Source organism: Corythoichthys intestinalis, chromosome 15 (genome assembly GCF_030265065.1).
Source record: "Corythoichthys intestinalis isolate RoL2023-P3 chromosome 15, ASM3026506v1, whole genome shotgun sequence".
NCBI lineage: Eukaryota > Metazoa > Chordata > Actinopteri > Syngnathiformes > Syngnathidae > Corythoichthys > Corythoichthys intestinalis.
The window spans coordinates 26666558-26727505 of NC_080409.1; the positions used below are offsets into that span (position 1 = coordinate 26666558).

Genomic DNA, 60948 nt, shown 5'->3' on the forward strand with positions numbered 1-60948 from the left:
AAAAACACAAATAACAAGTGGACATGACACTGTGGTGTCATTTTAATCTGTTTGAGCGGGGCATGTGCGTTAATCGTGTCAAATATTTTAACGTGATTAATTAAAAAATTAATTACCGCCCGTTAACGCGATAATTTTGACAGCCCTAAAATATTCATGCAATCATTCATTTCTTGAACAGTGGCTGCAGCCTGGTCTCACACACAATTATAATTGCGTAACAAGCTTGATCGAGGAACAAATGAAACTCGGAAGTCAAGGTGACAGCTTACAGGCATCGTTTGCATGTGGGTTCACATGGCTATTGGGGAGGGGAGGTTGCTTGGATTTCATCATTTGTGATTTGTGACCATCTGGCCCCCTCCCTATGGCCCCCTCATCCATCCATCGACGCAGGCAGCTGCTGCCCTGCCCCAACGCCTCATGGGATTTAGCCATGCTACACAATCGCACAGACTCCTAATACTACCACACACACACACACACACACACACACACACACACACAGTGTGTAGTCTGCAAAAAAAAAAAAAAAAAATCAATTAATTACATTCTTTGGGGGGGGGGGCAGTTTTGAATGTGAAAACATTACAAAACCAGCTCCAGCAAATTCAAGTAGACAAAAGCAAGGAACGTGGTTGGGGGCGTTGTTGTCGTCGATGACGACTCTGGGAGAATCAGAGAATGGATTTCCCTCTCTGTGTTGCCATGGCGACAGCCCTGGATGGAGCATGACTGATTTCGTGTACAGCTGTGCACACCGCAAGGGGAGGGAGAGGCCGATGTAGCATACATTTTATACTGTATATTAGGGGTGTAACCACACGGGGATCTGGATCGATACATCGATTAGATTGATTAAGAAACAAGCCAATGAAATTTTAAAACATGGCCAAATTGTTTCGTATTTATTGAGTTTGGTCAAATATAATTTATTATGTTAGTGATTTAGTGCCATTGACGGTGATACTTCCAATCCATTTTGACGGGGAAGGGCATCATTCAAGCGTTTCCTACCCAATCCCAGTCAAAACGGATTGGATGTCTATAGCCAGCAATTTGTGCTTTCACTGTAAATTGTCTTTTAATAACTACCTCAACACCTACCACCTGAATACTATTCAAATACATGCACTAGCAGCGAAAGAGTAAAATGTGTACATAATATTGTATTTAATAGCATAAGTGCCTATTTTTGGTCATTTAGAAAAAAATCTAATTTAGATATTATGAACTCATTGGTTGCCACTGAAATCAATAGACATCTAATCCATTTTGACTGGGAGGGTTGACAGCTCGCACCTGCCCCTTTCAGTCAAAATGAATTGGACGTCTATTGCCATCAATGGCACTGAAACATGATCAATTAATTCAGGCCCTCTCCTTGAAATGGATTTGATTTTTATCATTGTCAATGTTAGTGAGTGAGTCATTATATACTGTATGTTTATAAAGTAATTTTTGAATTAATTTAATTATTATATTTTTCATTATATATATATATATATATATACATACAGTTGTGGTCAAAAGTTTACATACACTTGTGAAGAACATAATGTCATGGCTCTCTTGAGTTTCGAGTTATTTCTTCAACTCTAATTTTTCTCTGATAGAGTGATTGGAACAGATACTTCTTTGTCACAAAAATATTCATGAAGTTTGGTTCTTTTATGACATTATTATGGGTGAACAGAAATAAGGGATCAAATCTGCTGGGTCAAAAATATACATACAGCAGCGCTTATATTTGGTAACATGTCCCTTGGCCATTTTCACTTCAATTAGGCGCTTTTGGTAGCCATCCACAAGCTTCTGGCAAGCTTCTGGTTGAATCTTTGACCACTCCTCTTGACAGAATTGGTGCAGTTCAGTAAAATTTGATGGCTTTCTGACATGGACTTGTTTCTTCAGCATTGTCCACAAGTTCTCAATGGCGTTTAAGTCAGGACTTTGGGAAGGCCATTCGAAAACCTTAATTCTAGCCTGATTTAGCCATTCCATTACCACTTTTGATGTGTGTTTGGGGTCATTGTCCTGTTGGAACACCCAACTGCACCCAAGACCCAATCTTCGGGCTGATGACTTTAGGTTATCTTGAAGAATTTGAAGGTAATCCTCCTTCTTCATTATCCCATTTACTCTCTGTAAAGCACCAGTTCCATTGGCAGCAAAACAGCCCCACAGCATAATACTACCACTGTGCTTGACGGTAGGCATGGTGTACGTGGGGTTAAAGGCCTCACCTTTTCTCCTCCAAACATGTTGGTGGGCATTGTGGCCAAACAGCTCGATTTTTGTTTCGTCTGACCACAGAACTTTCCTCCAGAAGGTCTTATCTTTGTCCATGTGATCAGCAGCAAACTTCAGTCGAGCCTTAAGGTGCCGCTTTTGGAGCAAGGGCTTCCTTCTTGCACGGCAGCCTCTCAGTCCATGGAGATGCAAAACACGCTCGACTGTGGACACTGACACCTATGTTCCAGCAGCTTCTAATTCTTGGCAGATCTGCTTTTTGGTGATTCTCGGTTGAATCTTCACCCTCCTGAACAATTTTCTCTCAGCAGCAGGTGATAGCTTGCGTTTTCTTCCTGATCGTGGCAGTGACAAAACAGTGCCATGCACTTTATACTTACAAACAATTGTTTGCACTGTTGCTCTTGGGACCTGCAGCTGCTTTGAAATGGCTCTAAGTGACTTTCCTGACTTGTTCAAGTCAATGATTCGCTTTTTCAGATCCATGTATGTATATTTTTGACCCAGCAGATTTGATCACTTTTTCTGTTAACCCATAATAAAGTCATAAAAGAACCAAGCTTCATGAATGTTTTTTTGTGACAAAGAAGTATCTGTTCCAATCACTCTATCGGAGAAAAATCAGAGTTGTAGAAATAACTGGAAACTCAAGAGAGCCATGACATTATGTTCTTCACAAGTGTATGTAAACTTTTGACCACAACTGTATGTATATATATATATATATATATATATATATATATATATATATATATATATATATATATATATATATAAATGGATTTATAAATGAATAAGATTCTCCTTAAAAAAAAGTTTTAATGAATAAAAACAGAAATAAACTCTAGTAAACTATAGTTACATATTTTGAATTTCAAAGTTGAGTCGATTGAAGGCTATTGTATCAAATTGTGACGGAAACTTTTATATAGGCAAATATAATATAATAATCTTATCGCTTAGAGGCCTCCCTGATCCGATTCCCTGAACGGAAATTGGCCCCAATCGTATCATTTTCAGAAGATCGGTATCAGGTGAAAAAAATCAGTTTTTACAGATGGATTTTTTTAAGGGCTAAAAAGCAATAAAATAGATGTCCAATAATATTGCCAAAATAAAACAAAATATATGTTTTATAATACACAGCACCACAATAGGGCTTCAAACAGCGGAAGCGGATATAAACATCGCTTTTGGGAAAAAGTTCTGGTCGCTGTCACGGGACGCTAACGATAAGATGGCATTACGCAAGATTGATAATGTCAAGTCTAATTTGTTTATGGCCCTTAATCATCATGAAACACATACCTACTAGCAAATAGTAAACATTAAAATATGAAATAAACCACAGTAAAACATATAAGTAATGTCCGCGGTATGGAAATACAGTGATCGTTTTTCGCGGTTAATGGGGACCCAGGGAGCCCGCCCCCACGATAATTGAAATCCGCGAAGTAGAGGTGTAGCTTATTTACATTTAAAAAAAAAAAATTTTGGGGGGGTGTCTGATGTATTTATTCAGATTTAGCAGTAGAAAGAGATACATATAAGACATGATTTCCCCCCCTTTTTTCCCCCAAAGTATAATTCTTTATTAAATTCTTCATTGAGTGAGTCCTCTCAAATCAACTCATAATGCTTAGACCAGTACACGACACAACACAATGAGATGCCATAGCGACTACAGCCAATGTTTAAAAAGGTAAGCGAGGCAGCGGCATTTGAAAGGTAGTTTTCTGGCCACTTCAAAGCAGCTCCCTTGTCACTCATTGTTTACTCTAACAAGCTACAGCTGCCTGGTGAGAAAGAAATGCTTCAGGAGGGAGAGTGAGAGGCTGTACGTGATTAGCCTGGAACTCCAGACTCACCGCTGTTCCAGCTATTGAGACTGGCAACCGTCCCGCGGACCAAATTCACAGGGCAGAGCAAGCCACAGCAAACAGACAACGGAGTGGACCAATCAGCGACGGGCGGACGTGATGTTGGTAAAGCGACAAGAAACTAGTGAGAGGACGTAAACATACATGGAGAGCGGAGAACGGAGATGTTTATTCAGCATGGCTAGCATGAGACAGACTGTTGGTTTTAGCGACTCAATGAGGTTTTGGTCATTTAAAACTGAATTAACCATGGATAGGAACATATTCTCGGCTCTCCGGTTTGCCATCTGTGTTTTTGTGGAGACGACTTCTGACGCGCAAGAGCGACGTTGCTTGTTAAGAACACAACACACAAATAAAAGAATCTGATTGCATGGACGATTTCGTTCGGGCTCAAGAGGCCAGTAAGGAGCTGGGTCCCAGACTCTATAGCTAGAACAGCGGTAAGTCTGGAGTTCTAGGATAGAATGTGATCGGATGGGGCATCTCTATAAAATCCTGCAGTTTTTTTTTTTTAATAGAAAAAAAATCTGCGATGGACTGAAGGTGCGATATTTGAAGCGCAAATCAATGAGGGATCACTGTATTTTTGGGATGTGTTTTTTCCCCTTTACTTATTACATTGCCGATGCATTGGATTGGGACTCACTATCAGTAGATCCGGAATATCAGGTGACAAACTCGGACGGAAAAATATTTAATTGGGACACCCCACATATTCTTAACAAGGGCAATAAAGCAGCCCCCCAGCACAAAACCGAGCACCCACCATGTTCCACAATAGGTTCAGTGTATATATTTGTGACCACTCTGAGCTTTAAGACTAGGATCTGCCAAACTGCGTGTTGACAAGCCACAAATCTTATAGGATCTTATAGGTTGCCACTTGACTTTATTAAGTCCAGTGTGTGGGGATGATGTTGGCGTGTGGATAATGGCAGAGGGGGAGAGAGAACTGAAATGGGAGGAAGATGGGGGGGGGGGTATCTTCTTGCAGCCTGACTGGAGGGTGGAGACTGTGGGAGCGGCAGGCGAGGAGAGCGAGGGAGGCAGGGAGGATCTCAGCCAGGGAAGAGCAGGACAGCGTGGATGTAAGATCGACTCCACCAGACTGGATGTGTTTTGGCTCCACGTCGGGTAAACGCATAAGAAAGGTATGTCTTATTTTTTTCTTTTCTTTTTTTTTTCAAATTATCTATCATAAAATCATGGAATACCATAGTGTGTACTCTCGCATGATTCATTGTGATGCTGTTGGTAGGTTTATATCAGGAATTCCCCCCACTCCTTGCTAGTGGAATGAAAAATTCCCTCTGCCAGATGTAATTCAATGATGAAAAGAGGGTGGGTTTGGGGGTAAAGCTCGGATCGTTCTCGACTGTTTTCCTTCCTCGAGCGTCATGTCGTGGTCAGAGTAGAAAAGGGGTTGAAGGGGGAGGGTCCGCTTTTTTCATTAAGCATACCCAAGAAAACTGTACGCAGCACGAAGGCATTGTCGTGCTTACGATAAATCTCTTGTGCTCTTTGTGTAGCAAATCATGGCCTGTTCGGTATTTAGTGTCTCAAGGCCACCGGGGCGCCGGTGAGACAAAACACGATAGGTTAACAAGTGTTGCAAAATATCGGAGCGACAAATAAGACTTGGATGACGAGGGAATCGTCGAGGGGATCGATGATCCGTCTGGAGTAGTTGATGTGTGTGCGTGATCCGGGTTTAAAGAGAAAAGGCGAGTTTGTCTGGGGTTGTAAATGACTTCTGGGCTAATAAGCTCAGAAGGATGATTTTGAGATAAAGGATGTGACGTTTTTTCGGTACATTTTTGGTGCATTTCATACTCTTTAAAAATGATGACTTCTGTTTTTATAAGCTTGTTTGACAGGTGCAAGACAGGCAGGGTCACAATTCAAAGATTGTTCAGTAAATGAATTTCTTTGGAATTTCTATGGAACTGAGTCATAAAAATCCTCTTTCTCAAGGAACATCAAAACAAGACCAAAACACCCAGGTCTAGAGTTTAGGGTTTCAAGTGTTTTCAAGGAAAACCTTTAGACTACCAAAATTAAGTTCATGTCACCAAAAAGGTAAATGTTTTTAGTCAATCTCCACGTTATCTGAAACATGGAGTTGCCGTGAGGTAATTGTAGGTCTCAAGTTTACTAGCAAGCAATGGTGCTTACAAACGAATTCTAGAATCTGAAGACTTTAGTATTCCACGTCAAATTTAGACTTAGTTGAGGCTTGATGGAAACGAGACTACCATAAGATAGATTCGTTCCTCAGATTTAGGTTCAACACTCAACTGGAGTCCTTTAAGGACCTTTACACAAAAGTTCCAACGCACACGTCCATTTTCTGTTGAGCATTTCTTTAAAGTGACATCTTGTCCAGGTTTTATCCTTGTCACCTCAGAGATCTTTTACCTTTCCAGGACAAGATCTAAAACAGTCAACATATACAAATCTTGGATGTTTCTTCGAATCTCTGGGACTGTTTCAAGTGGTGTTGTCCAGGTAAGGTCCACATCCAAGTTATTTTGCTCATTCATATCAAGATCTAAAAGAGTCTTTCTACAACAGAGTGGCACCGCTTTTGAGTAAGAAACACACTTAAGTGGGAATCAACTGCTCCTCCCAATCAACCATTCTTTTAGGTGAATTACTTTTTATTACACAATGATTGAGAGGAAATTGCAAATATCTGAAAACTCTTTCAAGAGTGGAAATCTTGATCACTTGACCCTGTCATCACCATCTAAATGTTTGAAAAGGCAAAACACAGTTTAAGTGTCATCTGTCCCTCATACTACAGAAAAGTAGTTGATAGTAATCCTTCAACTTAAGTTTGCCAGTGAAAGGAACGAAGATTAAGATGACATCACAATCACGAGCCAGTTCATAACACGGCTTCATGTAACAAACTACTTTCCCGAACAGCAGTTAACTCTTTCCAGAAGTCAAGTCAACAATAACTATGGTCATCACAAAGAGTGATTTTGACCAGAAAAGAACATTTCAGCAAATCCATGACACGGAACGGAAAAGGAAATAGCAAAGCAGAAGGGTTACACGCAGGAATCAAGTTTTAGTGGTGCTGCCACACTGGACATGTGTACTACATCGACAAATTTAAAGTTTCATGCACTTCTGCGTCTCTATGTGCAAACAGATTTCCTTACACAAATCGGTCGTTTAAACACGGAATTATTCTTTACAACAAAAACGTTTGCATTTTTGCTTCAGACGGTTGGTGTGTAAATGTGGCCTGAATGATTGTTTAAGACTATTGTCATGACATCAACAACAAAAAAATCAAGCATTTGAGTTTTGTGGCCTCAGTTATCGAGATTAAGACCACAATTTTGCTTCAAGACTGAATGCAGTTAAAGCTTTTGTTATTTCATCTTCTTCCACTCTTGGCAAACAAGGGCTTGGAGTAGTAGAGTGGTACCTCTACTTTGTAAATTAATTGGTTCTGGAAGAATGTTTCTTAACTTAAAAATTCTGTCAAGATGTGGGGGCAAGGTGGACCCAAATGCAGGGAAAACAAAAGGCAAATGTGTCGGGGAACTTAAAAATGTTTTAATAATAGTGAACCAAAATACAATACAAAGTTCAAACAAAAGACCAGGGGATCAAGCAAACGATATCAAAACTTATTGGGAATATAGGCACATGAAGGCTTAGATAATGATAATGAATAAAAAATAATAATAATTATTATAGATAAGGAATCTACAATGACGCAACAAACACTGACAGTAGATAGGACACTTAAATACAGACAAGGGGCAACGAGACAATGACGCACAGGTGGGTGATACAAGAGGCAGCAGACCCCTCCTGCCATCCCTGAAGGCCGGTTGATGGGCGCGCGGGTGGCCCAGGGGACCACCCTGGGTCCCGGGGGGGGGGACGGTGGCTCCTTTGCTGGGCGGCGGGAGGAGGGGTGGGCTGCGCATGACCCTTCCACCCCCCCGCCCGCCCTCCCTCCCCGGGCTGGCTGGGTGGGGGCCGTGGCCCTGGGTTGGCGCCCGCGCGGTCTCTCCGCCCGTCTGCGTGGCTGTCGCGCGCCCGGTGGGGCTTGCGTGCTGCTGGATGTGGTAGGGCATGCTCGGGTTGGGGGTTCCGGTGCCGGGATTGGCGATGCGGCGGCGTAGGGTTGGTCGCCAACGGGCTTACACTCATAAGAGATTCACACGATTACTGGGTTCTAGATCACAGAACTGATTTGTGTACACTCTACCCCTTTCAATCACTTAGCTTATAGTCTTATAGACACCCACACCCCCATTCTCCTCTTTCACTGGCCAATTGGCCCCCACATGGTGTAAACCGGAAATACATCTCGCTGACGATAGCACCAGCATATTAGTAACTAGTTTAGATGTTCAATGTATTTCTTGCTGTTGTTTGTGTATGTGTTTCTTTTCTTTCTTCTCTTGTATTTCTTTTCTTCTGTCCCCCCATAATCCCTTCCTGTTCGCTGCTTTGTCATAATAAAAAGGTATTTTGAATGATCACAATGGGAGTATGTCAGACTCTCCATGTGAAACATTAAAACTGTTCAGAATCCGGGCACTTAGACTTCCATTCTCTGTGTCAAACAGCTGAACAGGACAGGTTTAAAAAAAAAAAAAAAAAAAAAAAAAGAGGCAGCAGATTTGTCAAGACACAAGGACTAAAGAATAAAACTTAATAAACTCATGTAAAGCTGTCGGAGCACAAGGGCGGAAAGAAGAGGACGGCGGAATACACACATACACATACAGTACAGTAGAGGTCACTCTTAGCCAATTGGATGCCAGGAATGCTAGGCAATAGCCAATAGCAGAACAGTTATAAGTATGCAACGTTCAGTAAACTCTGGCGAGTACCACCTATATTGTATTTTCACCTTTTGTATACTGAGATTTCTTTCGTAACAAGAGGCAATATGTTTCCGTTGAGGCGTGTCTAAACCTCAAAATTCTGTACGTAGAGACGTTTGTAAGTAGAGGTACCACTGTACTTGGTTTCCAGATCCGGGCTGAGGTTTTTGTTACGTGAATGGGTAACCCATCTCAATTTTCTATCAAGCAGTCTCCTTCCTGTCCTGAAGCCAAGTCCTTGAGAAATGACTACAGCAAGAAAAAAATCCCTGACCATACAGAGATTTTGTTTCTAGTATGCAGTTGTCAAAGAATCTCTCACCTAACTCGAATTGGTTTCTCCGCAGTTTCAAACCATCAAGTTTGTTAAAATGTTAAAGATCACTCTCAGGACTCCAGAGTCTCAGCAGAACCCCCACCCTGGCCCGCACTCTCAGCACAATCTAAACAAGGCCGGATGTTTGTCATATTGCTAACAGCCAGAAGTCTGACACTGTTATTCTTGGCTGGCTGACTGGTTCCAGAGGAGACTAATGTTTATCTCCACTGCAATTTCAGCCAAACAGTTTCAAACTTTACCTAAGCCCGGAAAACTGCACCTACATCTTTTCAGTGTTAGCTTTTCTACCTAGGAAATATAAAAGTACCCCTTAAATTGCATCTAGTGCTCAGTAGTTGCCGCTCTTATGCATTGTTTCTACCCCACTTACCGCTGTGCTGTTACGTAATGTGCGACTTCAAGGTTTTAACCATTTGGTGTGTGAGGCTAATTCTTTCTTATCAACATTTCACGCTGGTAGGATTGTTCATGATTGGCCACGCTGTTTGAATCCGACAGAGGAGACATAGCAGGATGCTGTCGTTTGATCTGCTAAACATAAGAGAGCACATTTGCGCTCCCTGGAGCAAAAGCCTTCTCCCTGCTGCCTCCTCAACTCCCAGGAGATGCATCATTTCCTGGGCCACTGCCTCCTACCAACACCCCTCCCCCACCGCACACCCCGCTCATCCTTGTGGGACGTCGACTGCCCTCCGAGACACACAAACACACACGCTACAGTGTGTAAGTTGGCAGAATGGGCAGAGCATGCTGGGGGTGTCGCAGATGTCCGGGCTAATGGAATGATGACGGGTGGCAGTGAGCCATCTGTGAGGCAGTGGGAGAAAGTGAAGAATCTTGTCTTGCTTTAGGTACTGTAAAGCACCTGTGCCATGTGGTAAAATCAAGGCCAAATTGGCTTGGACATTAAAATATCTTGGACAAAATGGCGCTAGTACACAAAACAACAGACACTCAACAACACAGAGAACTACAGCGAAGGTCAAAGCTAAGAAATGAAGTGTGACAGGATGACAAAAGTGATGATAAGATGATAATATCATCTCGCGTTGCATTGTAACGCAACACTGGCCGAGTGACTTATGAGATGTAATCCTGTACGAACCTCTGGCCTTGATCAAGGACGACACACCTAAATTGACTACATCAACTTCACACCCGATAATAGTGATCCCATATCATTAGTTTGGCCATGACTAGTGTAATCCGTCAAAGAGTGGTAAACGGTTAATGAAAAAAAAAAACAGAAGAAAGAACCATTCAAGCCTGTTTGTCTGTAAATGCCTAAACATGTCTGAGCATTGGTCATTTTCTGTTGCTTTTGGTATTTAGATATTTTAGTTACCTAAATTGCATTTTAGTTTGAGCCATTTCTGATTACGTTTCCGTTTCCACCAGTTCTCGTCTGTCCCTCCCCAGTGTCAACCAATCAGCGTCCTTTTGCCTCTCGCGTCTTCCCCAGTTGTTTTTCATTGCCCCCCATACGTTTGTGCATTTAGCTATTGGCCTTTTTTTAGATTGACGTCACGTCCTGCTCCATTCCCGTCTGTGCTCTTTGTATAAATTTTTGACTCCCTGTTTTGTTTGTTACTTATTTTATTTTTGAAATATGTTTCGGTCCTCTTATAAAATAAACATTCTGAAGTTTCACTTATCACTCTGCCTTGTCTCCATGCACATGGGTCCACTCTCCAAATGTGACATTTTTCTCAACTTTTGGGGCAGAAATGCTGTATTTTGTGCAACCAACTTCTACTGCTCTGTTAATCCTGTTCTACTGCTGATTACTTTAAGGGAATGACAATGATTATTCTAAATTACCTTCATGTGAAAGACTATTGCTCAGTATTTACCTTTCATTTAGGTGAGATTTAACTCTTTACCTGCCATTTTCTTTTATTGTTACCAAGATCAGCACCTCCAAATCCGAGACCATGGTCCACAGTCGAAAAAGGTTGTCGCGCCCTCTCAAGGTTGGGGATGAGATCCTGCCCCAAGTGGAGGGGTTCAAGTATCTTGGGGTCTTGTCCACGAGTGAGGGTAGGAGGGACCAGGAGATCAACAGGCGGATCGGTGCAGCATTTGCAGTAATGCGGACTCTGCACCGGTTCGTAGTGGTAACAACGAGCTGAGCCAAAAGGTGAAGCTCTCGATTTACCAGTCGATCTACGTTCCTACCCTCACCTATGGTCACGAGTCGTGGGTTGTGACCGAAAGCACAAGATCGCGGATACAAGCGGCCGAAATGAGTTTCCTCCGCAGGGTGTCCGGGCTCTCCCTTAGAGATACGGTGAGAAGCTCTGTCATCCGTTTGGGACTCGGTGTTGACCCTCTACTCTTCTGCGTTAAGAGGAGCCAGTTGAGGTGGCTCCGGTATCTGGTTCAGATGCATCCAGGGATGTCCCACCCGCGGGAGGCCACGGGAACAACCCAGGACATGCTGGAGAGACTATGTCTCTTGGCTGGCCTGGAAAATGGCTTGGTATCCCGTCAGAGGAGCTGGTTGAAGTGGCTAGGGAGAGGGAAGTCTGGGTTTCCCTGCTAAAGCTGCTTACCCACGACCCGACCCCGGATTAAGCGATAGATTATGGTTGGATGGTTGGTTGTTACCTTGTGGGATATAAACAGCAAAACCTTCTACATGTTAACCCTAACCTTAAACTACTTTGAGATGGAGTGAGAAGATTTTGGGAGGTGGGGTTCTCTCTGTAGACCAGGTGTGTCCAGGGGTGGACTGGTAATCTGTGGCTTCTGGAGGATCACAGAACGGCCGGTGCCCTGGACGGCCGGCGGCCGCCATTCATTATACATCACTGCTTTTATGAGAGGCGGGCTGCAGCCAGACTGTCTTGGTTTTTATCCCCCTATCCTCTGATCTACAGTTCGCATCCAATCCGACAGGTGGCAGCAATGCGCCTGGCTGTTAGAAGAACAAAGAAAGCACAGAGTTGCCTTCATTGGTTCCTTCAACTTCCTTGTGGAAGCAAAATAGCAACGAGCTTGAATGCACAATATGGATGGTGGTGGCAAAAAAAGAAAAGAGATGGGTGGCGCGGAGAAGGTTAGGGAGATTTTAAAAAATTAAAGAAACTGGAGAGCGAAGCATTAAAATGTCAAAAGTTGACAAATATTTTCACAAGCAGCAGTCTGGCTGCAACGGCCACGTCGGGTAACAACTGCCCAGCCCCCGGCGATGATGAGAGTGGGAGCAGCAGCCGCTCTGACGTGCAGCCGGTGCAGGGAGAGAGAAAAGAAGAGGGAGGGGGTAATGATAAACTGATGGAAGTTCCCCAGACAAGTGCAGAGCAAGTAAGTAGGGATGAAAAGGGTTACTTGCTCGGTATACTGGCAGTTGTTATCCTCCAGGTAGCTACATTTTAAATGAAATAAATGACAATTAAAGGGTTAGTGCCAGCTAGTCCATGTACCCGTTTGAAATCGTGTCAAGTTACAGTATGTTAGTCCTACTATCCCTCTCCTAAGAAAAAATATTTTAGCTGTAAAACAACGGATGCACACACACAAGCAATATTAATTCAGAAGAAATATAAAATATTAATGAAATGAATGGTTTTACTTTAAAGTTTAGGTAGCTAAATTGATATGATATTTATTTTTAATCATTTATATATCGTTTTGTTTTCAGCTTTGCAGTACTTTGAGCGCTCCAAGTCAGACAGTCACAGTCTAGACACATTTTTTTACTTACCACCCTCAGAAAACACCTGACTGTACAAAGAGTATTCATACGCAAAGATGGCACGGATAGAAAATGGCTAACATACTACGAAGAAAATCATAAACTATATTGTATATGAATAATAATGCAATGTGTAGTTCTTCGTAGCCACTTCATTTTTTTCTCTCAAAGTGCACGAAATTGATGCATTTTACAATAAAATGTAAAAATAAAAATTCTCCCAGGGGGGCATGCCCCCGGACCCCCCTAGAGGGTCTGTGTTTCCCATCGTACAGCGATTCTTGTGGGCTGGGCTGAGTCAAAGTCCAGGGCTGCTTTTTGGTCCCAGTCCGCCCCTGGGTGTGTCCAAACTATTCCACATAGGGCCGCAGTGGGTGCTGGATTTCACACGACACCGTTCATCAATCTGGTGTTTTACAAGTGTTATCAGTTGATTGCAGTCATGTGCTGCTTGTTTTAGCAGAAATGTCATTGTTTGAACTATCTGTGCTTGATTGGTAGGAACAAAAACCAGGACCCACTGCGGCCCTTGATGACGGGTTTAGACACCTCTGCTGTAGACCTATAGCTGTTTGATCATTCTTCCTCCAGGGGCAGGGACACATGTTTAATTACCATTATGTGAAGTCACACCCAGGGCTTCACAATGAGAAGACCCTTCCTGTCCTTGCCTGCTTAGTGGTCTTCATTTCTCTTGGATCCACTGGGGAAAAAATAGACAAGCTAATTAGCTTTCCACAGAGAGGAAGAGAAGAGGAGGGGCAGAGGAGTAGATATCAGAGTAACAGATTGTCGGTAACGATGGGGACCGCAATTACGTTTTCCTTCACGGGAAGACTCATGTTGAGCTGTGAGTGACGTCGACCACCGCAACACTTGCGACAAAACAGGGGTTCATTAACCCAGAGCGCATCCTGTAATAGTTGTTGGGATTTTCTTATAGGTCTTTTAAGGTTGAGCTACTGTGAGTTTATAGACAATGGTAACTCATCAGCAGTCCAAATGGATTGGATGTCTATCACCTTCAGTGACATTGGAACATTATCATTTGCTGCCAGCCCCTCCCAGTTCAAAAAGATTGGTCGTCAATTGCCGTCAATGCAGCCAATAATTTGATGGGTTTTTTTCAATATAAATGTTCTTCTTTTACTGACTACAATAACACGTAGGCTGTAAATACTATACACTTGGATTGGCATATGATTATATGCCAATCCAAGTTAGGGCTCTTTCGCTTCCTTTGATGGCGACCAGTGTTGTTAATAACGGCGTTACTAACGGCGTTATTTTTTTCAGTAGTGAGTAATCTAATTAATTACTTTTCTCATCTTGGCAACGCCGTTACCGTTACTGAGGATGGAAAGGCGTGCGTTACGATGCGTTGCTATACTGGTTGAATCACGCGATAAAAGTCTGAGGGAGACGGACTCACCGAGACGACAGAGCAGAGCAGGAGTGGGGAGGAGACAAAAAAGTTGTGACGCCGAGCAAACGCGATGCTAGGTGGCTCCAATAATACCTGACTGTAGCCAGTAGCCTACAACATGGGTGCCCAATCCCGGTCCTCGAGAGCCCCTATCCAGCTTGTTTTCCGTTTCTCCCTCCTTTAACACACCTGAATCAAATGATAGCTCATCAGCAAGCTCTGCAGCAGCCTGATAACGATCCCGAATAGTTGATTCAGGTGTGTTAGAGGAGGGAGACATGGAAAACAAGCTGGATAGGGGCTCTCGAGGACCGGGATTGGGCACCCCTGGCCTACAAACTACGCCCACATGATATGGTAGACATGGTAGATATCACATATACTATATAGAACTAGATGCGAAATGACAGACACAGGGGCGTCAGCAACATGTACAGTATAGGAACTAGATGCGTTAGCAAACAGCCGCCATCTTAAAGCAGTAGACTTCTTAGGAAGGCTCTGTTGTAGAGAACCTTCCTAGCGAACCTAAGTAACTTTTTATCTAAAATACTCCTAAATCAGCAAAATCTTGACTTGAATCAATCTTTAAATGATGAAAGTTTTAAAACTTCCACATGTCAAAAGTAGACAGAAGGGAACTAATGCAATAATGGGAGCAATTTTAACAACTTTTAACGGTTGATTCAGGGTAAAGGGTAAATCAGGGTCAAGAATTTGGGAAGAGCCAATTGTCCCAAAAACCTTGTACACTTTACATAGTGTGACCTAAGTTTTTTTTTGTTTTCTGTTTTTGTTTTTGTTTTTTGTTTTTTGAGAAAAAAAAAAAAACATGAAAATTATCACCAGTTACTTTGCCAAGTAACTAATTACTCTTACGTTCAGGTAACTGAGTTACTAACGCAATTACTTTGGGTAGTAATTTGTAACTATAATTAATTACTTTTTTAAAGTAAGATTAACAACACTGATGGTGACAGATCCATTTGAATTGGCAATAATATACACAGTGATGCCAATGTTGTGTTGCTTAGTAATGGCGCCAGACTTCCACTGGGACCTTTCCCAAGCTTTATTAGTAACACAGTACACAGCAACTATGGGACGTAGCTGTCGCCGGAACAATCGAAACCATGCACCGCACAATGCGTTTAGGGACAACATGGAAAATACACTGTTCAACAAATTTGCTCAGAACACATGAAACCTGATTCAATACAATATAAAGCAGGGGTATCCAAACTGGTCCTCAAGGGCCACTGTGGGTCCTGGTTTTGTTCCTACCAATCAAGCACAGACAGTTTAACCAATGAAGTTTCTTCTAAAACAAGCAGCACCTGACTGCAATCAACTGATTACAATTGTAAGACACCACATTGGTGAAAAAGTGTCGTCTTGTTTTGTTGGAATAAAATCCAGCGCCCACTGCTGCCTATGTGGAATAGTTTGGACACCCCTGATATAAAGGTTAGCTGAACACTATGTGTTGGCCACAAAGTGTTATCATGCTTCAGAAACACAACCTAAAACATGAAGAAACTTTTAGAATTGCAGCTTGGCACAGTCTAGCTAATAGAGCAAGGGTCGCCAGTTAATGGGAAATACAATAAAATGCGTGTTGGAAAGAAAATGGTTGTCATTTTCATGTTGAGCATGCAGAATGATACTTTTGAAATTAATTAATTCATCTTCTGTACGGCTTATCCTCACGTGGGTCCGGGGTTGCTGGAGCCTATCTCAGCTAACTATAATAGTCGAGGTACACTCTAGATCGGTTGCCAGCCCATCACAAGGCACAATTAGACAAACAACCATTCGTGCTAAAACACATACCTAGGGACAATTTCGCAGCATTCAAAAACCCTACTATCCATGTTTTTTTGGATTTAGGAGGAAACAGGAGTACTAGGCGAAAACCCAAACAGGCACAGGGAGAGTACTCAAACTCCCCACAGAAAAGCCGGAGCCCAGGATTGAACCCTTGACCTCAGAACTGTGAGGTGAACATGCTAACTACTCACCAACTACTTTAAATAAAATAAATAAGTACCGTATTTTTCGGACTATGAGTCGCATTTTTTTTCAGTCTAGCTGGGGGTGCGACTTATACTCTGGAGTGACTCATGTGTGAAATTATTAGCACATTATTATATCATTTCAAATGTTATTTTGGTGTTTTGGGGTGAAACCGATGGTTTGGTAAACTTGTTAGCATGTTCTTTATGCTATAGTTATCTGAATAATTCTAAATAGCTATGTTATGTTAACATACTAGCCACGTTCGCATTGATTGTGCATCATGTAACATTATCATACTGTACACCTATTCAGCATGTTGTTCTCTAGTGTATTTTTATTTTAAATTGCCTTTCAAGATAACATATCTGTTCTATATATTGGATTTTATCAAGTAGATTTCCCCCCAAAATGACTTATACTCCGGTATGACTTATATGTTTTTTTTCCCTCTTCATTGCACATTTTTGGGCTGGTGCAACTTAAACTCAGGTGCGATTTATAGTCCGAAAAATATGGTAATTTACCTAGATTATCTAAATTAACTAAATTACTTTTTAAATGATTTTTCAGTAATCCATAATCAATTTGCTATCTAATAATACCTGCGGCACACTCAAAATACATCGTTAATATATCTTTATAAAAATATACACTACAAATAATAATTTCTATACATTTTACTTTGTTTTGTGAGCACAAAGCTTCAGTTATTATTTTGTTTACTTATAACTCATTGGCTTTCATTGCCGAATATGAACCAAGGGAAGTTTTTTTATGCAGTGCACACAACGGATCTCCGTGCACCCCCCAAACCAGTTCACAGCATTAATGTAACCACTCTGCATGGAACCTCGCCACACAACTCAATTCGTCCCCATCATGAGGGCACGAACCTGCACTGCACAGTGCGTCCAGCATGGCAGAAGAGTGCGCTAACTGCTAGGCCAAAAGTCCAAGCTAGCTGCCAGCGCACTCTGCTGAAGGCATCGGGAGGGAGATTTCCTATGCGATGAAAATAACGGACCTGCGTGCACCACTTACAGATAGTCTGCTGTAAACTATGTGAAGAACTTCACGCAGATTCGTATTACTTGGTAGATAAACAAATCAATCAACCTTGTCATTGTTGGAACTGGCTTTAATATTATTCATAATTTAACTTAATGGTTGCCTCTGATGGCGATAGACGATTAATCATTTTAGACTGGTGTGGCTGTGCAGCAAAGCAAAGAATCTTACAGTCTTTCAGCTCATTTGGTAGATAAACAGATCAAAAACATTCTTACTGTTGGAACCTCTTTATTGTTATTTGTTATAAGTTATCTTAGTCAGTTAACGAGAAGAAAAAAAAACATTCAAAATCATTTTGTTTGTTTTCGGTGACCATAACGTTTTATAAGCAATTTATTCAGAAAGAAAATCCAAATGATTCACATGGTTTTTTCCCTCCTCCCACTGCACCACTGCAACGTCAGAGCCGTTTACGGTGTGGTTTTCCACATGGGTGCTCCCTGAGGAGTTAACTTGAACACAAACAGTCACGTGTTGGCGCTCGCGTGCCCTCCGGCATTTGTCTCCCATCAATTTGTATGTTTGCTGTGTCAACATTGGTCAAGATCTGCAGAAAGATATGAAATTCCCACCCATTCTCCCAGCGAGCTTGACTTGCTCAGTGAGGACCTTTATTTTGCTGTTATGCGCTTCTAGCGAACATTTTTTTTTTTTTTTTTTTTTTGCAAACGGATGCTTTTGTGCCACGCCGCATCAATGCCAGATTTACGACAGGCGGAATTCCCTTCCTCTGCAGATCTACTCATGCAGAGTAATTGGTCCATTTGTCAGAAACGGCAGACAGTGAGGGTCATGTGACCGCGAACAATGATGCGCCAAGGCCAAGGGAAAGCAGGATGAGCCACTTAAACCAGTGGTGGGCAACCTAAAGTGTGTGTGCCACACACAGGGAAAAAAAGTTCAAATTCGCAAACCTTTGTAAACTCTGACCGCAGAAACATTCACTTCAACGTTCAAGAATCCCTAAAGTCACATTTTTGCAGATCATAGTGCTGTATGATTTCCAATTGTTTCTGAATGTTTTACTTCTCTTGAATACAGAGTGGCGCGAGCTCAGCACACTGACTTGAGCTGCAGACACTGACTGAGGTGGGGAGCGGCGGCGTGAGCAGACCAGGTAAACGCCAGTTTCTCTTTGGGAGCAAATTGCCACAATTGGCTATTCAGCACCAATTGATTCCTCTCGTGAGCTTTTATCGTCAGTGTCGTCTCAGAGAATTTCACTTTCAGGGCTAATAAAGTCCTCGTTTTGTGCCGACAGCCCAGAAACCTGAAAACACTGGCCCGTTTTGAAAGACTCCCCCGAGCTGTGAAAGAATGACCTCGATACAAAAGATGACTTTGACTCGTCAATTGCGTTCAGGAAGTAAACCTCGTACCCATTTGCACTCGGGAGTTGCAAAAGTGTGAGCGCCGTTCGAAATGATCCATTAACGGGAATTACAGTCAAAATGAAGTTGACATCACTGGCCGTCTATGGCACTGAAAAAACAGTATTCGCTGCCAAGGATTGGACGTCTACTGCCGTCAATGGAAGCCTATGAGTTAATGTATTATTTCAAATACAGGGGTTACGAATGAGTTCCATTCCTACGCTTGCGACATAACCCAAATTTCAGCATAAGTCGGAATTAACCCTATATGTACCCCTTAAAAAACCCTAAATCTCAAAATAACTGTCCAAAAACATGTATTATACATCATTAATAAAGTAAAGTAAAAAAGAAGATACTGTACTTACCATCAATGCTGAGAGGTGGCTGGAGAAGACGAAGAAGAAAATTACGGAGCTCAAACACCCACTCTAAAATACTACACGACTAGAGACAAAATGGCGGACTCCGGCAAGTCGAAATCATGTAAGTGAGGTACTTTCTAACACAGGGATCATCTGTATGTACTGTATGCATGTTCTTCTTTTACTACCACAACACATACTCCTAAATACAATACATATTAGCTCTCACTTGTGGCGCTTGACGTCTAAATCATTTTGACTGTCTAAATCATTTTGACTGGGAGGGGCTGGCAGTGAATGATCATGATTCGTGCCATTGACGGTGATAAACGTCTAATCTATTTAGAGATGGAGGGCTGACATTGAAAACTTTTTAATGATTAAATAATGTTAATTTATAGCCTAGAGGACAATGTAACAGTAAACAATGTGATTTCCTGTATATCTGCACCGACAAGTCGACTACGTGCAAAAATAATCAAATTAGTCCTGTAATGATAATGTAAGCATGAGTGCATAGCGAGTTTTGAACCTGCTGTACATCAACGTGTGTCAAGTTCACGACATGACAACTTTCAATGCAATGGTCTATTTGAAAGGGAGCTGTGGACAAGACACCCCCCCCCCCACACACACACACACACCTTCCTAACCCCCATCCCACCTCCCTCCTCCAGCTGCCTAGCAACTGAGGCCATAAATAAAACGGTCGCATGTGTGTGATCATTGCGCGCATGTGGGCGCGCAGCACGCCACGTGTGACAGTCCGGTTATGTGACCACGTTCTGCCCCCACCCCGTCTCCCCGCAGACCGTGCCAATGGCGAGCAATAACACGGCCAGCATCGCGCAAGCCAGGAAGCTGGTGGAGCAGCTCAAGATGGAGGCCAACATCGACAGGATAAAGGTGAGTCAGCGTGTATAATTCTTTTTTAATTATCATTAATAGAAAAAAAAAATCATAATGACCTGGCGTTTACATGAAGACAACACGATTAACATTTGACAACAACTGTGGTCTACATGAGCCAAAATGTGATGTCCACCTATGTGGATCCCAGGCCTGAATTATGTATATATATCATTTTTTAAACATTTTTTTTATATGACTATATACATCCAAAAATCAGTACAACGGTATTAAAACAACATTACGATTAGTACGTATAAAACCAGAAATTTACTCTAGGACACTAAAGACACTAAGATTTTTATTTTTTTTTTAAACAATAGACGTCCATTTCATTTAACCTGGGAGAATTAGCGTTGTTAATGGTACCCAATGACTTAAATTAGAGTCCTACAAAGGGTTAACGGATGCACAAATTTTCAGATATTTTAGGAGGAAATGCCATCATTTTGTGAATAGTGCAGGTCTTAATGAACAACTCCGATTTTTTTGTCATATCTGTTTTTTTGGCGTGCCTGTTCGGACTGCCTTTGTCCATTGAGCCCGTTCAAGTATTACACATGCGCATTAATTCAGTCTGTCACGCGCTGAGCAAATTGACCCGCATGGGCAAAAACATCAAACCAAATGATTACACATGCTGGCTGTAAGGCATTCCAGGGTGATCGTGTTTTGATTTCCAAAAAGATGACACAAATAACAGACATTAATAATCCCTGTTAAGTCTTATATTCAAAGTTAACATGGATTGATAGAACGCATGCACGTACTGTGCGTGCATGGTACACACACATAAGCCTTACGTGTGTGCGTCAGTTTGCCAGGTTGCCATGACTCAGCCATGTAAGCAATACTGAAATATTGCTTATTTGAAAGAAAACCGAGCAATATCAGGCTTATCCTTTTCTGTAATTTTTTTATGTGGTCAACCCCGCCTCAAGCGTAATAGCCGAGTTTGAGCTAGGCGCTAACGTTAATGCACAGCTACGTCGCTGCCTGCTTGCCTGCTGCTCTCGCTCTTTGCTGATGTCAGTCATTGGCTGATACTGACATAAACGTCCGAACCATTTTGATACACAAATGTGAGGGTTATTTTTAGAGCTGTGACAGAGAATTTGGCACCGAAAACCCTAAATAATAGCTAAAATTGTATTTTCGGTTAAAAGGCCGAAAGTTTACCACTGAAAAGTGTGAAGAACCTTAGTCCTCTTGTGATGACGTAATCAAAACACGGCGAGCTGACACTACTGGCTCACAGACAACATGTTGCGGTTTGGAAGTATTTTGAAGTATCAAAGAAATATATCAATTATTAAATGAAGGAAAATGAAATAAATTGCTTAATCGCTGCTACACACTCGTTCTGAAGTTGCTTTCCATTGATATCGCCTGTCACATGAAGTACAGTGCATTTGAGCCAGTGCGTAAGTAGTTTGGAATTTATTTGTATACTGTTCGCTTGATAAAAGTAGTATTTAAATGAATACATGTGCATTTGTTGTGGTTTAGTAAGATATGTTTGTAGCTTAACCACTTCCTCTTTTTGGCGCATAAGGAAAAATTGCTTCGGCAACAACCTCGAACACCTAGCCCCGAGAAAAAGGCAAAGTGTCATATGTCACCACAAAAAAAAAATGTTTTGTTTTTTATTAGACCGCCCCTTGTACTGTGCGTAAACTGCAGCATTTGGGATATGTAAAAAGGTTGTCCACCCAATTGCTGCCTGAGTGGTCCACTGTCCGACAAAGCCAAGGCAGCCCTGCCCGGCAAACACTCAAGATGCTAATTGGAGCAATCCAACCCTGTGGATTTGCGAGTGTGAATGGGAATGACTAATGACCACCTCAATGCTCATAAAAGATATGCTGATTCGGGTCAGATGACCCTTTTCTGGTTACAAAAGGAATTCGTATCAACTGATCCACTCTTAGTAGTTCCAGTTAATAAAAGAAAGAAAAAACATTGCAGATGTATTAGGCGATTACATATTTATTTATATATTTAAATAAATAGCAACCTATTTCAAACAAACAAGGGTCAACAAAACACTTTAATTTTCTTATTCTTTCCTTTCGAGGCATGATTGCTGCTGCAAGAGGTAAATATAAAATAAATCAACAATATGGATAAGCCTGCTTGGTGACATTACAACAGCCAGGGTCTCTGCAGGTTTGAACAAGTCAAATTTAAGACTTTTAAGACCCTAATGAAAACAGTTGAAGACCTATTTCACATCGATACTGGCAAAAAAACAAACAAACAAAAAAGTACAGAAGACTTGGAAGAAAATGACCGCACTGCACAGGTAGTTCCGCTTTGTAGTTACATTATAGCGTCCTCAAAAATCAAAACATCTAAAAGCAAGACAGAAGTTCATGAAAGTTCTAAATTAAAATAACGTCAATAGAGGTTTAAGACCTTTTAAAATCGTATTTAAAACCTTTTGTGAGATTTTAGGAGAATTTTAGACATTTTAAGGCCTTAAATACTAATTCTAGGATGTAAGACTTTTTGTTTTAGACTTTTTAAGACCCTGCTGACACCCTGACAGGGCACACACACTACACAGCTAATTTTATGTTTGGCATTTAGCAAATAAATTATCCTTATAGCTTGCTTTAAACCTGCATTATTGTTATAACAGTGTATCTGTGTGCCAAACGAGGGCGCCTACAGTTTTCTTGGAGCTTATTCACACACACTCAGTTTCACTACCTCCAGGTGAGTTTTAAATATCATTGTGTGCGTTTATTATGTTTCTGATTAGTTTTTGATAAGCAGCAACATTCTCTCGAAGTAGCAGTTCTAGTACTATACATGCAAACACATTACTAAATATTGATAAACAAACATACTTAAGCAACTGAGGTTTAGGGGGGCACACACATACACAGTATGTGTTACCTCTGCATAGGGGCTGCAGGCAGGGGCGCGGAGAGGGCGTGGATGGATGCTATTGTACTGCTCTGCTCCTGCTGCGAGTAATGTTCCGCCTTGGTGTCCACGCTGCGCATTCATGTTGTCAAACGATGGGCAGGTTGGCACACAGAAGGGGATGTGTGTTAGCGTTTGGAGGACAGAGGGCGCTCTCACGGTGATAATGGCTGCCGCGCTTGGGGGGGCACATGCATTACTAACATAATAATGATAATGACTTAATAACCTTTATCAGGGCACTTGCTCGATTAAGAGGGCAAGGGCCAGTGCTTCAGCACCACCTGGCGTCTATTTGTGCATCCAAGTGCCTGTCTGCCAGTCGCTGTTTAATCCGGCTGGGAGCAACTTCGCCCGGCTTCGTTGCTTCTAGAACTCGGCCCACTTGCCTGACTCTCGATCAATTCCCCTTTTTGCACAATTTGCTTATTTTAAACTGTAGGACATATTGTAATAGCCTTGTAAAGAGTTTTACAAGTTTCGGTGAAAAATAAATAAATAGAAATATGCATGTGTATTTTTTGGCCTGTCGTTTTTTTGGCCAAATGTCTCTAATATTCGGTGTTCGGTTTCAGCCATGAATTTTGCATTTGGTACATCCCTAGTTATTTTTAGGGTTGTCTGGCACAGATGATCATTTCCATTCATTTCAATCCAAATAGAATCGGCTCCAGCGCCCTACGACACTGACAAGATGAGTTGTGAAAATGGATGGATTATTTCTATATTTAAAATTATTATTATGATTAATCTAGGTAGAATTGATATTGCATGATTGAAACCTCTGGGAGGCGGATGTTATGCATTTGGTTTCGTATGTCTGTTTGTATGTATGTTTGTGTTCGAGATAACTCAAGAATGAATAAAGGGTATATTATCAAATTTACATGATTTATTTTTAAATCAATCAATTAACAATTATATATGCTCATCTTTATTTTATGATTGTATCATTATTGCTCTTTTACTGTTATTCATTTAACATGAGAATATTAAATAATAGGGATATATTATTTATTACTGTGATTGGCTGGCAACCAGTTCAGGGTGTACCTCACCTCCTGTACATAGTTGGCTGGGATAGGCCCCAGCACCCTCATAACACTCGTGAAGATTCGGTACAAAAGATGAATGAATTACTGTAATGAATATTAATTAAAAAAAAAAAAAAATGTTAATTGTGTGTTTGTGAAGCACGTTAGGGTCCTGATGGTTTAGGGCTATACAAATAAATTTGACTTGACTTAACCCCTTAACCTTTATTGTGCAGTCATTGGCATTCAATCCATTTTGACTGGGAGAGGCTAGCAGTGACCACTTCTTAACCCAATGTTAATAATGTGGCATACGTGACCCAAAATGTGATGTCCACATATGTGGACGCCAGATCTTTGTGGGGTTACTTTTTTGTTTGTTTGTTTAATTTAACAAAATAGTCACTTGTCCTATGAATGGTTAATAATTGAATTCAATGTAAATTTTGTTTGACATTTACTTAATATCACTGCACATACCCTGCAAATAATACACATATATACAGTGTTGTTAATAACAGCGTTTAGAGTATAACGGCGTGACTAACGGTATTATTTTTTTTTCAGTAGTGAGTAATCTAATTAATTACCTTCCTCATCTCGGCAACGCCGTTACCGTTACTGAGGATGTAAAGGCATGTGTTACTATGCGTTACTACGTTGGTTGAATGACGCGAGAAAAGTCTGAGAGACACGGACTCAATGAGACGAAAAGCAGAACAGGAGTAGGAAGGGAGTTGTGACGCCATTGCAAACGCGATGCAAGTGGCTCCAATAATACCTGACTGCAGCCGATAGCCAACAGACTACCCCCACATGATGCTACGGTAGATATCACATGTGTATAGAACTAGATGCGAAATGACAGCATTAGCACATGTATAGAGGACTAGCGCAAAATGATGATGACTTTCCGGCGTTAGTAAACAGCCAACATCTTAAAGCAGTAGAATTCTCAGGAAGGCTCTGATGTAGAGAACCTTCTTGCGAACCTAAGAAACTTTTAGTCTAAAATACTCCTAAATCGGCAAAATCTTGACTTGAATCTATCTTTAAATGTTGAAACAGTTTTAAAACTTTCACATGTCGAAAGTAGACAGAAGGGAACTAATGCAATCAATAACTGGAGCAATTTCAACAACTTTAACGGTTGATTCACAACATTAAATGACTTCCAAAAATAGCAAATTGCTTGTTTGTTTGTTTGTTTGTCTGTTTGTTTGTTTGTTGGTTGGTTGGTTTGTTTGTTTGTTTTTGAATGGAAAAAAAACCCAAAAAACATGAAAGGTAATACCATTTACTTTACCAAGTAACTAATTACTCTTACATTCAGGTAACTGAGTTAATAACTCAATTACTTTTTGGGAGAAGTAATTTGTAACTGTAATTAATTACTTAACAACCCTGCATATATACAGTAATACCTGGCAGTACATCGTCATACGTTTTGGTTTTAGTCTCGACATCTTCTTGTGCATTTTCAGGTGTCAAAAGCAGCAGCGGACCTGATGTCTTACTGTGAAGCGCACGCCAAAGAGGACCCGCTGTTGTCGCCGGTTCCCGCTTCGGAGAACCCCTTCCGAGAGAAGAAGTTCTTTTGCGCAATCTTGTAAAAAAAAAAAATAATAATAATTGAAAAAAAAAAATCATGAACAAAGGCGAAGCTTTTGAAGTTCAGAACGCGGATGTTGGTGGAAAAAAATGTTGAAACCTTCGAATCCCATCCATGGATGGGGATGGTCGAAGGCGTTGGCGGTGGCTTTTTTCGGGGTGAAGCATGTTAAGGTCGGAGTTTTCATGCTGATGACTGATAACTCTTCAGGCTGTGAGGTGTACAGAACTAGTTAAGTTTTTGTGGTTTTTGTTTAGAAGTGTGAGTGCTCTCAAGTTGCACACAGTAGGACTGCAAAGTAAACTCCTCTGCTGACAGCTCAAACCATGATTTAAGTGGTCTTTCTATAACTTTTTTTTCTTTATTTTTTTCTCAAACACCTGTAAAGTTAGCGACAGCCTTTCAATGGGATGTTTTCTGGAAACACTAGGTGTGATTTTCTTCTCGACATTCAGTGGTGAGTAAATTCATGGGAAAAATATTCTAGGGATTCTGTTTGATGACAATGTGATTGAGTTCGTCTACTGTCCCCAAAGCAAACCTTCTTTCTACTCTTTGTACAAAAACAAAATGATACGCGAGTAAAAAATGTGATGTGCTGTAAAGTCTAAGTGTCTCTTCCTTTTTTGAATGCATGAACAAAGAAAATTACTAAAATTAAAAAATGAAAAATTACAAATAAGAAAAAGAGCGAAAGATAAGAAAAGAAGAAAAAAAGTTTTCAGAAAGTACTAGAACAGTGAAATTAAATGAAAACAGCTGAAATTATAATGAATACTGAATGTGAAAAATACAAAATACATGTTATTACTCAATTTGAAAAAATACAAAAATAGTAAAATTTTCAAAATAAAAATATTAAACAAAAGTACAAGTATCAAATAGAAAAATAAAATCATGTTTAAACTGAAAAAAAAAAACTATTTTTTAAATGACAGAGATAAAATAAATTTTAATCTCAGTCCAAATATAGCATATTAAGTACTAAATATTTCAAAAATCATAAAATAATAAAATTACCAAATCTAAAAAAAAGATTTTAAAAGATCGCACGTAATAATTATTGAAAAACAGAAAAACAGTGATTTAATTTACACTTAAAATATCGTAAACAAACAATTTTTTAAAAAAAGATTTTTTTAATTACAAATTACATCGGAAGGAAGAAATATGTAGATAAATCATTATTGAAATTCAATGTTAAATAACTAAATAAAATCCATTTAAAAATATAAAACAAACATATATAAATGTTACAAAAAAATCAGCAATAAAGCTTGCTTTGGAAAGTGCTGTGGTCTTCATGAATATACAAGAACATTTTTTGATCATTTAATAAAAGCAAAGCTGAACGCAAGTACATTTTCAAAATTTCAAATACAACATGAATATAACTAATCACTAAACATAAAGAACTAAAATAAATGGAAAAATAAATGGAGTATACATATATTTTTCTAAAAATGAATTAAACGTTTTTATTTTTTCTATTTATTAATTTATTTATTTGTTTATTTATTTATTTATTTGATCCCTTAAAAAGGTCTCTGAAAGTAACACAAACAATACCACAATACTGAACTAAATAACAGCATTGAATTGAAATATTTTTGGAAAAACATAGGTCTATGCCTTTATTGCTGCAAACTAAATCATGTAAAATACCAGCACGAGTAACGTTCATTCGAATAAACTAAAAACAAGCCCTCAAACATCATTTTGAAGCTTGATTGTGCCACAGAACCCGCAACATATTAACTTAATAGGCACTCATTTTGGTGATTCGTGCTGAATGCTCTGTATTTGTAATTTTATATAAACTGTACTAATGAAAAATTGAGATCATAGTGCTAGTGTTATATACTTTAATAGCGTTTTTCATTGATGTATTTGAACATGCACATAACGGTACAGTGGGTTATTGTAGTATTATGAATCGTACAAGTATAGAAATCTCATCCAAATAGTTCGATTCTTAAAAAGAAAGAGAACAAAAAAGAATTTTTGTCAGAAGTGGGATTCGAACCCACGCCTCCAGGGGAGACTGCGACCTGAACGCAGCGCCTTAGACCGCTCGGCCATCCTGACTGATCATGACTGAGACAAGTGGGTTATAGGAAGCGAATACCGAACTACTGTACCTGTCGTTTTTACAGTCGTGCCGTTATATAACAAACGGCTTTTGGACATTCGTGCGGAAGCGGAAACAACTTTGCCACAGACGCGTAATCGCTGCACCTGCCTCTCTCCGAAAGCTGTGAGTTAACTACCACATTCACATGTTCCTGTGTGACGCCCGCTATTAGCTAGCATGTAGCGTTCGTATTGTTTTTTGCTCCTATCTTCCATTGTGCTCACCTTAACTGACTTGTTTCTAGCCATCGTATTTCCCAGTTTTGTTTGAAATGTGCCATGTGTCTGAAATCCTTTGGTACGCCGCCTAGGTTGCCGAGTATGCTAGCAAATGGAGGTGAAACATTTTAGCTCTTTGTTTACATGACAACAGCATTTTGGAGCCTTGAAACAAACCTTGGAAAATGTTTCTTCATTTCTTCTTTTTTGATACCTTTTAAGTGTCTAATAGAAGCTCCTCCCCTTGCTTGAACATATTTGTATGACACAAAAATGCCACAAGATGGCGGTATTGAATTATAAAGTGATTTGATGCTTTTTGTAGTATTTTGGCGTGAGGGAGCACAACACCTGCGAAAAGAATAATAGGGGATTCGGTTCCTCACGGAAAATCTGTAACTAGGGTACGTTAGCAAAAAACAGCAGGTGAATAGTTATTGTTTTGTGTACAAGACAGGAGTGTTTTGAGTGAAAACGAGTGTTCTCCTCAGAAATGGCCTCTACATCCCCTAGCAATTTCTCCTGGGTGGACCAGGGGAAAGTGGCTGGACTGGCCCTCCCCCGGATGACCGCAGAGTACCAGTTCCTGCTGGACAATGGCATCCGACACCTGGTGTGCCTGTGCGAGCGCAAGCCGCCCAATTATGACACATGTCCTCAATTAAACCTGCATCACATCAAGATCACCGACTTCACGCCCCCCACACAGGAGCAGATCGATAAATTCCTCAACATTGTGGAAGAGGCCAATTCCAAGGGAGAGGTACCAGACCACGCAAGGGATGAGAGGTCGACTATAGCCTTTTTTCTGTTCGGTTTGACACTTGTCCGCGCTTTTAGGGCGTTGCTGTCCACTGCATGCACGGTCACGGACGAACAGGTACCATGCTGGCCTGTTACCTGGTCAAGACGAGGAAAATGTCCGGCATTGACGCCATCCAAGAGATCCGACGACTTCGCTCGGGCTCCATCGAAACCCACGACCAAGAAAAGGCAGTGGTACAGTTTTATCAACGTGTTAAATAAACAGTAGGGAGATCTGAAAATCACACTATAGAAGTAAATCTGTGCCGCAGAGTTTGAATATGAATTTGTAACACTGAATTTGTCACCATCGAAATTCGGTCGCAATAATTCAGTTACCAAAATGTAGTAGTGAAAAATTCAGTTGCAAAAAGTTCAGTCGCCAAATTTTAGTAGCTAAAAATTGGCAGAAAGTTAGTACCATATCATATTGCTTGGCAGAAAATTGCAAATAAAATCTTCGAATAATCGGTGAAAAGAAATCAACAATGATGTACAAGAATTCAACTCTTTATTATTTAAGTATACCGTTGAGATTTAAATGTGATCAAGTCAAAAAGACATAAAATTATACTAAAATCAAATGAAAGGGTGACCCTAATCATTAGGTTCTAACCCTAACTTAAGGTTAAACAATATGTTCTGTATCATATTATTATATGGACATTTCATCTGCCGTGATTTATGCATTGGATGCCAGAGAGAAGAGACGCTGGCGTTCCTTGAATGGCAGCTTCTCGGGAGCTGGCATCCTCCGCGTTTTGTCTTCCCGGCGCCTGTGGATCAATACTGTTTTCATTAGGGGGAACATAAAACAGAGACTCAAGTTCTCAGGGATTTGTAAGGTGTCCTCGTTCTCTCTTTTTGAGGATTGAGGCATTACTAGAAGCAAGGAGTAATGATTAGTTTTTCTTTGGACTCACTCTGTAAACACCATATCATCTTGTTGCCGTCCACTTAAGATGTGATCTGCCCCAAAGAAAGACAATAAAGTCAAATTGTGAATGAGACGCAAGCTCAAAGTGTTCTGAATCAAAACTGCTGAAGCAAAGTACCAGTTTTTTCATCTTTTGGAGTGGAAAGACTTTTAGACTGCTCTTTCAAATCGCCGTTTGCATTCCCTGGTGTGTGTGTCTTTTTCTGCAAGAAATAAACATATTTATTCTTTGGTACATAAATGTGGATCAACTTTGTCCAAATGTATACCGTATTTTCCAGACGCACTTTTTTCGTAGTCAGGCGCGACTGATCATTCGAAAAATACATGTCTGGGAACCTTTCGTACATTTGTTTATTCTAAAAATGATTCTATTCCCTTTTTTAAAATTTTTTCTTATGTGTGTCAACACAACTTGGCAAATTAATCGACTTCAATTTCCCAATTCCTATTTGGTAAATGGAAAATGAGCCTTTATCCATTGTTCAATTATGCAGGCATGAAAATCTCTCACCTTTCGGCGAAATTCGCCGTTTTGAAGTCAAAAAGGGCGACCTACGTGAATTGCGTAGATCCGAGGAGAAATTGTTTTTTTCGGGAGATTTAATTTAATTATTATTATTATTATTATCATCATGTGATTAACTTAGTACGGAAACTGAGCAATTCAGAAATCGGTCCTTTAAAACAGTGACACTTGGACAGTCAGCAAATCCTTCCAGATGCTTCGCTGACGAGAACCAATCATCGGCCCAAACTGCGTTCCATTATTCCAATCGCGCGCACTCTTTAGTGTACAGGGAGTGCAAGGAGAGCCTTTGGTTGCATTGCAAAGCTGCGAAAACAAAAAGCAGGCCTTATCCACACCGGGGCAGACCAGCGCGCAGCATACACACTTGCCCGTATTTACCAGCAGATTGAATTTGGTGAGTAAGGGTTTTTCAATCGTTTTCATATTTTGCGATATAATAAAGTGACTGCTAATTCGTTGCTGCTTGCGTTGAACACTGCTAGAGCTAGGCAAATCTCCCGTGGAAAAAATAGCTCAAATTGGCTTCAAGCTTGTGTATTTAGCGGTAATATAAACGAAAAAACGCACTGTTGAGCCAAATTAAGCGGCCTGCTCTCGGATGGAGGGGGGCGCCTCGCATCGCTTCCGTCGTCCGCCTGAGACGCGTTATTTTCGGCTTGGACTTGAGATGACGGTCGGTGTCCACCGGCCCGACGAGTGGCGGGAATGATTCTTGCTTCTTAAAGCTTTTCAGAAATACAATGATCCCTTGTTTTTCGCGGTTAATGGGGACCAGAACCCGCCGCAATAAGTGAAAACCGCGAAATAGCGCCCCCCCCTCCATTTTTTTGCGTGTTAAATGTTTTTATTCAGATTGTACATTGGGGGAAAAGATACACATATATACGGAGCCCCCCGGGTGCAAGGATAGAAAAAATAAAAAATCATAGCTAATCTGTACCCACAGTTTACTAATCTGTGGGTACAGTTTAGTAATCTGTACCCACAGATTAGTAAACTGTACCTACAGTTTAGCAATCTGTACCCACAGTTTACTAATCTGTACCCTCAGTTTACTAAACTGTACCCACAGTTTACTAATCTGTACCCACAGATTAGTAAACTGTACCCACAGTTTAGCAATCTGTACCCACAGATTACTAATCTGTACCCTCAGTTTACTAAACTGTACCCTCAGTTTACTAATCTGTACCCACAGATTAGTAAACTGTACCCACAGTTTAGCAATCTGTACCCACAGATTACTAATCTGTACCCACAGTTTACTAAACTGTACCCACAGTTTACTAATCTGTACCCACAGTTTAGCAATGACCCGGAAACGGTAGTCACCAGTGTTTGGCGGGGACTCCAAACGTCGAGGGACCTGCACCTTCTGCCCTCGGCGAACAAAGGGGTTTTAAAAGGTAACTATTGCACAATTTCTTTGGTAGCCGTCTACATTTTCAGGTGTCATCAATCAATATGGCATGTTGTGTGTTAGTAGCCGCTAATACGGCTACTAAAAATAGGTAACTGACAAATGAACACTACTTGAATTAAGCACGCACGGACACGACAGCAGCACAGAAAATGTGCAAACACAACATGCCATATTGATTGATGACACCTGAAAGACGCCTACCAAAGAAAACGTGCAATAGTTACCTTTTAAAACCCCTTTGTTCGCCGAGGGCAAATGGTGCAGATGGTTTCTCGGTCGGTCCCTCGGCGTTTGGACTCGGAGTCCCCGCCAAACATTGGTGACTACTGTTACCGGGTCATTGCTAAACTGTGGGTACAGATTGCTAAACTGTGGGTACAGTTTAGTAAACTGTGGGTACAGATTAGTAATCTGTGGGTACAGATTGCTAAACTGTGGGTACAGATTAGTAAACTGTGGGTACAGTTTAGTAAACTGTGGGTACAGATTAGTAATCTGTGGGTACAGATTGCTAAACTGTGGGTACAGATTAGTAAACTGTGGGTACAGATTAGTAAACTGTGGGTACAGTTTAGTAAACTGTGGGTACAGATTAGTAAACTATGGGTACAGATTGCTAAACTGTGGGTACAGTTTACTAATCTGTGGGTACAGATTACTAAACTGTACCCACAGATTAGTAAACTGTGGGTACAGATTAGCTATGATTTTTTATTTTTTCTATCCTGGCACCCGGGGGGCTCCGTACATATAAGACATGTTTTTTCACTTTTTTTCCCCCCAAAGTATCATTTATAAATGGTTTTTAAGCACTTCAAAATGTAAGAATTATGATAAATTTTGAACATGTTACTGCCCCACCGAATTATTTTTAAACAAGAATAAAGTAGTAAGAAAATGCTTGGCTTTATTAAATGCTTCATAGTGAGTCTACTCAAACCCTCTGAGTCTACTCATTTTGTTAAACGACGATTGACACATGTGCAAACTTTTTCTATGATTGATTTTTTTTTCTTCAAGTGAGGTTTTTTTTTTGTTTGAAGCAACTTATTTTTTGATTGAATAATAATAAAGACACAAATGTCCTAGCCAAAATGTGACCCAAACGCAAAACAAAATTACTTCAATGGAAAAAGTTGTTTCAATCAAGAAAAATAGTTTTCAAATGCTTTTTTTTGGTCTCAAATTTATTTTTGCAATCAAAAATTTAAAATATATATTTTGATTCAAGCAACTTTTTTTTGGGATTGAAAAATAAAGACACAAATCCACCTCCATAGTTATTGAGAGAGAAAGAAATTAAGAAAGCTTTAAAAATAAAAGCCACCGGGGAGTCTGATTTAATTTTTTTTTTTTTTTTTTAAGATTTATATTCCACCATATAGCTAAACCTTGTAAGGAAAAGAGATTGAGGGATAAAAAAAAGTTGGATGAAGCTGGTAAAGGCAGTGGATACCTAATCAGCTGGGTGAATAGCACAATTTGTAAGAATAAGTTTGCAAGGATAGTTGGGTATAAAATACAATTATAAACACAATTACAATGTTATTTTTCGATAATATTTTATGCCATTGCTTTATTAATTATTAGGTTCTAGAGTTGTTAAGTATGAATAATAATGAAATATTAGTTTTGAGAAAACCGTGCTGTTGGTGGCTCAGTGACCATCTGATGTGGTTTGTTCTGAGATGAAAAAGTTGAGGAAGGACATTTTGATCCAGATGTTGAAGGAAGAAAAGAGGCAGACTGACCGAGTCACAGCCAGAAAGTGTTGATGACAGTGTTGATTTGTATTCACTGTTGCCCCCTCCCAATTAAAGTATGTCACAGTTGCAGCCAATTATTATCTAAAGCTGGTTAGAATTGAAGTTATGTTGTTTTAAGGTGTATTAAGTACTTGTTCGTTTGCCCCTTTTGATCTACGAGCAACCGCCCCTCCACCGGTCTCTGCACGGCCCTGCTGAAACACAGTGTGGGTCGCCAGAGCTCAATATTTTGTTGGGTTGTACAGTGTACCGGAACATATTTCCTCCACACCCTTCTCACCTTTTTAACTCCTGACCCATTTTAATGCCCGATTATGAGTTTAGTGAACACAAGTCAAGAAATAAAATCAGGCCATTTTTTGTTTTCCCAGGGTTCGAATTTCCGTGACCTGAAAGACCATCTTCTTCGGCTGCTTTACCTTCTGCAGCTGCATTGGGGTTTTACATAATTTTTGCCCCATGTTGCTAATAGTATATTAGCTGATGTGACGAATTTGAGGCCTCCCGACTTGGAAACATGATACAGCATGCATTGCTGCCCACGTCCCCATTACTAATCAATGTGCTGGATGGAGTCGTATACTATCTCATGGAAAACGTTTGTCTCTGCAAGAAGATGACATGACAGTGGAGACTGTCTGCACGACTTTTCAAAATTGTAGCACTAGGTAATAATGGCACCAGAGGTCAGCAAGATCCCACTGTAGCCGCAGAATAAGAACCAGCAGAAGACGAATGTCTTCCGGGTCATGGCAAAGCGAACTCGGGGAAAACAAATAATGGTCGTATTTCATTGCCGACATCCTGTCATATTCACATTGAATAAACACTCGTTTTCTGTTTTCCAATGCCCAATTATGAATCAGAAAATGGAAGACGATTCATTTCCCAGTTTTTGTTGAGACACACAAAACGAATAACGTAAATAGGCTCGATATACAAGTATACTGTCTTCTCGTTCTGGTCTCAGGCATTGGATATTGTAGTCTTGATCACAACAGTAGTGGATTGCGGTCGACATCGAATCCATGTTGATTGGGAACTGTCAGCTACTCCCTCTCTATCCATTTTGACTGTGAGATGCCAGCCCTTCCCAGTCGAAATGTTTTGAAAGTCAACTGCCCATAATGAATGTGGTTTAGTTAAGGTATGCGCAAACTATAGACTTACCTGTTCTCGTTTCTCCAGCTGTTGTATCATCACCATCATGTCCAAATCTTGTTCGTCCTCAACCTCGTCCACCTGTTGCCGAACCTCTCGCAGTTTCTGCTGAAATCGCCGCTCAACCTCTTGCAGTTTCATCTTTTCATTCAGTTCCTTGAGGTCTTCAGGCTCAGCCAAAGTGGCGTTCTGCTTCTCCAGGCTCGGCGGTTCTCGGAAGGAGACGTGCTTTGTCGGAGTGATGCTCACTTGAGGTTTCGCCACAGTTTGCTGTGATAGCCGCGAGGGCCCGCAACGAATATGACATTTTGAATAAGAGCGTTCATTTACTTGAAGTGTTTGACTGGACCTCACTGCCACCAGACAGGAACCGTGTTGGAATGTAGTAAGTGGAGGGTTGGTATGAGAAACGGCAGGCCTGGTAATAGGGACGTCTATGCGTACGGGTTGGATGGAAGGCGTCGGTGTGGGCTGTTGCGAAAAGGGGGTCCTCCAGACCCCGGCACGGGTTCCTCGTTGCTCTTTGACAGGACTGCCGCTGTCCACAAGGATGTTTTGGGTTGAAAAGCTTGGCAGAACGGGAAGGTAAGAGTGATAGTTTTGCTTGGTACAGATTGTCTGACTTTTGTCCAGCAATGGGCCTCCTGTGTCCACGCACACATTCTCCTGTGAGAGAGCTTGACGCTAGAAAAATGGGTGTATTTTAGAGCATAAACAAAGCATTTCGCACTTCTTAAACTCAAAATAATGTCATTTGTAACTGTAACAACTGTAAAATGCTTTTTTGGAAATTAGATGAAATTGCTCCTTTTTAAATATGATCATCTGTAGAGCTAAAATTTTCAAGAGGTCTAGACTGAAACAACCTTTACTCTAATTAAAATACATTTCTTGGAAACCATTCTCATTTCATTACAGCAAAACCGGAGAAGTTTAAAAATGAGATTAAAAGTTGAGATTGGCGTTTTTGAAGAGCTGCAGATGGAAATTTTGAAAGTTTGATTACTATATTGTTCCAAAAATGAAACATTTCTAGCATTTATTTCAGAGCATTAATAGGAATGAAATAATCATTTACCATAAAGGTCCTTTGGTTGACATAACTCTGTCCTCCCAAAGGCCTCAAAGACACCTGAAACATTTGCTGTGGTCGACTGCTGTTTTGTTGGCTGGATGCTGGTGTGTTCTTGTCCAGAGATTTCCGGATTGGGAGTGTCAGATATCCTTGGTGCAATGTCTAAGAACAAACAAAAGGGTGTCCTTGCATCATATGGAGACAACATTTGCTGATTGAAACATTAACAAGATAGAGTTGTAGAAAATCCTACATCATTGCAAAGGTTTGAAAGCGACTTGTTCCATCGCACGTCTCGGTTGGTAAGCTCATCTCCTTTTTCCAGGGCGAAATCTATAAGAATATGGAGGATCAACAGACTAAATACTAAAAATATCTTGTGACACCCCAAGCACAAGTCATGTTTATCATAATGGCCATCACCCACCAGCCATGTTAGGGTTGGAGCGATAAAACCTTCTGTTCTTCTGCAAGGTCTGCACTATGTTTTTCCTGTCGTGGCTGTGCCGAGCTGGATCCTCAAGAGGGTACAGAAATATCTCCTGACTCTTAGCCCCTCCTTCAGGAAAAGAAAATTTGAATCATAATTTTACAACAATTCAGTTTATGGAGATTGTGATTACCTGCTATCCCAGAGCTGGCGGGATCGCCCAGCAGAGCACCAAGACCGTGGTAGCTGGCTCCGAGCTTAGCTACTTGCAAGGTCACTATCGGACCGGTTTGCATCATGATTGCCGCTGCCCTGAACAGGACAAAACACCAAAATATGGAAAACAATTCTGTGAACTCTGGGTCAGCAGGTGAACTACCTTTCCTGCCTGAGGCCTAGCAAGCTTTGACCATCCACGCTTAGCAGCTGGTCCCCTGGAGTCAATAGACCATTCTGAAAGAAGTGGAAACATTTTAAAAACTGCCCCACACCCTCACAGAACGACTTAGCTTTGTCACCACAAACCATCTCAGCTGGTCCTCCCTTGACAATGGATTTGATGTAAATCCCAAGGTGGTCTTGGCCCGCTCCCTGAGGCATACAGAAAGATGCTAATCAGATCAGGCATTCGTCAAGATTGCGGAGAGAATGTGTTTTTGTCGGAGTTGCTATGGTTACCTTGGCAGCCACAATGCTGACCCCCATGCCACTGTTAAGAGGTTTCTTCAGAGTAACTGTAATAGTCTCTGGCTCCTTCTGGTTGTCCTATTGATGAGAAGTTCGAATTATCTAACATACTACTGAAGGAACACGCTTCAGCTAAAATCTCACGATCCGTGCAATTTTATGTCTAACCAAACCGCAATTAATCAGGTCTAAGACAAAAAAAAATGTTTTTTTTCTTTGTGTTGCAAACCACGTTGTGAGTGAACTACTCGAGTGAACAAGTTCAATTGAAGTACGACCGCCCATTGAAGATAACGTTTCATGATTAATTAATCCTTCATCCATTAGACAACGTGGTGTCCTCACGGTAGGAGTTGATAGTAACACATCCTGTATAAGGTACTATATAAATATATAATGATTTTTTTTTTTGTATAACTGTTCTTTCTGTTCTTCTGTGTGTTCTTCCTTTCTCCCTGTAATTGAAATATTGTACTGTAATGCCCTCAAGTTGGCACGTAGAGCCCCAGCCGCCGATGCACTAAATACTACATGCACAAGGATTCCAGGAAAAATATACCAAGTATGGTGTTCCTGGCTCTGTGAAAAAGATGGTCCAATCACCGTTCTGGTTCGGTTGCAAGGTTAAATAGCAGAGACCTACGAAGCAAGTATCACACAGCATTCATGCTTTTATTTTGTACGATTACAAAATAACTTGTTCATTACCTCTCTGGCAAATTGGCTCCAGAAATTCCCGAAAGCCAGAAGGGATTCCTCTCATGTTATCACAGGAATATCCCCCATCTGGCAGCAGGAAGGGCAGATGGAGGTCGAGGTTCTCCTCCAGCTCTATGTTTCGACCTTCCTGACAAATTGCTTTGTCCACTGAAGCTTTTGCGGTCGCAACCGCAGCTTCGATCAAATCCTACAGAGACGAGGGACGTTTGATATGTCATATCAATCAAAAAGGCTAACGTAAAAATTATAATACTAACTTTTGGGATTGGAGGCTCATTGGGTGCGTAAAAGTATCCACACAATAAAGCACGCAGCTGCAGTGAATTTAACTTGAAACAAGTGTTTTGGATCTCAGTTACATCTTTTGTGGTGTATTTATTCATGGTCAGGAGTGTTGTTGCCTGCAAAAAAAAACAATAGAGTTCACCACTACGTAATTAATATTAAATAATAAATATTGCCAAGACATTTAGAGCATTTCGAATGACTTTTCAGACCCACAAAAAATACTGTATGTTCAATGATTTCATACAGACATCAAATCTGCCAAATAGATGATAGTAAGACCCTCTTTTTTCCATTAAAATCATTTGATTCTATTTTTGAGTTCTGTTGTAATCAGCTGTAAAACTTAGTTTTTACAACCACTCAATGTACTACTCACTGAGCCAATCTCGTATCTAAAATTGAGCACGGTGGTTACATATCAGTAAAATGGTTTTCAAACTTAAATTTTAAACGTCAACGTTTCAACGTCAAACAAATCCATACTAGTTTTAAAATGTAATTAACAACCATTATATCCTCTTTGCTCTGGAGCAAAACCCGACCTGGATGACGTGTCCCAGGTGGCAGTCAGCAGCCAGCTCCAGGCCCTGTCTCTCCGCCCAGGCTTCGATGCCGCTTAACCTCTGGCGGAGAGCCGCCCCCCAGTAGTGGGAACACAACCCCGGGGTGCTGGCGTCAGGGTTCATGAGTCGGTTAAAGAGCCAGGTGCTGATGAAGTGGAATACCTGGGAGAAAAGCTGAATGGCAAGGGCAGGGTTGACCTGATAGTGTCGTAAGACTGACATGGTGTTCATCAAGGTGTTCAAAACCCTCTCTGGAACCAGTGGGAGACACAAACCAAACCTTTGTGAACTTGCCAGTGCTTCTATAAGCTCGGAATGGTTGTTTTTAAAACATTTTGAAAAGATCTAGAAATTTTGCAACTTAAAAACACAAGAATGCTCTTACCAATACCAGCTGGAAGTGAACCATGCTGCTCAGGATCAATCAGAAATGTTGGCAAATTCTTGCCTAGCTCAGTCTGTACACACTGAATCAGATGACTAGGGTGAAGAAACACATTGAATCAACAGATGAATCAATGGATTGTATTGAAATCATTCTAGAGAAACGAGCGCCCACCTGTAAGCTTTATGTAGCAGGCGAGACAGATCCAACTGACTCTGCCGTGTAAGTCTACTGAGGTCCTTGTCGTGTTTGAAGAAGTTTAGCAGCTCTGAAGTGTTGGCCATCCAGAAGGCGAGCGCTCCAGCGATATCCTGCTGCCTCTGAAAGACGAATAACGCATGCTGTCTTTGTAAAGTCCATAACCTCTATTCGCAGATATGATCGAGTCATATGTCCAAGTTGTAAGTCTCAAGGCTTACCCTAATTAACATTTCAAGTCCTGAGTTTTTTCTAGGTCAAGTCAAATCACAGCATATCAGCGATAGGCCAAGCATACCTGACATAATCCATCTCCAAATACCGCTGCCATGTCACAATTATACTATAATTTTTTTACACTCAAGACTGGCAAGATTACATTTTATACGTTTTGGTCTTGTCTCTTGACTCTTGATACAGTAATGAATTGGTCTCAATGATTTCTGGTTTCTGACAAGCCTTGATATGGTCTTGACTCACCTATGTTCTGATCTAGACTTATCACGTATCACAGATTTGTTTTTTGGCTATTTTAAATTCAGGCTTGGTTATGGACTTGACTCCAAAAAGTCTTGAACCTGACTAAATTTTAGTGATTTCTGTTTTTTTTTTTTTTGGCAAGTCTGTTTTGTGGTCCTGGCTCCCAAAAGCTTTTTATCTCGACATAGTCTCAGTAATTTCAGGGCAGGTTTCTGGTCATGGTTGCAGTCTTGACCCTCAAAAGTCTTGATCTATACATTGTCTCAGTGATTTCTATTTTTGGGCAAGTCTTGATCTGATCTTGGTCATGGTCTTGAGCACAAGTCACCTTAAAAAATATACAGTATATGCATATCAGTTTTTGTCAAATCACATCACAAGTCTTCAAAACACCGAGTCGAAACCTAAATTCCCCAAGGCTTCCTCTAACACTGGGTGGACATAAAGGTATGAGAAGAATATTTATGGACTTGCTTGGATGATTTTGCTCATCACAGCCACCATTTTGTCTGCAAAAGAAGATATGCCACCAATCAAGGCGTCCGGACGCTGCAGTGCAAAGCGGCCTGCGGCATAGAGCGCATACGCTGGTGAGAGCTTGAAGTGAATCGTGGAGCTATTGGCGTAATTTATGACCGCCATCAAGAAGGCTTCCTCAGCTGAAACGTCACATGAGGGCATTAGAGGACACGTAGAGAATCATTACAACTATAGCAGTCAGACACATTGCACTAGGAAAATTCTCCCAATACTCACAGTGATCACAGAGCTGAATTCCAAGTGGTAAACCAAAATGATCAAAGAAGTCATGCTGGGGACTGTCTGTGTGGTGTAATACTCATGTAATCAATGAAAAAGCAATAACCTGAAGCCACTATCATTGTGTAGATAGATGACTTACTTGTGTCTGCCTGCACCTCTCCTTCTGTTTTCTTTCCCATGAACTGTCCAGCTTCTGATATGCTGTTTAATTGGATTTCACATGCCCTAGATATTTGTAGAAAGAAATCAGAGGTCTTATCATGAATTTAATTGGAATTAAATATATTTTTTAAACAGTTTTCATACACCGTAGTCCTTTCAGAGACTTCGTTTTTGCTCTTCTTGTCTTTTCTTGATAAAGTCCTCTTGAAAGTTTGGACTATGCCCCCCTTTTCCTTGTTGTGACAGCTCTCCTTAATTGATCACAGGGATTTTGACATTAAAAATATAGTAAGGAGATTAAGTATTTGCACCCCTTGTGATTTTGGGTTAGGGTTTAGTTCACCCACTTAGAAAATAGTTAAATGTCTGAAATCTCAATAAAAGATGCATTTCCATTTATAGAGACATAATCTAAAAAAAATAATCCAGAAATCACTTTATGACTTTTTAAATACTTTATTTGTAATGCACTGGCGTTCGTAAGTATTTGTACCCATGAGAATCCGCAATAATTATGACACTCAAAAAGTTGTCAGTCTACCTTTCAAAAAAGTCCTCCCACTGCCCGTTGGAGCTCATTATTGTGACCTGTGCACTTCACAGTCAGTCATAATCCAACTGCTACCATGGGCAAAACCAGAGAGCTTTCGAAAGACACCAGAGAAAAAATTGTTCAGCTCTACAAAGCTTGAAAAGGCTAGGGGACAATTGGAAAGCAGTTTGGTGAGAATAAATTAACATTTGCAGCAATTGTTAGAAAATGGAAGAGGCTAAACATGACTGATAATCTACCTGGGACTGGGGCTCCATGTAAAATCTCTCCTCGTGGGGTATCACTCCTGATGAGAAAAGTGAGGGCTCAGCCTAGAACTATATGGCAGGAGCTGGTCAATGACCTAAAGAGCTGGATGCAGTTTCAAAGGCTACTCAGTAGAACAATACGGTGCAATGGTTTAAAATCATGCATTGCTCAGAAAGTTCCCCTGTTAAACCAGTACACGTGAAGGCCCGTCTGAAGTTTGGCAGAGACCATCTGAATGATGCAGAGGGGTCATGGGAGAAAGTCATGTGGTCAGATGAGACAAAAGTAGAATATTTTGGTGCAAACCTTACTCGTCGTTTGTGGAGGAAAAAGAAGGATGAGTACAATCCTAAGAACACCATCCCTACTGTGAAGTATGGAGGTGGAAACCTCATGCTTTGGGGCTGCTTTTCGGCAAAAGGGACAGGACGACTGTGCTGTATAAAGCAGAGGATGAATCGTGAAATGTATCATATGATTTTGAGCCACTACCTCCTTTCCTCAGTCAGAGACCTGAGTCGTGGCTGGATCTTCCAAAATCACAATGATCCGAAGCACACAGCCAAACTGACCAAGGAGTGGCTATGTAAAAAGTATATCAAGGTCCTGGAGTTGCCTAGCCAGTCTCCAGATCTCAATCAAATATAAAACCTTTGGATAGTGTTGAAACTTCGTATTTCTCAGCGACAGCCCCGAAACCTGACGGATCTAGAAAAGATTTGTGTGGCGGAATGGGCCAAAATACGTGTTTCCATATGTGAAAACCTGGTGAAGAACTACAGAAAGCGTCTGACCTCTGTGATCGCAAACAAAGGCTTCTGCACTAAATATTAGCAATGATTTTCTTAGGGGTACAAATACTAATGAACCCCAGTAAATTTCAAATAAGGAATTTTTAAAAATCATACAATAGGCGTTCCGGATTTTTTTTAGATAGTCTCTACAAGTGGAAATGCATCTATGATTGAAATTTCAGACCTCTACGTATTTTCTAAGTGGGTGGACTTGCAAAATCACAAGGGGTGCAAATACTTCTGCTCCTCACTGTTTATTAAAGTGCCTTCTTCAAGGTTGCAGTAGGCGGATATTACTGTACCTCGGTTGTTTCCTTGCTTTGCTTGAGCACAAACCTTCCCTCTCGGTTGTCTGAGTTCCAGTTTAACTGAACCACCAAAGGCCTCTCATCTGGGTCCAGTTTACGTTCTTTTTGTACACACAAACAAAATACCAGAAGTGGTAGCACTAGAGCAGAAACTTAAAAACCGAACCATGACTCAGTGTCTTACCCTTATTGCCATGAATCTCATACAGGGAATAGCAAGTGCTCAGCATTTTCATATCGGGTCGGAATTTCTCAGCCAGAGTTTCAACCACTTCGCTGGTCGAAGCGTTGCTGCAAAACCGCAGACACTTGGTGGCGACATTACCTCCGGTGCAATCTTCTAAGTAGAAGCGCATCACGCCCTGAAACACCAGATTCTAACAACAGCAAAAGAGTAGCACGTTGTTTAGACTAATTGCACCGCCAGCCCTCCGATTCAAATTGGTGGATGTGTAGCATCATCAATAGCCTTGAAAGATGATTCACAGCCACTAGTCCCAGTTTAAATGAATTGAACGTCTATCGTTGTGAGTGTTACGAGTTAAATGTTATGCAGTTAAAAAAAAATTTTTTTAAACCAAGGGTAATTGAGGGCCATAACCAGAGTTTGTCATGTTTTTGTTCATTTTAATTGTATTAGGTTTTATTAAAATGTTAGTTTTATTTATTCATATACAGTATGTGGGCACCAGGTCTTTTTATTTTTTTTTTACGTATTCACATTCACTGCCGGCCCTGTTGAGTGAAAAGTATTCACACAATATGTGTTGTGGTAGTTAGCAAAAGAACAAGTACAAATTTGTTTTAAAAACATAGATTAACAGCAAAAGTCCAAATGGATTGAACGTCTATTGCCATCAGTTGCAGCCAAAATTGTCAGAAATAGCCATAAACCACATGAAGGGTAAAAAGATGGTAAACTATGAGAACATGGCAAAAATAGCAATGAGACATGTCTGCTTTTCAAATGTCTTGAGCTGCCATCCTTTACCCAGAATTACTGTAAATTAAAAGAAAAAAAGCCACTTGCCCTTTATACCTTTTGGGAGTGTCCCGAAAGTCCTGTGATAAAAACCATTAGAGCCTCCTAAGGAATAAAACCACCGCTTTTGCACCTGTTGGAGCAATCTTAGTAGATCAAGCAACACACCCACCAGCAGCCCATGCATACAGTTGATTGTTAAATCAACATGTACTTTAATTAAGAGCCAAGACATGTGTTGGGACATTAGTACATAAGGTCCAAAGTGTCAAATGTAAAATGCCATAGTAATTTCTTGTTTTTAGATTACTCACCGTGTCTGGTTGGCTTATTTCAAACAAGTCCAGTCTGTTGTTGTTCCACTGTCTGATAATGTGGGCCAGCTTTTCCCGCTCTTCCTCTGGTGGCATTTTGCACAAATTAACGTTACTTCAAGATTACCTTTGGAGTCGAGAGAAATGTTCCCTACTGTCCTAATCCTTCTCTACTTGTGCTTTAAACTCACTGCGCCCCCTCAGTGTAGTCTCAACATAATTGCCTACTTCATCCCCTCTTCACAGCCCCTTTCCAAACCCCCTCTTCCCTTATTTGACGGGTCAGTGGAGCTTCGTTATGCGTGGGGAACTTTTTCCCAAACTAATATCAGTCAGAGTCATGTAATTTCTGTCCTTGTACGCTACTAAAAGTTTACAGTAAATCACCAATGTTGATTGTAGTTGGATCTGAAAATTGACTTGTTTGTGGGTGAGTTTATTTTCAACGTAAGACTCTGTGGTTGTCATTTTTTCTCAGTCGCCAGCAGATGTTTGTTTTTTAAAAGGCCTGTGTGGAAATCCACTTCTTTAGCATACCAGTGATCTTCGGTCCGGCTGACATGTATAAGTCGTCCCATTCACGATGAGATGTATGTGGGGCAGCTTTTGTTGGCAGCCCTCAGCCTTTTCTGGGTAAACGCTCAGCAGGACAAAAGCTTGTACACAAACACGCATCAATTAGATATTCAATGTATAAATAGACGTCATTAACAATCGGTGGTATTGTTGTCTGGCTGTTAAGCAAAGGCAAAAACGACAAGCCCAAAAAGGTGGCCTTTATATCACAATTCATTTTATTGACATATTGAAAATAGATTATTCCAAAAATGACTAACAAGAACAAAGTAATAGAAGATGTCATTCATGGATTTATTGTAAACTACCTTGTTCTTAGAGAACTAGCTGTACATGCCTTGTGGAAACAATGATTTAAGTTTCAAGTGGTGATGAATCGACCATCATCATCCCATTTTCGTTTCCCATCCTTATGATGATCAAACAGAAGGATGCTGAGATCTTGCAACTCCCCCTACGCATGCCATTGAGAAGCTTTCTTCTGTGGATTGGTTTTCTTTTCTACAAGAAACCAAAAACATATGAGAGGACATTACCGGTGGATCAAATGGGGCCACACCTTAAATATGAGGACTTCACATTGCAGTATTTCGAACATCATAACCGATTTCTGAAGCAAAATGGGTACCTCACCCATTTAATGCTGATTTCCAAAGCGAAATGGTTACCTCACCCATTTAATGCTGTCTTTGTAGATGACTGACCAGTTAGAGGCAGACACATGCGACTGTGCACCAGGACCGCCGATAAATTCAATGGATGAGGACCCAGGAGTAGCAGGGCTAACGCTTCATCTATTTTTTAATTTTTTTATTTTTTTTTACCAATTTCAAGTCAATTTATTCACACGTCATCAGAAAATAAATTTCATGGAGATATAAACAGGACTATGTTTATACAATTAGATGCGTGGAAGGGACACTCCTAGGAAGCTACTTAAAGCTTTTAATAGGGGCCCAGTTTACCACGAATATAAGATATTAACCAGATATCTACACAGACATAGACAACACACACATAGACAGACACTGTCTGTATTCATATAATTGATAATCAGCACATTGAACATACATTGCTAGTTGTTTTAGTTTTTTCTTGAAGATGGAGAAGGAATGTGGGATTTTTAGCATTTCATCAATTTTGTTCCATATCTATGGTCCTCTGCACACAATGCTAAATGCTTTTGCCATAATTGCCAGCAGAGGGCAGCAAAACTTCATTTTCTCTTACTAAATAGAGTAGGTGTGTTCGTCATGGTCCATTTTATAGTTAGTTTCTTTCAGAGCCTTCAGCCAACTCAGACTGCGATGATTAATCGAGCAATTGGCATCTAAATGATTATTAAACATATGAGCAGGGGTGAAAGTGGCTAGAATTTCTTGCCGGAACTCCCCGACGTGATGGTCGCCACAGAGTCAGAAATGTTATTTATTTATTTTATTTTTCTTTCTTTCTTTTTTTTGGGGGGGGGCAAACCTCTTGCAAGGAAAACTGTTTTAGCACCGTTATTTCTATAACACATACAAAAACTGATTGTCATTCAAAATTGTGTTTTTTCAATGATTTGCAAAATAAAAGTTAACAAAAACAGCAGTAACCCCAACCTCCGTCTCCTAATTTTTATTTTCCCTCATGTCCCCACATGTAATACCCAAACAATAATAAACCAAAAATAAACAAATAATACATATAATAAAATACATATAATATAATGCCAAATCTCAATTTTAACTACTTAAGAACATAGGATGTATATTTCAATTGAAGTTGATGTAAACATTTACTTTTTTAATTTAATAATAAAGACATACCGGTAAGTAACATACATACAAATGACTTATATTATGCAGAGTGAAATGGAATATATTTTGAAGATCGCGCAAACATTGACTTTTTTAAATCATAAGGAAATGAATAAGTAGCCAAACATAAATGAACAAATATAAGTCCAAAGCGCACATTGACAGCTAAGATGTTCTGAACCTCCCCATCAGAGCAAATAAAACTAAATATGATAGATAAGCCTCCTCAACTCTTTCATTGCTCTTAAAGATTTTATCCATTTTATTTTGCATTGCCCTTTTATTGTCCGTCAATTAAACCACCTTTTTTTTTTTGCTATTCAAGAAAACGTGCACATTTGAACCAATCAGAGCCAACTATCTCTGCTGGACACATGTCAGTATGTCAGCCAATTGAACGGATAACTGGGTCCAGGCGTTTTGCTTTGCTGCTTTCGCACATTGACGTGACTAATCATCATCAAACTCAAATAACTGCAGCAGTCGGGGAAACCTCCCTGCCGTCCGTGGAATAAAATAAATAATATCGGTGGAAACGGATTACGCTACACAAGTACTTTATTATGCTTGTTGTTAACACTTGTATATGTAAATCTGATGTTGGTTGATTGTTTTCTTTTTGGAAACGAAATGCATGTGTTGCAGCTTAGCATTTAAAAAAAAATATTTTTTTTTTTTTTACATAGTGTTTTGACAGTTGCCGTCATATTTTCGGAATCAAAGCACCGTGTACCGGAACAGCATTCCGGCCCTGAATCTTATACCGGAACAGCATTCCGGCCCTGAATCTTATACCGGAACTGCGTTCTGGCCCTGAATCTTATACCGGAACTGTGTTCCTGACCGTTCTGGCTCACTTTCACCACTGCATATGAGTAACTATTTTGATAGTTGTTTAGTCATTTACTGACATTGATGAAAAGTAAAAATTGTCCAATCCTTTTTTTTGAGCCCTTAATAGAAAATATTCTTTTCCATCCATCCATTTTCTCCCGCTTTTCCGACATAGGATATATATTTTTTTATGTTTATATAGTTTTCAAAATTGAAGAAAAAAAGAAAACGAGTAAATATTCTGCTTTTAAATTATTGTTTTTAATTTTTTTTAAAAAATGGGCTAAACTAAATATCGGTCCAGCACGTCATCCCTCGTACCTTCTTAGATCCTCCATTTCATCAACAGTGTCAGGTAGCACAACTCCCTTCGTCTCTGGCAACAATGTTACCAAACCGCAGTTGACCACTGTTATGACCCCTTAAATAACAAAAGCACACACAGGATTTCAAGTGGATTGCTATTTGTTTATGTATGGTGCCTAACTTGAATGCGGTATCAATTTGGGTTGACGTTTAAAATAGTACCGTAGATGCAAAAGGGAAGCTCAGGCCAGATGTCTGTCAGCCAATGGTGCAGAAATGGAGCAGCCATGATTGCAACATCAAAGGATGATGAACACACCGTCAGGCCCAGATTTCTAAACAGAGACGTGGTCGTGCATATTGTGACTTGTTGATACCCATGATACACTCATCGTAAAATATTATTCAGGGTTTTCACAAATGAAATTTTGTTCAGAAGAATCATTATGAATGCCAGAAGGAACTCATTTTCTGTCACTGAGAACGACAGTTTACAGATCTGATTGAATTATGTTTGCGTGTCATTGACATCGATAAACATCCAATCCATTTTGACTCAAAATGTCAAAATGGATTGGGCATTTATTGCCGTCAATGGCAGACTATGAGTATATCTATGGAATACAACCATTAGAACAGTAAGAAGGTTGTTGATCGGTCTCTTTAGTTTGAGTGTGGTAATATGCCAAAATAACGGTGTGGTCAATGTAAAACCAGTGAATTTTTAGAGAAACTCTGGTTTCTTTTATCAACGTCGATGGCACTTCTTGAGTAGTTTGCTAATTTAAAATAATAATAATAACTTAACTCCATAAAGACCCACCATCCACATACAAAGACATTACTTTGGTCATGTAGGCCACAATACTACCATTTGATACAGTAAAATAAAAACAAAATTACATACATACAAGATTTTGGAAACTTTTTTGGGGGGGAAAATATTTTCTCTTGTAAGAAAGAAATTTCAGGATAAGAGAGGCAAAAATAAAGTATTGCTGGTACTTGCAGCGCCCAGACTTCACTGAATGTAACATCTTACAGCTGCTCTGCAATTGGCTATTGCCTAGCATTCCTGGCATGCAATTGGCTAAGAGGGACCTCTACTGCAGGGGTCCCCAACCTATTCCACTAAGGCACACTGTGGGTGCAGGATTTCATTCTTACCAAACAAGATGACAACACTTTTTCCCCAATCTGGTGTTTTACAAGTGCAATCAGTTGATTGCAGTCAGGTGTGGCTTGTTTTAGCAGAAGCCTCATTGGTTCAACTGTCTCTGCTGGATCGGCTGGAACAAAAACCAGGACCCACAGTGTGCCTTGAGGACTGGGTTGAAAACCCCTGCTACTGTATGTGATAGTGTAGAGCGCTTTGAGCGCCTTGAAAGGTGGAAAAGCGCTATATAAGTATAACACCATTTACCATTTACCATGTGTGTATCCCATCTTCCTCTACATTTGATTCTTTATTCTTGGGTTTTTTACATTATACACGACTCAGATTGTATGTTTATTGTGCAATAATTTAATTGTAACATATATTTGTCACATTTTTTTAATGCATTTTTATGCATTATAAAAGATTTATGAGTTTTGGGGGGCTTGGAACGGAATCGGGCATTTACGTGGAAAACACGTCTCTACTTACAGAATTCTCAAGTAAAGAAATTACTTCCAGAACCATTTAATTTTGTGAGTAGAGTAGCCATTGTATTGACTTTTTAGAATCATTCCTTGATCCTTTATATTGCTTGCACTTTTATCGTAATCATTTAAAGCAAGTGTGTGAAAAATATTTCAAATCATCACTTTCAAACCTCAAATTGGTGGGATACAATTCCGCATTTGCAAAGAAGAGCGTCTTCAGCAATGCAGAAAGAGCCATATTAATGATGGTCTTCATGGCATTTTTCCCCCAGGTATGCTCTGTCAAAAATGTTTGGTTACAGTAAAGCAGACTATGTGACTTGTGTGCACCGGGGGTCACCATAAACCTACCTGTGAAAATAAAGGGTGCGGCGAAGCAGTAGATGCCGCCAATTAAACAGGTACCAGCCAGAAAGTGGCGTCGGCCGACTCTGTCGACCATCATGTATATTATAAAGCCCACAGGGAACCTCATTGCCGAAGGCACTAAGAATTCCAAATAGAGGTTCTTTTCAGCCTCCACTTGGTGCAAAATCAGGCCATGGAACACAAAACCAGCTGAAAACCTATAGAGGAGGAATAAGGCGACACTTGATTGTTGGACTGAATCGAATCCAACAAGTACAGTCCATCAAACTCACTTGCCAGATATAAATTAAGATGAGCGTGTTCTGCCTGAGGACGGGTGTCTTAACCAAGACCAAAAGTGATAAAGGATGGGCTGTACTTCTCTTCTCCAGATGAGTCACCTGGCGCAAATCAAATGTTTAGTTGCATTTGAAACATAGTTCTTGAAATAACGGACCGACGATACGATCGTTTACACTGTTTAAAAAAAAAAAAGAAAATTAAATGCAGAACTTGAAATTTCAAGTCGGCCTAATTCACTTAAATTTTCAAGTTATTGCTGAAAACTCAACATTTTAAGTAAACTTGACTTAAGTTATAAGGACACTCCAATAAAGGTTAGCATTATTGAATTAATTGCTTGGAGCACAGAATGTTGATAAGCAATGAGCCAATTTTGAATTACTAAAGAAATTTGCTAACAAATAAATGATTAAATGTTTCCCATGTCTCCAGAACTCTGCTCCCATGCCAGCAAGGCCACGTGAATGCGAAAAGCATCTCCCTCATCAGTGGGACATTGCAAGAGCAAATCAGTCAGCCCCCTGTGAACAATGGCCTGGGAAGCCTGCAAGCACGCTGCGGCTCATGCAGCAGGTCGGCTACAATTTGCTTGAAATTTACTGAGCACTTGGCAATATTGTAGCTGAATGTACACATCCACTGCCAGTCGGTGCCGAAGGATGGGCTTCCAGGCCAGGGAACCCTCTATGCTGCTCGCGGCTGACAGTCTGCTACGTAGTGTATTTCTGCACAAAGCCCACGTTACATACAGTGAGGAAAGTAAGTATTTGAACACCCTGCGATTTTTAGTTCTCCTACTTAGAAATGACAGGCGGTTTTGAAATTTTCATGGTAAGTGCATGTCTACTGTGAGAGACAATCTAAAAAAAAATCCAGAAATAACTGATTTTTTTAACAATTTATTTGTATTTTACTGCTGCAAATAAGTATTTGAACACCTATTAGTTAGAATTGTGTGACCCTCAAAGACCTGTTAGTCGCCTTTAAAAAGTCCACCGCCACTCCACTTATTCTCCTAAATAAGTGGACTTTTTGAGTCTGACTTTTTGACCTGTTTAAGGCGGATAGCTGCATATTAACACCTGTCCATCCCATACACCTCAAAGAGCTGTACAAAGACATCAGAGACAGAATTGTAGACCTCTACAAGGTTCAAAAGAGTTACAGAGCAATTGCCAAGCAGCTTGGTGATATAAGATCCACCGTTGGAGCAATTATTAGAAAATGGAAGAGAGCTAAACATGACTGTCAATCTCCCTTGGACTGGGGCTCCATGCAAGATCAACCTCGTAGGGTCTCAATTATCCTATGAATGGTGAGGAATTAGCCGAGAACTACACAGGAGGAGCTGGGACCACCATTCCAAGGTTACTGTTGATAATACACTAAGACGTCATTTAAAATCATGCATGGCACGGAAGGTTCCACTGCTTAAACCAGCACGTGTCCAGGCCTTTTTTAAGTTTGCCGATGACCATTTGGATGATCCAGAGGCGTCATGGGAGAAAGTCATGTGGTCATATGAGATCAAAATGGAACTTTTTGGTCTTAATTCCACTCATAGTGTTTGGAGGAAAAATAATGATGAGTACCATCCGAAGAACACCATCCCTACTGTGAATCATGGGGGTGGGAGCATCCTGCTTTGGGCCATGTATTGTGAGAATTGGGAGAATAACCTCCTTCCCTCAGTTAGAGCAATGAAAATGGGTCGTGATTGGGCCTTCCAACATGACAATGGCCCGAAGCAGACAGCCAGAATAACCTAGGAGTGGCTTCGTAAAAAGCATATCAAGGTTCCAGCATAGCCTAGCCAGTCTCCAGACCTAAACCCAATAGAAAATCTTTGGAGGAAGCTCAAACTATGTTTCTCAGTGGCAGTCCAGAAACCTAATTGATCGAGAGAAGATCTGTGTGGAGCAGTACTGCAAAATCCCTACTGCAGTCTGTGGAAACTTGTTGAAAAGTTACAGGAAACGTTTAACCTCTGTAATTGTTAAAGAAGTCTACTGTATCAAATATTGATATTGATTTTCTCAGGTGTTCAAATACTTATTCGCAGCAGTATATTAAAATTATTTGTTAAAAAATCATACACTGGGATTTCTTGATTTTTGCTTAGATTGTCTCTCACAGTGGACAAGCACCTACCATGAAAATTTCAAACCCGTCCATCATTTCTAAATGGGTGAACTTACAAAATCACAAGGGGTGCAAATACTTCTGCTCCTCACTGTATGAACCTGACCGAAGATGAATTTTGGTGACGGAGGTTGTAATTTTTGTATTACTGCTACCCCCAGAAATAATACTAGAAATTCAGCTCTGTCGAACTAGAGACAACCAAAATGTATCTGATGACCGCCATTGCTGCATGAGACACTGTTGCCTGTGTGGCCTACCACCCACGCTGCATCCATGTTCGCGGCCAGCCATTTGTCTCACCTAGACATAGTCCAGATAAAATAAAACACATATAGATCCGATCGATTATGTATTTGGAGGATCAATGACTGAAACTTTGCAATATAGTTTGATAGCTAAGTAAATGAGAAAGCTACATTTACAGTATGCCGGGCAAGAAAGCAGTCATTGACAGTTCGTTTAACACTATATACTGTAGTGGTGGAGGTGGGCCAGAAAGCAAGAGTTTTAGGTGATGTCACCTGACTCTCTTTTTAGGCCTGCCCATAAAATCCTGGCAGGTGAGCACACTGAGAAGACAAAAAAGTTTCTTGCTATAACTCAGAGATTCAACGCTTGATTGTTTTCAGCATACTGTATGTCTTCAGCACTTATCTTTAAATATATTTCATGTATTTAGAAACAAATCACAAAATAAATACAGTCTCCTTTTAACTCAAGTTGAACTCAACATTTTAAGTAAACTTCTTATGTTAAGTAAATTGAACTCAACATTTAGATAAACTAGACTTCTGTTGTATCATCTGAACGTCAAATTTTAAATAAATTGGACTAAATTTGAGTAGATACAGTACAGGCCAAACCTTTGGACACGTCTTCTCATTCGTGCGTTTTCTTTATTTTCATGACAATTTACATTGTAAATTCTCACTGAAGGTAATAAAACTATGAATGAACACGTGTGCACGATCTTGCCATTATCTTGATGAGTTGTAACAGGGAGTCACCTAAAATGGTTTTTGACTTCACAGGTAGCCTATGCCCTTTCAGGGTTAATTAGTGGAATTTATGCTTTATCAATGGGGTTGGGACCATCATTTATTTTGCATTGAATTAGCGGAATTTATGCTTTATCAATGGGGTTGGGACCATCATTTATTTTGCATTGAATAACGTGTGTCCAAACTTTTGGCCTCGATCCAATGGCGTGATCGGAAATCTAGCCGATGGGGCCATTTTAAAGAAGATCGGAATCGGTTGAAAAGGGTTGGGTTTTTATTCATTTATTTATTTGGCGCAAAAAATGACTAAATAATCCATAAATACAATGGCATTGCCAAAAGAAACACAAGTATATATATATTATACCTCGTAACAATCCTGGAAAAAGCGGAAAAGCAAGTACTGTACAGTACTGTGACATACTGTATTTGGAACTTTTGTCCAAATTAAAAAAAAAAAAAAAAAAAAAACTTTTTGGGGGAATACTGGATGGGGACTCTAGCAGCAGATTTTCAAAATCAGGTGACTCGGCTTTGGGTGCAAAAATATACAATCGGGACATTCAGTGCCCTCCATAATTATTGGATTTATAATAATTATGTGTTTTGTAGCTTCTAATAATTTTGCTGTCTACACGCCAACAAGCTGTTTGGGAGGCATGCACGGAGAAAACCTTTCCTCACTCACAATCATAAACGCAAACGTCTGGAGTTCGCCAAGTGGTATTGGAGCTTCAACTGGGACCGAGTGCTTTGGTCAGATGAGACCAAGATTGAGCTTTATGGCAACAAACACTCTAAGTGGGTCTGGCGTGCCACGAAAGATGCGCATGCTGAAAAGCACCTCATACCCACTGTGAAGTATGGGGGTGGGTCAGTGATGCTGTGGGGCTGTTTTGCTTCCAAAGGCCCTGGGAACCTTTTTAGGGTGCATGGCATCATGAATGCTTTGAAATACCAGGACATTTTAAATCAAAATCTGTTGCCCTCTGCCTGAAAGCTGAAGATGGGTCGTCACTGGGTCTTTCAGCAAGACAATGACCCTATACAAATGGCCAAATCTACACAGAAATGGTTCACCAGACACAAAATCAAGCTCCTCCCATGGCCATCTCAGTCCCCAGACCTCAACCCCATTGAAAACCTGTGGGGTGAGCTGATGAGGAGAGTACAGAGGAGAGGACCCAGGGCTCTGGATGATTTAGAGAGATTCTGCAAAGAGGAATGGCTGAAGATTCCTCTTTCTGTCTTTTCCCATCTTGTGAAACATTATAGGAGAAGATCAGGTGCTGTTTTGTTGGCAAAAGGGGGTTGTACAAAGTATTAACACCAGGGGTGCCAATAATTGTGACACACATTATTTGATGTCAAATAATTATTTCTTATGTGGGATTTTTTCCCCACTGAATCAATTATATAACAATTAATATTTATACAATTATTATTTTATTGAAGGTTGGATTTTTCTCTTTTTTTCCATTAAGGTCCCATATTATTTCACTTGTTGGTGTGTAGACAGCAAAATTATTAGAAGCTAAGAAACACATAATTATTATAAATCCAATAATTATGGAGGGCACTGTAAATAACATATGCACTGTAATTTTTTCTTTCATTTCTTTTCTGTCATAAATGTATCCAAGCAGAATTCAATTTGTTTAGCTGGACGACTGTTGTGCATTTTAACTTCAGTTTCCTCAGATATTCAGGTTTTGCCTACAAACCTAAGAATCCAAGTTAATAAAACTAAGAAAACCTAAAACTTGATTTATGTCTACTTAAAATCTTAAATTTGGATGATTTGGAGGAAGATTTATATTTTTTACAGCGTACGATCAATTACAAATATCCAGCTTCGACCTGAAATCCTCCCCAGTTTACCTCTTCAAGGTTTTGCGACAATGTTCTCCCATTGCACTTGGCAACCTTGGCCACAATCTTCATGGCCTCCGAGTTCCTCCTTTGAGCCAAGAGCCAGCGTGGCGATTCAGGAACCATCCTGAACAATGACATATTCATTGAATGCCATCAATGTGACAATGAATATAGTATACTGTAGAAAGTAGATTTAGTTACCAGTAGTAAGGGATAAAGAGGAACCAGGGTAGCGTCAGGATGAGTTGCAGAGTCCTCCAAGAAGATATAAAGTACGCCAAGCCCGGCAGAGCCACCATGCCCATGTCATAGAACAAGCTGGTCATCAGTGCCACAAATTTTCGGTAGTTTGGTCCAACAAACTCTACCACTGCATTTTGATGAAATTGAAGATTGTTGGACAGACATTTGGTGAAGCCAAGCAAATGTTTGACCTAAAGCAGGGTACACGTACACGTACACGACGATTTCTTCTCACTTGAAATCAATTCACGGATGTCTCTGATAAATTGTCCGATTTTTGAACAAAACAAAATTATGGACTAAAATGGACTTGGACACTCATTCACACGAGAGTCACGGGGGTGCCAGAGCCAGCTATCCCGGCCAACTATGCGCCAGCTGTCCCGGCTAACTATGCACAGTGGGCGAGGTACACCCCGAATTGGATGCCAACCAATCGCAGGGCACACGGAGATGAACAACCCTTCATGCACACACTCATACATAGGGACAATTTAGAATGTTCAACAAGTCAACCGTGCATGTTTTTGGGAGGTGGGAGAAAACCAACTCACAGGAAAGCTGGAGCCGAGGATTTAAACCTTGATCTCAGAACTGTGAGGCGGACGTGCTCACAACCACTCACCCATGGTAAAATGAAAATACATTTTAAATGAACAAAAAATAGTCACTTGCCATAGAAAGCCTTCAGCAGCGGGACCTTGCGTGCGCTGTAGGATTTTAATCCATGACAACGTAATGTGTTTCCGATGGTTTTCTTCGAGACTGTGGTTCCAGCTCTTTTCAGGTCATTGACCAGGTCCTGCCGTGTAGTTCTGGGGTGATCCCTCACCTTCCTCATGATCAGTGATGCCACACGAGGTGAGATCTTCCATGGAGCCCCAGAACGAGGCAGATGGACCGTCAACTTGAACTTCTTTCATTTTCTAATAATCGCTCCAACAGTTGTTACCTTTTCACCAAGCTGCTTGCTTATTTTCCTGTAGCCCATCCCAGCCTTGTGCAGGTCTATTATTTTATCCCTGATGTCCTTACACAGCTCTTTGGTCTTGGCCATTGTGGAGAGGTTGGAATTTGTTTGTTTGAGCGTGTGAACAGGTGTCTTTTATACAGGTAACAAGTTCAAACAGGTGCAGTTACTTCCGGTAATGAGTGGAGAACAGGAGGGGTTCTTAAAAAAGAACTAAAAGCCGAAATATTTACTAGTTGGTAATGTATCAAATACTTATTTCATGCAGTTAAATACAATGTTATTATTTAAAATTTATACAATGTGATTGTCTGGATTTGTGTATTAGATTCCGTCCCTCACAGTTGAAGAGAATTTATGATACAAATTACAGACCTCTACATGGCTTGCAAGTGGGGAAACCAGCAAAATCGGCAGCGCATCAAATACTTGTTCTCCCCACTGTATATTTTTAATGATCAACTAATCACTGATTTCCCAAAAATTATGAAATCAGCATCTTAAAAAAACACTGACGGCAAGAGACATCCGATCCATTTTGACTGTGAGGGGTAATAGTTATGAGTGCCACCTCCTCTCAGTCAATATGGCAGTGGCAGTGAATGTTTTAAAAGCAGTTGCGTGTATCCTGCTTGAGGAATAAAATCACTTGTTATTAATTTGCACTAACATACACAGAACGTAGCCTGATGTCCAAGCTCCCCTTTCAAAAAATCCTTGAAGGAAACGAAACAGCAGCAGCAGTGGGTACCACGGCGACAGCATGACGCCCACGCCGGCGATACCGAGAAAAAACATGAAGCCGATAAAACACGGCTTCCTGCCAAATCTGTGGAAGGGCATTTCATTCCATTTTTTGTTGCGCTATCTACTGTTTCCCACAAAAATTACTGGCCAGTACGCAAACCTGTCTGACATGTGGCCAGTGATGAACCCGCTGAAGAGGAGTCCAGATCTCAGCATGATGTGATTGAGACCAGCCTTCCATGACATATTACAAACCAAGGAGAACTGTGGAGGAAAAGATTTGTTTTTTTAACTAATTGGCTGCCATTGACTGAGATAGATGTCCAATCCAAAAACATGTTCATTCCCTGCCAACCCCCTTCCCCTCCATTAAAAAGGATTGGACGTCTGTTGCTGTCAATGGTTGCTGTCAGTGGACTAACAACTCAGATATATAGTATACTATTTATAGAGGATGTCTTGTGGTAGTTAGTAAACCCACAATACAGAACACATTATTTTCTCACATATATTGTAAATATATTCATGTACTCCCACACATTTGTTCATCTCATATGATCATACAAATTCATTCATTGCTAGTATATTACTGACATCTGTGAACTGTTTATCTTGTTAAGAGGCAAGAGGTCTGGGAGGAAGAGGTTATCTAGATAAGTTGTTTTTCTATCTATTGATCTTCCACTGTTTTTGCCCAGCTGGTGGGCTGGCAGCCTGGCACTAACTTGCCGATTTGCATAACAGTAATATAAAGTGTATCATTTGGAAGGTTGCAAGTGGCAAACTTCTGGAAGGCACCTGGTGCACTCTGGGGGATTCAGTCCTGGCCGGCCAGGTTTTGATTGTTTTTTTGTTTTTTTTTTAATTGTATTGTGTGTTGTCATCTCCTATTCATTAATAGAACTAAAGTAGCTACCTGTGAAAAGAAACCCAGATAGCAGACCGACGTTGAAAAGATGTTAAATCAACATTCCGCTGTCGATCTTATATCGTTGAATCAACGTCACTTTTGCACCCTCAATTAATGTTGTTTCAACGTTGAAATCCTTACAAAACCTAAACGTCATTTCAATAATTAAGAATATTGGAACAGTGTTGAATTAATGGTATGTTTTCGACCAAAACGCACGCGTTGTCCCAGAGGTTGCACTAGACTTTTTCGTTGTCTGTCATTTTGACTGACAGGGTCATAAAAATCCGGTCAATCTATTTTTACCCGTCACTTAAATTTTTTAAATGACTATATCTTGATGCAGTCACTATATGTATATACACAATAATACACTAATACTTTATAATATAAAGTAACTAACATTAGTGCATTCATGGATTACAGTAAGCAGGCCAGTGCTGTGTTTCCATATATATTTTTATTATATTATGTATATACAGGATATATATATATCCCCCCCCCCCCCCCCCAAGTGGGACCATGATCCTAATACATTTAATAATAATGAAATATATAATTCCATTTTATATATATATATATATATTTTTTTAATTTATTATTATTATTATTATTAAATAAAAATGCACGTTGATACGACGCACATAAAGGCAACTTTTTTTTTCTAATCACTAGAAAGTTGTATGGATTTACAATCCGCTAGCTTGTTGTTTCCTGTTGTCTTCCGAAATACACCTGGGTGACGGCGCGTCAAGTGTTTGTCATAGCCGACGTGCTACCGTGGTATGCGAACTTAGTTTAGCAAAAAGAGTACACACAGTGGTGGCACCCTCCATATTTTCCTTGAAATAATTTCAGGCTCTGGCTAGTCTGGTCCGCTTTTATGGCTTTATGCCGCTTTCAACGTGTTCCTTCCTGGTAATTGGCGGTGTTTTCAACTGCTCGCCGCAGTGAGGAGTGAACCGGCAATTCACTTGATTCGTTGTCATCCTTCATCCTCCACTGCATAGTCCCTCTTTTTTCACCTTTTTTATCAACACCATTGTCGTTTTGGGGCTTTTTGAAGAAATTTCGGACACTCAGTTGCCTTGACATTTTTCAGAGTAAGGCCAACGACGTCACGCATCAAGAGAGACAATAGCTAATTAATATGCTCACTCGCCACCCTGTGGTCTGGGGTGTGAATTGCAACCTGTCAAAATGACAGATGGACTTCAGTTTTTTCCATCACCGTTTTAAAAAACCGGTCAACGACGGCAAATATACGGTTAACGCAACCCTTGCTTTGTCCATAATTCAATTACTTTTAAATCATATTTCCCGGTCAATCATAAATCAACTATTTTTCAACATTAGTTCATCAACTATAAAACAATGTTAACCAGACCCGTGCCTCCCATAAGGCGATTTAAGCAACCGCCTAAGGGCGCACCAGCGTCCAAAAAGGCGTCAAGAAAAATATTCAAATAATATTTGATGATAGCAGTACTCAAAAAATTATACAAAACAATAAAACAAAACAACAACAAAACCATTCATAATAAGTCTTTAAATAATAATGAAATCATTTTTCTACTGTGCCTTCTGCCCGTTTCACTTCTTCCTGTGATGCGATAATTTCACTACAGACCCTAGCCTCACTCACCACCCAGCAGACCAGCGAGCTACCTGAAGGTGCTATTTTTAGGGCGCTATTATGGTTATGTCAAGCTGGTTTCACAATCAACAGCTCTTTGACTAATATAATGTAACATTCCACTTTCTTCTCTTTGTAGATGCTCTTCTGAAATATTTTCCTTCTACCTCTGTACATCCTGGGCCATCTTTTACAGTGAACTTATCCACTTCAGCACCAAGTCCAAGGCCACCAAGTCTGGGAAAGAAGTGCACCTTCCAAAACAACTGTCATATGAAAGTGCAATAGATGCTTTTGCATCAGTGAAGCCAAGGTGAGTAAGGTTATTAGTCAAGGTGAAAAAAAAAAAGATTCATTTTAAAGTCTTCTTTTTGTCTTTATATAGGTTTGTGTGAGTGGGTGTTAATCATATTGTAATAACAATTCTAATTTATTTAATACATTTTTTAAAAAGTGTTTTTTTATTGGTGTTTTTGAATAGTTATTACAGCATTTTTCTTTGATTTATGTACTTATTTGTTGTCTTTTTTATATAATAAATTACAAAGAGATAATGTGCTTTTTCAGTGTGAGTGTTTAAATATATGTGGTGAAAATGGGGTGGGGGGGGCGCCAACAAATTTGTTGCCTAGGGCACCAAATTGGTCAGGAACGGCCCTGATGTTAACCCAACCATCGCCTGACATACCATAGAACAACGTTGTTTCAACATCAGTTGACGTCAAAAATTTCGATGTCAGCCATACTGATGATTTTGATGGAAAATCAACGTTTATTCAATGTTGGTCAGCTATCTGGGAAATCAACGTGGTCTTCTTCAATATGTACTGTAGCCTATATATGGCTGTATTACTGGCTGCCATTGACAGGAATAGATGACCAATACGAAATAATAAATGAAAATTATGATTCATTTCAGTTGCACCGGACAGAAAAGCAATTTTCAGATGAAGAAACGTTTGAAAACAACCATTTCTGTAAATGTAATGTACTTCAAAGACAAAAACGTGTCTTTGTGATTTGGGCTCAAAAACATCAAAAGAAAGTAACAAGTACCTCCGAAACAATTGTGGAATGGCTTGAATTGAATTCCCATTCGCCATTACAAGGTGCCACCTGAGCCTCTTTGGAGACCAGATGTTGGTACACATCATCGCACGTCCATCGACTCAGGTTCATCTCAAACCTCTCGCAGTGGCAGAAGGACTCTCCTGAACGGGGAATGGTGTATTCCATCACGTGCGCCTGTGTCCAGCCGCACTCATTCAAGAGACGCTTGGCCTCCGGGAAGGCGCACCAGTGATCTGGAGTCATGCTAAGGAAAACCGACCCCGCCAAGGCAAAAGAGAACGGGATCAGCGGTATGGAACAGAGCAAAACCAGTTTCTTCTGGAATGGCCCGAAGTCTCCCATTTGAGCAAGAATGTGGCTAAAGTCCGCCATCGCCTTTCTGTGCCCAAATTGCCGCTACTCTACGTGACGAGTCCACTTTTTTGTGTCATCAACTTCATTGGTTGCCTGTCACTGCTCCAAACAATTCCAGTCAGATCCTGAACATGTTGCGCAAATTGAAGCGATCGGGTCGATCTTTATCTCTATATCTATACATAGGCTATGTAAAAGCATCTTGAATACTTTGCCATTACACATTAAAGGAGTTATGTCAGAGCAGTTTATGTGCTGATGCGTTCTGTAATCCCGCCCACTAGGCATTTACAGTAAAAACAGTCCTGTTTTATTAATTGACCCCCACAAAATGTATCTTCATTAAATGGGGCTTTACAAGGCAAAGGCCCATATAATAAAAATCTTTTTTTTCTTTTTTTTTTGAATGGCGTTTCTCCGACGCGCTGCACAGCCCAAACCATTTCAAGTCAAAGTTTGCTTTATGGTCAA

The 60948-nt window shown here is 40.3% G+C and overlaps 4 protein-coding genes and 1 non-coding gene across 7 annotated transcripts; 2 read left to right on the forward strand and 3 right to left on the reverse strand.

The window, feature by feature from the left end:
* The first annotated feature begins 5156 nt into the window (after positions 1-5156).
* Positions 5157-26389, forward strand: LOC130931293 (guanine nucleotide-binding protein G(I)/G(S)/G(O) subunit gamma-2). 2 transcript variants are annotated; one of them, XM_057859952.1, is made up of 6 exons: positions 5157-5287; positions 6563-6644; positions 6711-6784; positions 18599-18674; positions 20106-20201; positions 25657-26389. In XM_057859952.1, the coding sequence occupies exons 5-6, from the start codon at positions 20115-20117 to the stop codon at positions 25783-25785; spliced, it is 216 nt and encodes a 71-aa protein (XP_057715935.1). In that variant the 5' UTR covers positions 5157-5287; positions 6563-6644; positions 6711-6784; positions 18599-18674; positions 20106-20114; the 3' UTR covers positions 25786-26389. The 2 variants fall into 2 exon arrangements, with proteins under 2 accessions (XP_057715935.1, XP_057715934.1); XM_057859951.1 differs by lacking the exon at positions 6711-6784.
* A 1400-nt stretch (positions 26390-27789) lies between these two features.
* Positions 27790-27872, reverse strand: trnal-cag (transfer RNA leucine (anticodon CAG)). The gene has a single exon. It is a non-coding gene; the product is annotated as a tRNA-Leu (tRNA).
* Positions 27873-27883: 11 nt separating this feature from the next.
* dusp23b (dual specificity phosphatase 23b) lies at positions 27884-30127 on the forward strand. Of its 2 annotated transcripts, XM_057858562.1 has the most exons (4): positions 28048-28254; positions 28462-28540; positions 28628-28899; positions 28977-30127. In XM_057858562.1, exons 3-4 carry the CDS (start codon positions 28630-28632, stop codon positions 29160-29162), a joined length of 456 nt encoding a protein of 151 aa, XP_057714545.1. In that variant the 5' UTR covers positions 28048-28254; positions 28462-28540; positions 28628-28629; the 3' UTR covers positions 29163-30127. The 2 variants fall into 2 exon arrangements, with proteins under 2 accessions (XP_057714543.1, XP_057714545.1); XM_057858560.1 differs by lacking the exons at positions 28048-28254; positions 28462-28540 and adding an exon at positions 27884-28041 and having other exon boundaries at positions 28977-30126.
* On the reverse strand, positions 29380-43890 carry LOC130930599 (afadin). The gene is made up of 24 exons (XM_057858559.1): positions 43710-43890; positions 42598-42790; positions 42408-42514; positions 40654-40760; positions 40487-40572; positions 40342-40407; positions 40060-40244; positions 39082-39227; positions 38908-39002; positions 38502-38773; positions 37929-38072; positions 37660-37858; positions 37511-37590; positions 36943-37029; positions 36790-36855; positions 36644-36717; positions 36458-36576; positions 36262-36393; positions 36088-36167; positions 35838-35996; positions 34769-35443; positions 29996-30080; positions 29864-29909; positions 29380-29716 (listed from the first exon to the last, which is right to left on the reverse strand). Exons 1-24 carry the CDS (start codon positions 43803-43805, stop codon positions 29623-29625), a joined length of 3393 nt encoding a protein of 1130 aa, XP_057714542.1. The 5' UTR covers positions 43806-43890; the 3' UTR covers positions 29380-29622.
* Positions 43891-44490: 600 nt separating this feature from the next.
* Positions 44491-60706, reverse strand: slc22a3 (solute carrier family 22 member 3). The gene is made up of 11 exons (XM_057858611.1): positions 60109-60706; positions 56667-56770; positions 56434-56588; positions 54748-54916; positions 54553-54670; positions 49520-49623; positions 49226-49440; positions 49045-49153; positions 47450-47562; positions 47243-47342; positions 44491-44786 (listed from the first exon to the last, which is right to left on the reverse strand). The coding sequence occupies exons 1-11, from the start codon at positions 60493-60495 to the stop codon at positions 44705-44707; spliced, it is 1656 nt and encodes a 551-aa protein (XP_057714594.1). The 5' UTR covers positions 60496-60706; the 3' UTR covers positions 44491-44704.
* Positions 60707-60948: the final 242 nt, after the last annotated feature.

Coding starts and splice junctions, on each gene's coding strand:
- LOC130931293 (XM_057859952.1), top strand. CDS start 20,115: ATGGCGAGCAATAACACGGCCAGCATCGCGCAAGCCAGGAAGCTGGTG. Junction 20,202..25,656: donor CCAACATCGACAGGATAAAG/GTGAGTCAGCGT, acceptor GTGCATTTTCAG/GTGTCAAAAGCAGCAGCGGA.
- dusp23b (XM_057858560.1), top strand. CDS start 28,630: ATGGCCTCTACATCCCCTAGCAATTTCTCCTGGGTGGACCAGGGGAAA. Junction 28,900..28,976: donor AGGCCAATTCCAAGGGAGAG/GTACCAGACCAC, acceptor CCGCGCTTTTAG/GGCGTTGCTGTCCACTGCAT.
- LOC130930599 (XM_057858559.1), bottom strand. CDS start 43,805: ATGCCACCAGAGGAAGAGCGGGAAAAGCTGGCCCACATTATCAGACAG. Junction 42,515..42,597: donor TGAGATTCATGGCAATAAGG/GTAAGACACTGA, acceptor GTGTACAAAAAG/AACGTAAACTGGACCCAGAT. Junction 36,856..36,942: donor TCAGCATTGTGGCTGCCAAG/GTAACCATAGCA, acceptor TGTATGCCTCAG/GGAGCGGGCCAAGACCACCT.
- slc22a3 (XM_057858611.1), bottom strand. CDS start 60,495: ATGGCGGACTTTAGCCACATTCTTGCTCAAATGGGAGACTTCGGGCCA. Junction 54,671..54,747: donor CTCTTTATCCCTTACTACTG/GTAACTAAATCT, acceptor GTCATTGTTCAG/GATGGTTCCTGAATCGCCAC. Junction 49,624..54,552: donor TGTCGCAAAACCTTGAAGAG/GTAAACTGGGGA, acceptor GATTTGCGCCAG/GTGACTCATCTGGAGAAGAG.